At 48.6% G+C, this 58,759-nt stretch overlaps 1 protein-coding gene across 3 annotated transcripts; it reads right to left on the minus strand.

The window, feature by feature from the left end:
• Positions 1-2,748: 2,748 nt before the first annotated feature.
• AGFG2 (ArfGAP with FG repeats 2) lies at positions 2,749-29,992 on the minus strand. 3 transcript variants are annotated; one of them, XM_008018544.3, is made up of 13 exons: positions 29,644-29,984; positions 19,781-19,874; positions 18,716-18,831; positions 16,025-16,178; positions 15,269-15,434; positions 13,825-13,950; positions 12,641-12,673; positions 6,472-6,592; positions 6,171-6,253; positions 5,934-6,017; positions 4,890-5,018; positions 4,548-4,633; positions 2,749-3,900 (listed from the first exon to the last, which is right to left on the minus strand). In XM_008018544.3, exons 1-13 carry the CDS (start codon positions 29,862-29,864, stop codon positions 3,841-3,843), a joined length of 1,473 nt encoding a protein of 490 aa, XP_008016735.1. In that variant the 5' UTR covers positions 29,865-29,984; the 3' UTR covers positions 2,749-3,840. The 3 variants fall into 3 exon arrangements, with proteins under 3 accessions (XP_008016735.1, XP_008016736.1, XP_072868844.1); XM_008018545.3 differs by lacking the exon at positions 12,641-12,673; XM_073012743.1 differs by lacking the exons at positions 2,749-3,900; positions 4,548-4,633; positions 4,890-5,018; ... (1 more) ...; positions 6,171-6,253; positions 6,472-6,592 and adding an exon at positions 8,030-9,195 and having other exon boundaries at positions 29,644-29,992.
• Positions 29,993-58,759: the final 28,767 nt, after the last annotated feature.

A 58,759-nucleotide genomic window follows, 5' to 3' on the forward strand; every position in this document is an offset into this window, starting at 1 on the left:
TTCCCGCCATGCTTCCTGCTTCCTGGGGAAGGGGCCCCACGTGAGTGGGAATATGGGAGACAAGTGCCATGTACATGGAGCTGGGGTCCTTGCACACCTATTCCAAGGTCACACTGAGAGGGAGACGCAGGGAACCAACCAGCACCCAGCCAGCATGCAGGTGGGACCCAGGGCTTGTTCCAGGTGACCCCTGGTAAGCCAAAGCCCCACTGGGGTGCAGGAGAGGCTCGCAGCACAGGTGGTGTGGTGTGGGGCGGTGGGTGGGGGGGCGCGGGGCGGGGCTTGGCAACTGCCCAGTGGTAGGTGTTGGCCACAGAGAGGCGATGGCTCCGTAAATGGCCAGCAAAACTGGACTGTGTTCAAGGCCATAGCCCCACATGGCCAAGGGCCTTGATACAGGCACCATGTGCAAAGGGGCAGGGTCACAAAAGACATGTGCATGCCCCTCCCCCGCCCAGTCCTGCTACTGCCTCAAGGAGGCCACCAAAGGGCCCCTGTCCCTGCTGCACTCCTGGCCCAGGAGCCTTTTTTACTCCCTGAGGCTTGAAGATACCTGAGGAAGATCTCTTTATACCCTCCCCTTCCCATTCCCCATCAACCAGGTCCCCCTGCAGCACCCTTCCTTGTGAAATCACAGCTGCTATGACAGTGACCAGCTCCAAACCACCCTGTCACTGAACCTTGGGTGCTAGGTGATGCATGGGCAGGAAAGGCAGGAAGAGCAGGGATCTGAGGGTCTGGTGTCTGGGCAAGCCTCAGGGGTGGGGTGGGTGCTGATCAATGCCAGGTGATCAGTGCCAGGTGATCGGACCCACTGAGTACCAGGACAAGCCTGGAGTCACGCAACTGGCCTACATCAGTTGCCTTGGCAACACACTGCCCTTGGCCCTACCCTGAAAATATTTATTTCAGCCGGGTAGCCCTGGTAACTTGAGTGGCTCCCCAGGGACAGGAAGTGGCAGAACCTCAGCTCCGCCTCTCCCGACCTGAAGGGTACACTTTTCATCCGTCAGGGACGGGGCACTGCGTTCTCAGCCCCTATGGAGGAATGTTATGGAGTTGGGGGAATCCACAGGGAAGAGACTAGGCTGTTCCAGCGTGCCCTTCCTTCCTTCCTCAGCCTGAGGCCTTGCCCCTCTGTGGAAGGCAACACAGGGACAGAGCCACACCTTCAGCCCCTACCCTCAGCCCTGCTCCCATCTCCTGGCCCGCAGGTCTGACCTGCAAGCTCCAAAGTGGAGACACTTGGGGGCTGACTCCTGCTTCCTCACACATGGGGATGGCCCACAGGTGACCGGCTGAATGCTGGGGCCATGCTAGAGGACTGCTGTCAGCAGAGCACGGTCAGAAGACTGGTGTGAGCCCAGGCAAGTCACTGTAGCCCCGTGGTGTGTGCAGTGGGTTTGAATCTGCAGCTACCAGGCAATGTTTTCTCCATTTCCTCTCAGGCCAGGCCTTTCTCCATTCTTTGCTACTCTCCAGGAGAGGTGGCTCATTGTGCTGGAGCCTGAGCTGCTGAGGCTGTCCCCAGCCAAGGAGTGCAGCTCCTAGTGTCAGCCTGTGCCCAGAGAACCCTGGGGCCTGAGGCTGACCTGGCGTTAACTTCTTACTGCTCATCTAGTTCTGGCCAGCGAGCAGGCTGGAGTCCTTGTGGGCTGGAGGGGAGTCTGCAGGGAGGACCCAGGTCTGGACCCAGACAGTGAAGAGACGCCGGGACACAGTATGGGGTGACAGAAGCGGGGGAAAGCCCTTCGGTTTAGCCTCAGTTCCAAACCTCGATGCTCCTGGCATAAGGCAAGGGTGATGGAAGCTGGTGGGGGAAGAACAGAAAGGCTCCTCCCCCTAATACACCATAACAGATTCCAGCTGCCCTCCCTCCAGCTCTAAGCAGAAAGGAAAGAACTGGTAAGAGTATTAGGTAGAGGGACACAGAAATAATCTAGGGTGGCGAAGAGGGGAGAAAGAGAAGAGATGGAACAAGCAAAGGTCAGGGAGCGAAGCAGGAGACTACCCAGGAGACAGAAGGAGGGCAGAGGCTGGCAGAAGAACAGGAACAGAAAAGATGGGTCCTGATTTTTGGAAAAGACAGGGATGCCAAGCCTGGCCTAGAAAATAGCAGCAGCTAGAGGTATTTCCAGAAAAATCTTCAAAGTAAATACACCAATCACCCAATTCCCATATCTCTTTGCTGCTCTCTGTGGAAGACCCAGACAAACCCCAAGAATGAACGGCCACGGGGCCAGGGCAATGGTGGAAAGGGAGGGGCCTCTCCTGTCCTTGGGCCAAACAGCAAGGCGGCCTCTGCCCAGCCAGGTGAGGTGTTTGCCACCCACCCCCTGACCAGGTCTGTCTTGTCACCACACAAATAGCCCAGACACCACGGCTGTTGCCACAACATCCCCAGGTGGAAAGAGCCTGGGGCAGAGAATGTCCCAGACCCAGGAGGGGCCTACTTCCACCTCCACGTTGGCACCAACCTCCTTTGCCCACCCTGACCCCAAGTGGGCATTCCCCTCACATCAAACAAACTCCAGTCCCCGGCAGTGGCGGCCCCTCTCCCGCCACGCTGCTTCTCGTTGCTAATGCAGGACCCTTGTTTAGACAGGGACCAGCTGTGCCCTGTCTCTGGCCAATGGCAGCATCATCACTGGCCCAGGCAGTCCAGCCCAGCAGAGCCAGGTCAAGGATCAGTCATGCCGACTGACCTGCAACCCTTCAAAGTGGCCTGAAGCAAAACCACGAGAGCCATTTTCTCTTTCATTCAAATGCAGTTCTTTTCTAACACTGCCTGCAATGAGCTTTGGTGCAGAGATTTGGGGATAGGGAGGCACATGGAGAAAAAAAAAAAAAGACCAGGCAATTGCACAAAGCCTTTCCCTGGAAAACCCAGGCTCTGGGGATGGTGGGGGTCAGGACACATAGCTGCCCCCCTCCAGCCCTGGAGCTCCGGCTTTGATGGTCGAGGCACAGTTGGGGATTCATCCCATTCCCCACATATGAGAGCAGTCTGGGAGCGGGAGATCGGCTGGGTGTGTGTATATATGTATGTGCATATAGATAGATCTATTTATATATAATAGGCTATATTAGAAAATCCTCTCTATGTATAAATATAAAACACTGGTATCCAAACATGACACCAACAGCTAACTAAAGTGCTTGACAGGAGCTGGGCCCGGGTGAGCTCAAAGGTAAACCGCTCATCCTGGGCGCTGGGAAAGCAAAACAATGGGGGACCCCTTCAGCAGGGGATGCTGCAGGAGGAAAGTATGTGCTGGCCAAGCTGGGCCACCAAGAGCACTTGGGCCACCTGGGCCTTCTGGCTCCCGGGACTGTCTGGTCACTGCCCCGTCAACACTGTGCCTCGTGTTTCCCCTACCTTCCCCACTGCACTCCCATCCACGAGGAGCACAGCGCTGGCGAGCTGGGCCAAGGGAAGAGCTGTTCCCATGGGGGAAGGCTGGCCAGTCTGTGCTCGCAATGTCCTCCACCCGCAGGGCTGGGAGTGGGGGAGCACTGTGCAGTGAGAGCAGGGGAGCAGGGGGCTGTCCTAACTGATCATTTGAAAAAAATCCCTCCCCTCAACCATCACTCCTCCAGGCCAGGCCCTGCCCGCACTCCTCCTGGGCTTCCTGCCTGGGTGGGGGTGGGACGAGGGAGGGGAGCAGAGGCTTTGTGGAATCTGAGGACAGTCACCTTTCACGTATAGGCCCCAAGCAAAGCATTAGCACCTCCACCATCCCCAAGGCCCATAGAAACGCCCACAGGTAAGTGGTCACCAGAGCTCTAGGGAGCAGAGGGCCCCAGAAGGCAGGGAAGAGGCCCCCCAAAAACACAGTGCTACAAGAAGGGGTTGGTGGTTGGAGGCTTGGAGGCGAATGGGCTTGATGAAGGTCCAGTCTGGAAAGAAAGAACAACACATTTTCCAGTTAGGGGAGAGGAGCTGGAAGCTTAGAAGAAAGGCAGCCAGGAGTCCTTTCTCCTGAAAAATCGCTATGCTGAGGGCAGTGGGAAAGTGAGGGAGAAGAGGCCAGGCATGGTGGCTCATACCTGTAATCCCAGCACTTTGGCAGGCTGAGGTGGGCTGATCACCTGAGGTCAGGAGTTCAAGACCAGCCTGGCCACCATGGGAAAACCCTATCTCTACTAAAAATACAAAAATTAGCCAGGTGTGGTGGTGCACACCTGTAGTCCCTGCTACTCGGGAGGCTGAGGCAGGAGAATTGCTTGAACTTAGGAAGTGGAAGTTGCAGTGAGCCGAGATTGGGCCACTGAAGTCAAGCCTGGGAGACAGAGCAAGACTGTCTCCAAAAAAAAAAAAAAAAAAAAGGAAAGTGAGGGAGAAGGAAGCCAAGGACAGGGATGGAACGGCATGGGAGATGCCAATGCCCAGAAGAGCTGAGGCCCAAGCTCAGCCCTGGCTTGGACAACGCAGACCTTCACGAGGAAGGGGCGCAGGGGCCACCTCACATCAGCCTCTTCTGGAAGGATTGTCCCAGAGGGAAAGCCCACTCACCGTACCACAGCACCCCTGCTGGGGTACTCACCATGAAGGGGTTGGTGGAGATCCCAACTGGCTGGCTCAGTGGCCTCTGCCCCAACTTGGCTGATCCTAAGTCCCCGAAGGAAGAGCCTGGGGGGCGAGAGCAGTCACTCAGCTGACACCAGCCCACCTTCCTGCAGGCAGACAGCAAGGGAGGCCCTCCTAAACTGGGGGAGTAAGGGAAGGGAGCAGTGGAAGTACCCGGGCGGGTCTGGCGCTTCCCTGTTCCCCCCCTGCTGGTCAGAAACGGCACTGCATGGGCTCTGATGAGGTGGGAGGGACAACTAACTGATCTCTATGCAGAGACTGGACGGGGTGAAAGGGGTTGTCCATTTGCAGCTCTTACCATTCTGCTGCTGAGCCAGCGGGGTCTGCGGGGGGAACAGCGGTGCTGGGAAGGAGCTGGCGAAGGCCCCAGTGGGTGGCACTGCTTGGGGGAAGCCAGGCCCAGCACTGCTCATCCCAAAGCCTGGCCCTATGAAGTGAGAGCCGAGAGGTTCAGGTGAACTTCTGGAAGGTGGGCTGGAGAACTGTTTTTCCTAAGTCCCTCCAAGATGGGAAAATGGGATATAGTTTTTCCCTGACATGAGAAGCGAGGGACCCAGCGGAAATACCCTGAACCAGCCATGGAACTCTTCTGCTTCTCACACCACCAAACAACCCTGCCCTCTCCCTGCCCAGGGGTGCGTGGCAGGGAGGGCATAGTGGTTCCAGGCACGGGCATGGTGCAGGACTGGGCTAGCCTCCCACTACCTGCTGAACTGCAAAAACGGTGCAGACTTCTAATGCTGTCTGTGCCTTAGTTCTCTCATCTCTAAAATGGGGACAGTCCGTCTCCTAGGGCTGCTGTGAAGATTAAATCAGGGCCATGAAACCCTCAGCAATGGGCCCACCACACAGCTCTGCTGCGTTCACTCTTATTCCTCTCTCCCCGGCCTCGAGGCTTCAGCCAGCATGAGTCTGAAGGGAGAGCAGCAGAGGCTGGGGAGGGCTGCGGTGAGAGGAGACCACAGGCCTGGAACTGATGGAAGCAGGGAACAGCGTGAGTGTTTCAGGTGGCTTAATCTTCGGGGCACAGAAGAGACTGGGGCTGGGTGCCCAAAGGGACACTGCCGAGGGCTGGAGACAGGAGAATCGTTGCCACTGTTGGTCAACTTTAAAACAGTCTTCAGTGCGGTCTCTGGTAAATAGTTGTCTGTGTGCTTCTAATTCTAAACTCTGGCTCTGTGACCTGGGTGCTAGGTGGCCTGGCACCGTGTGGGCAGGGGAAGAACCAGGCTGTCTGCTTCTCCCGACAGCATGAGACGAAGGGTTAAGTGAGAGACTGTAGGGTAATGTGAGCCCTGGGAGTCTCAGACGGTCAGGACAAGGGACTGTGCTGGAGGCTTACCTGGCGCCAAGCCATTGGGCTGGAATGGGTTGGTGGAAGGCAGCGGGGGCTGGGCGGCAGGAGCTGCAAAAGGGTTGGTGAAGGCTGCCCAGGTGGAATGGGGAGCAGAGGGAGAGAGAGATGGTTACTTTTTTTCTCACTTGCTTCATCCTGTGATGCCTAAGCATTCCTCTCAATCTATCCCCTTCCCACCCTGTCCAGAGTCCCCTCCCCTGGGTCTCCACAGGCAGGACTCACCTCCAAAGGCCAGCCCTGTGCTGCTGCTGCTGCCCATCGTGACAGACTGGAGTGGGGGGACCTGGCCAGCCATCCCGAAAAGGCTGTGACACGGGGAGAAAGAAGTCATGCACAGCTGCCAGGGCCAATCAAACCTGAGTGAGGGGCCAGGAGATGCCGACCCACCTTGCTCTTCAGGGTGAGTGAGGGAGAGGAGGGGAAGGGAGAACCGCCAGGAGATGCCGATGGGGCTGGGAGGAGCAAGGCCAGGCTTCGGGTGGCTCTCCTGCCCTAGAGCAGACTGCCCACTGTCCATACCTACCTGCTAGGAACACCTGCAGTGGGCACCCCGGGTCCCAGGAAGCTGCCCACGTCTGTGAGGCTGTTTGGCTGACTGGTGGGTGCCAGCGGAGCGGCACCAAATGGAGTCCCCTGGCTGCTCCCTGGGCAGTTGTGGAAAATACAACAGGGAGAGCTGAGGTGAGACAGAGCAGGAGGGGCAGGAGAGGAGATGGAGATGGCGGTGGTGATGGATTGGAGTCGTGGCATGACAGGCGCCCACTGGGTTCTCTGAGCCAGCCCATTTTCCCCGGGACCACCCAGTTCAGGAGGTCTTGTCTCCCACCAAGAGTTCTGGGCAAGGTGACAGCCCAGTCCTTCTCCATGTCCCCTGCGCTCAAAGCTGCGCTGCGGAGAGAAAAGCAGCTCGTCCCTGGGTCAGGCTGTTCTCCTCCTGCTCCCGTTTGGCTTTCATGTCCCACTTTTCCCTCAAGAGATGGAAAAGCCTGTCCTTTCCTCAAACCCGCCTTTCCATTTATCAGAACGTGGCAGGGAGGGGCAGGCAGAGGCACCATGGAGGACAGTAAGTCCCATAACACTCAGGAGGCTCCTGGCCTGTGCAGCCTCCAGCCGTAAGCACTCTCTCTTCCCCATGTAGCTGCTGCCTCTCAGGAGGCCGCCCCAATGCCCTGAGCCTGGACGCTCTGCTCATGGCGCCAGCCCCGCTGCCGGGTTCTCCTGCCCTCCCTCCTCTTCACAGCCAAAAAGAAAAAGCACAGAGGGCAAGGCCCACATGGACATCTTACAAAACAGCCGAGGGCCAAGAGTCCTGGAAATTCCAGGCAATCTTGTCTCAGGGAAAGAGGTGGAGTCCCTGTCATTTTAAGAGAGCCTCCTCTTTGCGCATCAAAGTCTCCTCTCTATCTTGGGACCCTATTGACCACACTGGGCTGCTGTGAATGTAAAAGAAGAGTCCAGATGGAAAAAGGCTTTATTGACAGGACGCGGTGGTTCGTGCCTATAATCCCAATACTTTCAGAGGCTGAGGAGAGATTACTTGAGGTCAGGAGTTCGAGACCACCCTTGGCAACATGGTGAAACCGTCTCTACTAAAAATACAAAAATTAGCTGGGCATGGTGGCCGGCGCCTGTAATCTCAGCTACTTCAGAGGCTGAGGCAGGAGAATCACTCCAACCCGGGAAGCAGAGGTTGCAGTGAGCTGAGAAAATACCATTGCACCCCAGCCTAGGCAGCAAGAGCAAAACTCCGTTTCAAAAAAAAAAAAAAAAAAAAGGGAGGCCGGGCGCGGTGGCTCAAGCCTGTAATCCCAGCACTTTGGGAGGCCAAGACGGGCGGATCACGAGGTCAGGAGATCGACACCATCCTGGATAACATGGTGAAACCTGTCTCTACTAAAAAATACAAAAAACTAGCCAGGCGAGGTGGCTGGCGCCTGTAGTCCCCGCTATTCAGGAGGCTGAGGCAGGAGAATGGCGTAAACCCGGGAGGCGGAGCTTGCAGTGAGCTGAGATCCGGCCATTGCACTACTCCAGCCTGGGCGACAGAGTGAGACTCCATCTCAAAAAAAAAAAAAAAAAAAAAAAAGGAGATCTGGCTGGGTGTGGTGGCTCACGCCTGTAATCCTAACACTTTGGGAGGCCAAGGTGGGCGGATCATGAGGTCAGGAGATCGAGACCATCCTGGCTAACACGGTGAAACCCCGTCTCTACTAAAAATACAAAAAAAAAAAATTAGCCGGCTGGGCGCCGTGGTTCAAGCCTGTAATCCCAGCACTTTGGGAGGCCAAGACGGGCGGATCACGAGGTCAGGAGATCAAGACCATCCTGGCTAACACGGTGAAACCCCGTCTCTACTAAAAAATACAAAAACCTAGCCGGGCGAGGTGGCGGGTGCCTGTAGTCCCAGCTAATGTAGTCCCAGCTACTCGGGAGGCTGAGGCAGGAGAATGGTGTAAACCTGGGAGGCGGAGCTTGCAGTGAGCTGAGATCCGGCCACTGCACTCCAGCCTGGGCGACACAGCGAGACTCCGTCTCAAAAAAAAAAAATTAGCCGGATGTGGTGGCGGGGGCCTGTAGTTCCAGCTACCCAGGAGGCTGAGGCAGGAGAATGGTGTGAACCCAGGAGGCGGAGCTTGCAATGAGCCGAGATTGCGCCACTGCACTCCAGCCTGGGCGACAGAGCAAGATTCCATCTCAAAAAAAAAAAAAAGAGGGAGATCTTCTACATGCTAGGCACTATGCATAAATAACAGCGACCCGGGCCTTAAGTTGGAGAAGTTGAGAATCTAGCAGGGAAGACGAAGTGCCCAGTGCCTACTTGCTGCCAGGTCCTGAAGCCCCGCTCCCTCTCACTGAGTGTCGGCACTTGTAAGACAGTGCTCTCCTTTGCCACCTCCTTCCTAAATGTCTGGGCTTTCTAGATGAACGAGTGCTGGCTGCCAGCTTCCTCCTGGGAAAGGCTACAATGCCACTGTGCTTACTTGGTCATCAATCCTTTCTAATCCACAGACTGTTAGGCAGGCTAGAAAGCCAGCTGGCTGGGGTCGGGCCCAGTGGCTCACACCTGTAATCCCTGTACTTTGGGAGGCTGAGGCAAGCAGATCCCTTGAGGTCAGGAGTTCAAGACAAGCCTGGCCAACATGGCAAAACCCTGTCTCTACTAAAAGCACAAAAATAAGCTGGGCATGGGGGTGCATACCTGTAATCCCAGCTACATGGGAGGCTGAGGCACCAGAATCACTTGAACCTGAAAGAGTAAGATTGCAGTGAGCCAAGATCAAGCCACTGCACTCCAGCCTAGGCAATAGGGCGAGACTGTTTTTAAAAAAAGCCAGCAGCATGGTGTTGGATCCTCTACTGACTCTTCCAGTCGAGACCTTTCCCTGTCTGCCTGCCTCCAAGTACAGTGTGTGGAATTTCCACGCGAGCATGGCTCCCTCTCCTCGGATGGCTGATTCTTTGTACTACTGTGGTCCTTCATGTTCCAGGAGCTCACCCCAGTGAGGACCAAGCTGGGAGAGAGGCTGCAGGCCATGCTGTGCCTCCCTGTGAACACTAGGGGGCAGAACCATCCCTAGCCTAGGTGGGGTTGGCCCTTTGCACAGAGTGCATTCTCATAAAGGAGGCGGTGGCCCAAGAAACACCTGCGCTCCTGTTTGCTTTTCATTTCATGTACTTTTTTTTTTTTTTTTTGAGGCAGGGTTTCATTCCAGTTGCCCAGACTGGAGTGCAGTAGCACAATCTCAGCTCACTGAAGCCTCGACCTTCAGGGCTCAGCTGATTCTCCCACCTTAGCCTCCTGAGTAGCTGGGACTATAGGCGCATACCACCATTCCCAGCTAATTATTTGTAGTTTTGGTAGAGATGAAGTTTTGCCATGTTTCCCAGGCTGGTCTCGAACTCATGAGCTCAGGTTATCCGCCCATCTTAGCCTCCCAAAGTGATGGGATTACAGGCATGAGCCACCACACCCGGCCTTCATGCGCTTCTTATGCCATGCAGCTAGATTTCTACCATGCCTTATCGCAGTTTCAGAGAAGCAGTTTTGAAAACCTCCCCTCTCTCCATACTCCCCCTCAGAAATATAAAAATAAAAGCAGGCTTGTCAGAAGAGACACCCACCTCTCAAAATCTCCTCTCAGTTCACACCCAATAGCTAAATCACACTCACAGGAACACCTGCATGATCATGGTGTAGTGGGAAGTGGTTCTGCCAATTATCAGCATTAGATCTGGGCCAAGTTGAGCCAGTTTCCTGCAAAGGGAGGCTCTTTCTTTCCTCATGGACATAGTGCATGAAGGTGCCCAACAATGGCAGAATCCTCGGAAATGTTCCTTGGCTCTGGGTTTGGCTGTAATTTGACGGTTTTGTTTTGTTTTGTTTGAGACAGAGTCTTGCTCTGTCACCCAGGCTGGAGTGCAGAGGCACAATCTCAGCTCACTGCTACCTCAGCCTCCCCGGTTCAAGCAATCTTCCTGCCTTAGCCTCCCCAGTAGCTGGAACTATGGGCACGCACCAGCACGCCCGACCAATTTTTGTATTTTGGTAGAGGGGGTTTTCACCATGTAGGCCAGGCTGGTTTCAAACTTCTAACCTCAAATGATGCACCCCCTCAGCCTCCCAAAGTGCTGGGATTACAGGTATAAGCCACCGCGCCCAGTGATTGACTGCTTTTTGAGACAGCCAGATAGTGGACAAAAGGTTTAATGCTTGGAACATCCGTGGGGCTGAGCCCTTCCTTCTCCCTGAGTCCGCCCCAAAAACTCTTGTCTTTAGAGCAATCAATTGTACTGGGAAGGCATTTCAGAAGGGACACATCTATAACAACTTTATATAGGCTGTTTCCTCGAGTGCTCCCATTCCTGGGAGCACACCTTTCTTACTAAATTGAATATTCCTGCACCAATGTACAATTTCTGCCAACAGCGAACAAGAAGGTCCTTTTCCCCACATGATACTGGCCATTATCAATCTAAAAATTTTGCCAATATGATGTGCAAAACTATCTTATCCTAGTTTGCATTTCTCTGATTAGTTAGGTTGAGGATATTTTCTTTTTTTTTTTTTTTTTGAGACCAAGTCTCATTCTTGTCGCCCAGGCTGGAGGGCAATAGTGCGATCTCTGCTCACTGCAACCTCCGCCTCCCAGGTTCAAGCGATTCTCCTGCCTCAGCCTCCCAAGTAGCTGCGATTACAGGCGCCTGCCACCACGCCCGGCTAATTTTTGTATTTTTAGCAGAGATGGGGTTTCACCATGTTGGCAAGGCTGTTCTCAAACTCCTGACCTCAGAGTGATCCACCTGCCTCAGCTTCCCATACTGCTGGGATTATAGGCATGAGCCACCACGCCTGGCCTATTTTCATATTTCTTTTCTGGGTGTTACCTGCTTGTATCTCTTGTCCATTATTCCATTTTCGTATTTGCAGGAATTTTAAAAATACTTTATAGATACTAACTTCCATCTGTTTTCTATGTTGTATCGTCTCTCCATCTGTTTCATGCCTTTAAGCTTTGTTTATGTCATCTTTTATCATACAGAATGTGACCTATGGCCACGCATGGTGGCCCATGCCTGTAATCACAGAATTTTGGGATGCCAAGGCAGGCGGATCACTTGAGGTCAGGAGATTGAGACTGGCCTGGCCAACATAGTGAATGAAACTCCATCTCTACTAAAAATACAAAAATTAGCCGGGCACGGTGGCATGTGCCTGTAATCCTGCTACTCAGGAGGCTGAGGCAGGAGAATCGCTTGAATGAGATTGCGCCATTGCACTCTAGCCTGGGCGACAGAGTAAGACTCTGTCTCAAAAAACACACAAACAAAAAAACAAAAAACAACAACAAAAACTAGAATGTGACCTATGTGATTTCTCTTTGTTAGAATTTATGGAGATTTTGTTTCCTAGTTTCTTTCTTTCTTGTCTGCTAGTCATGTGGGAAAGCATTGTACAAATTATAGTCTACCAAAATACAAATTATAGTCTCCTACTCCTTTGGCTTATTAAATTCTGATTGTGTCTAATAGTTTTTGCTTCGTGAATCTCACCGGTATGAGGTCAGTTATTTTAAGTACATGGTTTTGAGAACCTCTTTGTGAACTTTTTTTTTTTTTTTTTTTTGAGACAGAGTCTTACCCTGCCACTCGGGCTGGAGTGCAGTGGCATGATCTCAGCTCGCCGCAGCCTCTGCCTCCCAGGTTCAAGTGATTCCCCTGCCTCAGTCCCCCGAGTAGCTGGGATTACAGGCGCCTGCCACCACGCCCAGCTAATTTTTGTATTTTGAGTAGAGATGGTGTTTCACCATGTTGGCCAGGCTGATCTCGAACTCCTGACCTCAGGTGATCTGCCCACCTGGACCTCCCAAAGTGCTGGGATCACAGGTGTGAACCACCATACCCAGCCAACTTTTATCAATATATGTTTCTTCTTGTCGCCCTCCAAAATGATAAAATAGAAACAAAAGCAGCTAATCAGCTCACAGTGGCACAGTGAGAAGGCTGTGGGCACAGCATGAGTCAAGAAGTCTGGGCTCTGGTCTCAGCTTGGTCACTCTGTGGCCTGCATGACTAGGGAAATTGCTTAACTGCCTTATCTGTCAAATGACCAAATTTTAAGGGTTCTTTCCAGCCCTCAGAACTCTATGATCAGAGGCGCTTGGGTAGGCTCTGGGGTGGGGAGAATAACTTACCAAAGCTGTAACTTTCAGTTAGCATCCGACTGGCTGGCAGTGAGGGTGGCGAAGAGAAGGATGGGTAGAGGAAGGGAAAAAGAAAGAGTGTATGTCACTGGCTTTTCCCCAGACATCTGGGCCTGACAGCGAGCACTGCAGCTGCCCTCCCATTGTCCAGGATGTCCAAAGGCAGAAGGCACCCAAAGGCTATGAAGACTCGACATCTAGAGCTTAGGAAGGAGCACAATGCTTTAAGAAGGCCTGAAGAGTCTCTTGCAATGGCTAAACAGCATCGTTTTTTGGTTTTGTATGTTTATTTGTTTTGAGACAGGGTCTCACTCTGTCACCCAGGCTGGAGTGCAGTGACACAGTAATCACTCACTGCAGCCTCACACTCCTGGGTTCAAGTGATCCTCCCACCTCAGCCTCCCAGAGTGTTAGGATTACAGGCATGAGCCATTGTGGCTGGCAGCAACGTAGAGTTTACAGGCCTTTGGTCTTAGTGGGATGGATGAGGACTTCTGGAGACTACCTTGACCCTTGACCCTTTGGGACAGTGTACTGTGCAGACAAGAGCACCTTAAAGAAAAAGGTCGGGCCGGGCGCGGTGGCTCAAGCCTGTAATCCCAGCACTTTGGGAGGCCGAGACGGGCGGATCACGAGGTCAGGAGATCGAGACCATCCTGGCTAACACGGTGAAACCCCGTCTCTACTAAAAAATACAAAAAACTAGCCGGGCGAGGTGGCGGGCGCCTGTAGTCCCAGCTACTCGGGAGTCTGAGGCAGGAGAATGGCGTAAACCCGGGAGGCGGAGCTTTCAGTGAGCTGAGATCCGGCCACTGCACTCCAGCCTGGGCGACAGAGTGAGACTCCGTCTCAAAAAAAAAAAAAAAAGAAAAAGGTCACATCCGTGTAGGACTCAGGTCTTCCATACTTCCTAGTGAAAAGTTTCCTAGTGTATAACCCACACAGCTCCTGCTGCAATCTTAGTCATTTTTCCTTTCATGAAAAAGCAGAACAGTAGAGCCCCCTCTCCCTGACAAGAATGTGTCAGACACGCTCATCCTCTCCTGGAGCTGCTTCTCTTTGTGCTTTGCTGCTTTGCTCTTTAGGATAGTGAGGATATGAATGAAGGCTGATTTATGGACATGAACAAATGGACACGGTAGGAAGAGAAAGGAAGCCAGTGGGGCAGAGTTTACCCGCAGGAGTTGGCTGGGACTGGAACGGGGCTTGACCAGCTGGAGGGAGGCTTCCGAACACAGAAGGGCTGGGGCCACTGCTGAAGGCATCAAAGTTGGCAAAGCCCCCGTGGGAAGGTGTCTGACCTGTAGGTGGAAGAAACATAAAGGTTATACAGAAAATTCTCGGGTGTGGTAGCTCACGCCTGTAATCCCAGCACTTTGGGAGGCCGAGGCGGGCAGATCAGTTGAGGTCAGACGTTCAAGACCAGCCTGGCCAACATGGTAAAACCCTCTCTCTACTAAAAATATAAAAATTAGCTGGCCGTGGTGGTACATGCCTGTAATCCCAGCTACCTGGGAGGCTGAGGCATGAGAATTGCTTAAACCTGGGAGGTGGAGGTTGCAGTAAGCCGAGATTGTGCCACTCTACTCTAGCCTGGGTGACAGAATGAGACTCTGACTCAAAACAAAAACAAAAACAGAAAAAGAAAAGAAAATGTATATGCTTATCTATGTAATATATCTACTAATTCTAAAGGCCAAAGGCCACTCTTATAGGACATCTGCCTTTCCACAGGGTCCTCTTCAGAGGGAAACGGGTGGGGCCTGGGGCCAAGAGCCAGACCCACACAGGGGGACAGGGGCACCCAGGGCCTCCAGGTTCACTCCCTGCCCTCTTCTATCCTTACTCCATGAGGCATTAACATGTTTGTCAGGGCCTAGTTTGGGGCATGAAAATTTTTTTTCATGGAGGAAGGAGCTTGAATTTTTTTTTTTTTTTTGAGACGGAGTCTCACTCTGTCACCTAGGCTGAAGTGCAGTGGCGCAATTGCAGCTCACTGCAACCTCCGCCTCCCAGGTTCAAACAATTCTCCTGCCTCAGCCTCCCGAGTAGCTGGGACCACAGGCACGTGCCACCACACTTGGCTAATTTTTTCTTTTTTCTTTTTAGTAGAGACGGGGTTTCACCATGTTGGCCTGGCTGGTCTTGAACTCCTGACCTCAGGTGATCCACCTGCCTCGGCCTCTCAAATGATAGGATTACAGGTGTGAGCCACTGTGTCCGGCTTGAAAATTTTTAAAAAAGGAAAACAGATTCTACGCTACTCAACCCTCTACTGGCTATTGCTGATTTGGGGGAAGAATAATCTTTAGTGAAATGGAACACATGATAATCCCCGTCCTCCCATTTTAAGAGAGAGAAAACAGTAAAAAAGGCTATTTCCAGTGTTCTAAAAGGAAGTGCTAGGAGCCCTCAACTGTAATGTTTTAGGATCAAACTCCCAAACATAATCCTGGCTGTACTTATTTGACCCCAATCCTCCCAGCCTTGCTGCTTCAGAGTGACCTTCACATTTGTTTGCATGAGAAGATCTAGAGCCATGGTCACCTCCAGGGACTGTATCTCTCATGTTGTAAGTATATATGCTGTAGGGAGGGTCCCATACCAAAACTCACTTACCCCCAAAGGCAGGGAATGCAGCAAAAGCTGGTGCCGTCTGGGGTGCAGCAAAGGGGTCTCCACCAATGTCAGCCAGCAGGTCAGTACTGGCTTTTTTGACAGAGGAGTGGGGAGGTGGCTGAGTGCTCCGGGCCTGGGATGTCCGAGCGTGAGACTGACTGACGGGCTTGGAGGAGAAGGAATTGCATACAGCCCTTAGAATCCCAGACATGCCTCAGGCCCTCCTCTGGCTCCCCAGGTTGCCCTCAGATAGGCAGATGGAGAGAGAAGACAGTGAGTAACTGCCCTCAACCTAAAAGTTTCCTGGGCAGCAGCTGCCTTAGGCCCTCTTACAGCTCATATCATCGTCTTCTCAGTACACCTGCTCCAAGAACCACACATTTTACAGCACATGAGCCAAGGTAACCCTGAGATATACAGGAATGTTGCCCAACACTGCCCCCATGGCTGTTACTCCTCAACTTTCCCAGGTATTGGACACCATATCCCAGCCCCTTCTGTGTTTCTTTGATGGAATGCTCAGGTTTGGAGCTGATACTCTGACTTCCCTAAATACCACTTCCTGTTGGGTTCTGACTTCCAAAAGATAGGAGGTCCAGAAGTGACAAATACAAGATACGGGTTAACAGCAGGACTGAGAACCAACTCACAGCTCCTGCACTGTTGTCTGCTAAGTCGGGGGAATCTGATTCAGGAAACTGACACTCCTGTCTCCCAAATCTCAACAGAAACATGACGAGCAGATCTGAGAGTTACCTGGCTCGAGGTGGAGGCAGCAACTGAGAGAGACGGTGCAGGATCACCCAGAAGTGTCCGAAGGGGCTTTCCTTCTGGGATGGAGCCCTGCACAGGGGTGGAGGCACTGCCTTTGGTATAAGCGGGCCCCTTGACTTGGTCTGGGGGGACATACCTTTGAGAAAGAATAGTTAGGCTGTAAAGAGAGGGATAAAACTTTGGACCATGCTCAGCTTAGGTGTTTGGGAAGACACAGGTTACAGGAGTCAAAATCTATGCTCATTTTTCTCTACTAATTCCCTTTTATGAAGGCAATCAAGCAACTTAGCAAAGTTCTGCCTATCTTGAGCATCCCCTTGAACATCTTTTGGTTTTTTTGAGACAGGGTCTCGCTCTGTCACCCAGGCTGGAGTGCAGTGGGGCAATGTTGGCTCATCGTAGCCTTAACCACCCAGGCTCAAGTGATCCTCCTGCCTCAGCCTCCCAAGTAGCTGGGACCACAAGTACACGCTACCATGCCTGGCTAATTTTTTAATTATTTGTAGAGACAAGGTCTCACTATGTTGCCCAGGCTGGTCTCAACCTCTTGGCCTCAAGTGATCCTCCTGCCTTAGTCTCCAAAGTTCTGGAATCACGAATTACAAAGTTCATGAGCGACCACACCTGGCAAAGGTCCCCCTCTTTTATTTCCTGGGTGTTTCTTCAGACTCCTTCTTCTCAGTTCCACAGAAAAGCTGCCTGCCACCTCATCCTCTAGGTGCTGACAATCCACACTTCTATCCTGCCAGCTCCTGCTACTGCCGAGACAATTCCCTTCCACTACAGTGTAGGTGGCCCCTACTCGGTAAGTGTCACCTTAATCCTGAGGACATCCCTAGGAGGGACTCCACAGTGTGGTCTTATCCACATCAATCTCTTTGTTCTCTGCATTCTCTTCTCTACCTCACAGTTACCTCCCAACATGTACACACCCTGGAGATCCCACAAGAAGTGATACCAGGGGAGAGGAAAGGTAGGGGAGAATGGAGATGCTGTTTCCTTCATCAGAAAGACAAAATATAGTTGTCCCATGGTATTCCCAGGGAACTGGTTCCACGATCCCCCGACAATTCCATAATCAGAGGACAGGATGCTCAAGTCTCTTATATAAAATGGTGAAGTATTTGCATATCAAACATGTAATCCTCTAATATACTTTAAATCATCTATAGGTTACTTATAATACCTAATATAATGTAAATGACATGCAAATAGTTGCTATATTGTATTGCTTTTTATTTGTATTATTATTATTATTATTATTTTTGAGACAGAGTCTCACTCTGTCGCCCAGGCTGGAGTACAGTGGAACCATCTTGGCTCACTGCAACCTCCACCTCCCGGGTTCAAGCAGTTCTCTGCCTCAGCCTCCCGAGTAGCTGGGATTATAGGTGGCCACCACCATGCCTGGCTAATTTTTTGTATTTTTAGTGGAGACGGGGTTTCACCATGTTGGCCAGGCTAGTCTTGAACTCCTGACCCTGTGATATACCCACCTCGGCCTCCCAAAGTGCTGGGATTACAGGCATGAGCCACCGTGCCTGGCCTTATTTGTATTATTTTTTATTGTTGTATTGTTATTTTTTGTGTTCCCCCCAGCCCCCGGCCCTTTTTTTTTTTTTTTTTTTTTTGAGACAGAGTCTCTCTCTTTGCCCAGGGTGGAGTGCAATGGCACAATCTCAGCTCACTGCAACCTCCGCCTCCTGGGTTCAAGCGATTTTCCTGCCTCAGCCTCAAGAGTAGCTGGGATTACAGGTGTCCACCACCACACTCAGCTAATTTTTTTTTTTTATTTTTAGTAGGGACGGGGGTTTCACCATGTTGGCCAGGCTGGTCTCGAACTCCTGACCTCAAGTGGTCTGCTCACCTCAGCCTCCCAAAGTGCTGGGATTACAGGAGTGAGCCACCGTGCATGGCCTGTTTTCCCAAATATTTTTGATGTGAGGTTGATTGGATCCATGGATGCAGAATCTACAGATACAGAGGGCTGACTGTACATATAAATCATGAAACAAGGCTGGGCGTGGTGGCTCACGCCTGTAATCCCAGCACTTTGGGAGGCCAAGGCGGGCAGATCACTTGAGCCCAGGAGTTTGAGACTAGCCTGGGCAACATGGTGAAACCCCATTTCTACCAAAAATATAAAAATTAGCCAGGCATGGTGGCACACACCTGTAGTACCAGTTACTGGAGAGGATGAGGTAGGAGGATCACCTGAGCCCCAAGAAGCTGAGGCTGCAGTAAGCTGTGACTGTGGCACTGCACTCTAACCTGGGCAACAGAGTGAGACCTGGTCTCAAAAAAAAAAAAAAAAAAAAAAAATCATGAAATGATGGGTTAAAGGAATAAAACTATAGGCTGTGTGCTTCCTGCCATCTCTCTCCATATACAAGATCAGCTGAGCTATAAAAATGAACACCCACAGGCCTACCTCCCTACTCTAATTAGTCTATTATCTCTCCAAAAGAGAGGACATAAAATCTGCAGGGTTAGTGACTGAGAACAAGTTGTCCTTTCATGTAGATTTATTTTACCTGTAACTGAATGGGAGTGGAACAGACTCAACCCAAGTCTAGCCTTTGTGAGAAGGTCAAATTCAACTCTAGAAACTGGACTGTCAGATGCAGAATGTCTTGAACACGTTTCCATAGCAACCTCTTTCCTACTCCTTACCATCTCTTCTTCTCATATTTTTCCTGGAGAAACTCCTTCACTTTCTGAGGATCCCTGGAATCTGGTACTAAAGATGTCCGAGCATCAAATAGACCCAGCCAAATCTTCCGGCAAACCTAAAAGAATGAAGGTGTCAGAGGAGTGGGAGCAGAAAGCAGGAAATATAAAAGATACCACTTCCTTTTTTTTCTTTTGAGATGGATTCTCACTCTGTCGCCAGGCTGGAGTGCAGTGGTACGATCTCGGCTCACTGCAACCTCCACCTCCGGGGTTTAAGCAATTCTCCTGCCTCCTGTATTATAAATAAAAATACAGTGCTAGGATCTGAGTCTATCTACAAACCAGATATGATTCCTGTCCTTGCAGAGTTTATAATCCAATGGGGCGGTCATGTCTTAGATAAATAAAACTAAAGTTATAATCACATTTTGTGACATGTATTGAAAAAGGAAAATAGAGGGTCATAAGAATTATGGAGAATTAAATTTCGATAAGGGTAGGGTCTGGGACAACTTTCAGAGCTTTGGCTTCCAGGACACCTCCAGAGGCCCTTGAGGACACCCTCTAAGTAAACCAATCACCCATAAGCTAGGGGTACTGCTAACGCCAAGGATAGCAACTTCGGATTGTCAGATTTAGCTAGGGAAGGGGTTTACAAGTCACTTTCAAGTAAAAGATATGCACTTAAATCCAGGTGGTCAAGGCTTAAGGCGGCAGAGCTGGCTCCAGGAGAGCTTCCTCAGAGAGGCTGGCCCAGTCAACTCTGAATGCTCATGCTCTGGAGCTCTGATCATTCTACCCCTCCATGGCTCAGGTGCCACATCCTACAAAGATATTGCTACTTCCCCTGACTCCTGAAAAAGGAGCTTAGACAAACCACGATTTGTATAACAGAATAAAGATTCTGTAAATATACAAATATACCTAAGGAAAGAAATCACACATATGAAAAAATTCAGAGAAACGCAACCAAAAATGAAACCATAAGGTTTCCCTACAATCTTGAGACAAAGCCCCACCTGCAGATAGGGCGACCTTCTCACCACTCCATCGGTGGCAGCTCACCTCATTTCCACGGGATTGCAGGAATACTACTTCAGGCTCAGTGAAAGTTGTCATGGAGATTGACTTGACACGATGAGGGGGATTCAGCCCTCTCCTGCGGGAGAGAAACGGGAAAAGAGAGAAGTACAATGCAGTTAGCACGGCAGGCTGCTCATGGGAGGGGGAGGAGGCAGAAAAGGTGGAACAATAGCATATAAACTAAGCTCAGATAGAAGCCCCCCATCCTTTTTTTTTTTTTTTTTTTTTTTTTTGAGACAGAGTCTCGCTTTGTCACCCAGGCTGGGGTGCAGTGGCCGGATCTCAGCTCACTGCAAGCTCTGCCTCCCGGGTTTACGCCATCCTCCTGCCTCAGCCTCCCGAGTAGCTGGGACTACAGGCGCCCGCCACCTCGCCCGGCTAGTTTTTTTGTATTTTTTAGTAGAGACAGGGTTTCACCGTGTTAGCCAGGATGGTCTCGATCTCCTGACCTCGTGATCCACCCGTCTTGGCCTCCCAAAGTGCTGGGGATTACAGGCTTGAGCCACCGCACCCGGCCAGAACCCCCCCATCTGAAGCTACTTCCTAATTCCAGGAAGGAAGGGAAATATTTGGAATATTTGGAATATTTTGGAGACATTAGAAGTCTCCAAAGAGAGGCCAGGTACAGCCTCTTTAATCCCAGCACTTTAGAAGGCTGAGGCAGGCAGCTCACTTGAGGCCAGGAGTTCAACACCAGTCTGGCCAACATGGTGAAACCCCATCTCTACTAAAAATACAAAAATTAGCTGGGCGTGGTAGTGCACACCTGTAATCCCAGCTACTCAGGAGGCTGAGGCAGGAGAATATCTTGAACCTGGGAGGCAGAGGCTGCAGTGAGCCGAAATCACGCCACTGCACTCCAGCCTGGGCAACAGAGCAAGACTCTGTCCCTCCGCCCCACTCCCACTACAAAAAAAAAAAAAAAAAAAAAAAAAAAGTCTCCAAAGAGACAGGGAAGAGAGAGTCAGGAACACCCTGTGATCCCAGTCATTCCGGAGGGGAAAGGCAGAGCCCACCCATCCAGAAGCCTCGTCTAGCCTGGCTCAGATCCCAGTAGTTTCAGTGTTCAGCTTGTAGGTCGAGGGTATACTTCTGGGAACTCAGACGCGTGACCACTTCCCATTTCCTACTTTATCATTGCTTTAGACCTGCAGCCCATCCCCAAGGTACCAGGGCCCACAAAAACACAAATCCCTCAAGCATGAGGGAAGGCAAAAATGAAGGCCCAGGACTATTCTTGATAACACTAACAAAGACAGGATTTGGTGACAAAAAAGTCTCTAGCCCGGCTGGCCCTCCTTGAGTCTACACAGAAGGGTGGAGTGGTGGTGGGATGGAGAGGGTCCCTCTCTTTCAGGAAGCCATCTCTAGGAAAAGAAATATTTGACTTTCTTATTTCTATAACTCTCAGTAAAGCAAGAAGAAGTCAAGTTCAACCATGAGCTATGAGGCTGGCATGGGCGAGGAATATGTATCCTGTGGCAATGCTTTTGTGCCTCCTCTGTATGTTCTGCTAACTCCCTGGGAATCCAGTTCTGCCTCCAGGAACCCTGTGGAGATTATAAGAGAAGAGAAAGCTTCCTTGTCCCCACTCAACTGGTCTCAGGAGTGTTCTAATAGAGGAAACTTGGGGCCAAGCCAGGTAGGCCTTCATAGGTTCTCCTGTTCTTGCACCTTAAGTTGTATTCTGGTCTAGGTCTACTACCCTCATTGGATTAAAACAAAACTGCCCAAACCAAAACAAGCTAGACCCTGGGACCAGGAGGCAAGCAGTCTCAGCAGATGAGGCCTCTTCAGACTTTTACTCTCATGGAAAAAAAAATGGCCAAATGGAGTTGTTCAAATAAAAATCTAGAATAGGGTCCTGGCTGACGACGTCCTCAGGAAGACCAAAGGGGGAAAAAGAGACAAAAATACTTAACAGATGAAAATCCCGAAAATTCACAAAGAAGGTAGGGAAAACATACATTCACACTAACAGGTGCACACATAGAATCCAAGTGTTCCTGCCAAGTCTGGGAGAATGGCAGTGAGCGTGTAAGCAAAAGCGGGGCGGGGGCCGGGGGTGGGGGGCAGGGAGTGGGCGGACTCAGTACAGAGTGAACAGTAAAGGGCGGCCACCCTGCGGATGATAAATTACTCATCATGGGATTTTAACAAAGGACAGGACACTAGAGGCTCCAGTTGACGCTGTTTGTAGCAATTCTGCTGCTAGACCTTTAGGTATAAAGGGTATCAAAAATGCTCTTATAAAAGACAAGCAATATCAAAGAGGACTGATGCCCCCAAGGAAAGATAAGCTCAGGGAAAAACAAAAGCAAGGCTTTGTTACTACATGTCAAACAATAGCTCTTAAGCTCGATCTGCCCTGAAGACTGTCTTCTGATCACATTTCAGAGATAGTCGATCACATTTCAGAGATAGTCGGTTCTGTCTCCTAAGGCCTCTCTTGCTAATGGCTTGGTTTGGTTTTGCTTTTAATTCTAGCCAGCCTGCTTTTATACCCTTTCTCACCTTAACCAATAGGCCCTTCCCCTTCAGAATGTCAGGGCTTTCTGAAGTCTAGCCAGACCTCACTGTCCCTGTGATCTTAAAGGTCTTCTCCTTCACCTCCTACAAACAAAATTCACTTTGCCAAAACACAAGGCATTATAGGAGGCACTGTGGGAGATACAAAAATTATAGGACCGAATTATCTTATCACCAGGAGCTCACAAGAAGAACCCAGGAAGCCTGGACAAAAGTACTTCTCACTGCAGTAGGGTTCTATTCAGTCAGGCACTGATGTATCAGGGAGAACGTGACTCCAGGATGCAGCAGTTGCGGAAGGAAGAGAAACGGTCATGGGGAAGGTAAAACGTATTATGTTTACACTAGAAAAACAGATTCTAAGCCTATCACAAAAAGGTCATTGACATTTCCTGAATGGATAACCAGGAACTGTCAGCGAACTGTAAACAGGGAGGTGTGCTTCCTTGTTAGGGGGAGGAGGCGGGACTCAACCCAGGCATCAGTCAAGATGGGATGCTTAGAACAGAACTTATGGTTGAGCCTGGACTAAAAGAGTTTATTTTTGGTGGGGGCGGCGGGGGTGGGGGGGCCGGACGGATGTGATAGGATGATGGGAAGGCAGAGAAAATAAGAAATGATTTAGGTGCTTTGGGCCAAATGAATCTGATGGAACAGGATGTTTCCATAGCACAGTACAAAAAGCATTGCTCTGACCTTGATGTCTGTAGACTGGATTTTGTACAACCAGAGCCACAGTCTGGGGGCAGGGAGAATTCTCTACAAGGCAACACTGCAGCCTAGGAAGGGGGCCTAGTTACATGGCCTATGAGTCAGAGTTTTTCTTTCTGAATCAGAGAGAGGCCACTGCTGGCCAAAAGAAGCAATTTAGAAACAAGAGCCCCCTTCCTCCTGGTAGCTAAAATCATGTGGCCTAGGTATGTTGCATTTCACTGGGTATATACCAGGGTCATGCAGCGGACCAGATGTGAGTCACTGGCCTGGAATTAAACAGGCCCAGCTCTCCTACTTGCACCCAGTTCCCCAACATAACTCTCAGGTTCCTCCCAAAAGAAGAAATCACAGCAAATTCATTCTGGTATTTCTAACCAGGAAGTGCTGGGGAGGAACAAAGATCAATTTATTTTCTCAGAATAGAGTAAGTTTTTCCAATTGAAAGTACATTATTACTAGGACTCAAGACTCCAGTCAGTCAGGTTGTCTTTATCCACTAGTTTCTTTTTCACAGGGCACCTAAAGGGCATTTGAAGTAGTCTGAATTATTTGGCAGCTGAAGCCACTTGTATGTGTAGCGGCTAACGTCTGCCCGGTCCTCTCTTTCCCTCCCTCCCGTCTCCCCTCTGATTCCATTAAGCATAGTACTATTTCCACAAATACCACACCTTTTGTTTTGCTGTGATCATCACCCTCATGCTGGCCCATATTTTTGCTTCTATCTTGCTTCATAAAAGCATCAAACCTGCTCAGCTGCTCAGATAAGAAAGTTCTGCCAGGTCAACAATGGAAAAAAACCAGTTCCACCCAGCACCCAAGTTCTTTTTCATTTGTGCCAAATTTGGACTTGGGAAATCCTTGCCTTTGAACATTTGTGTTCAGATTCATACGCCCCAGATCGTGTTTCTCTGCTCTGGGATTTCACTCCTCTGCTTCTGAACAGGGTACAACTAAACCAGTTTAGCTCTTATCTTGGATGCAAACATCGCTATGAAGAGTCCCTGTTAGGAACTTTCAGTAGTGCCTAAGAGGAAGGCTCTCCTATTACCCTGCTCCAGGGTCAATTTCACTAATTTTAGGCAACCTCCTCCTGATCTAAATTCTGCTTCAATCCATTTCCTTTGTTCCTCCTCAGCAGCAATGATAAGCAGCTGTCCTGTTGATTAGAGTCAGATAGACTCCTGATAGCATCTAGCCGCCCTTCCCTTTAGGCTCAACCTCAATCCTTTTTACATTTCTCCCTCCGCCCTCACCTCTCTCACCACCCCCCCGTCGAGCTTCTTCTCATCCCTTTAGTAATTTATTACTTCCTTAGGGGCTTTTCAAGTGGTTCATGCGCCCATTATGAAACAGCACCTAAATCTGTAATTTAGTGAGACTCTGTCCACCTCTGCCCAACAGAGGTCAACATGAAAGATGACAGAGGAGGGGATGGAGGGATGGGACTAAAACAGGGGCAAGGTACATGTGTACCTCTCCAACTCAGACAGATGGAAAAGTACTGAATTATTGAACAACGTATTATACCTTTCCTCCCATGGAGATTAAAATGCTTCAACTAAGAACCATCAGCAAGTCAGACAGGGAAAGTAAGGGACAAGGAGGGCAGGAACCTGTCACAAATAAAGAGCTGTCAAGTGCATTCTTGACACCCAGCCCAGAGCTCTGCCCACCTTAATTCTGACTCCTGTGATCACAGTAAAGTTGGGCAGAAGTAGAAGAGATAAGTATCTATTACCAACGCCTGAAGAACGATGGATTGAAGATGGACCCAAACAGCCACATCAAGGAAACATGTCATACTTTGCTGAAAAAATTGGGTGTCAAAGTTAGTGTCCATCCTTATGTCAATGAGATCTCAGGCCTCAACATCCATTTTCTTTCTGAGGAACAGTGGTTCATCCACAGAAGCATTCAGGCAAACCAGAACAAGAAAGAACATTTAAAGAACTGCTTTGCAAATAGATGCTTTTTAGCAGCAATTTTTACCCCGTCTTAAGATTCAAATGACAGATTCATCCTCCAAGAGTTAGAAATGTAACTAAACAAACAAGCATATGTGTATGTTGGGGAAATTAAACAGATCCACATCTAGGTTAAGGAAATTAGGTACTGGAAGAAAACCAAATGAATAAAACTAGGTCAGGTGTGGGACCTACAATTGTGGCAGTATGTATGTAAATTTAGGAACAGCAGAAACTAGCAGCCTCTCTCTCAAGCCCTCACACCAACGCTGTGGGTTTTTGCTACAGCTGAGAAAATATTTCTCATTAAAAAGAGAGAACAAGAATGAGCTCATACATGCAGGGATGCAGGCAGAGTCATACGCACCCACCAATATTAAAATACGTGTTTTTCTTCAGATCTTAGGAAACTCAACTTTGGCAGGAACCGTCAACTTTGCTACATCGGCCAATCCAGCCAGCTGGGAATTCTAGTAAGTTTGCTCACTGCCCCCAGACGACTCTATTCCCTTATGAAGGAGACATATTTGTAACACACTGAACAGAAAATTGGCCTTTAAAATAATGTCATCCTGCTGTCTCCTTTCTCTGGCTATGATGCTAAGTGTGGTATTTCAATTTCTTCCCTCAATATCCTCTTCATTTTAACAAAGAATATTTCTTCTCAAGGCCAGGCACAGTAGTTCATGCCTGTAATCCTAGCACTTTGGGAGGCCAAGGCAGGTGGATCACCTGAGGTCAGGAGTTTGAGACCAGCCTGGCCAACATGGTGAAACCCCATCTCTACTAAAAATAAAAAAATTAGCCGGACTTGGTGGCGGGCACCTGTAATCCCAGCTCCCTGGGGAGGCTGAGGCAGGAGAATCGCTTGAACCCAGGAGGCGGAGGTTGCAGTGAGCCAAGATCGCACTACTGCACTCCAGCCTGGGCAACTATTAATAATCATCATCATCATCATCATAATTCTCTTTGCATCAACCTCAGTTTGGTATCACTCTAACCCACAGAGCTTCATTTTACTTCACAGCCTTTAGCAATACAGAACGATTTCTTTATAGTCCATGGCTTCCACTAGGATGTCAGCTCTGTGAAAATGCGAACTTTATCACTACTCTGTCTCCAGTACCTAAAACAGTGTCTGGCACTTGACAGGCACTGAATAAGTTCATGTTGACTGACCGAATGAATGAACGTGCAGGCTGTCAGCCGACCACAATTTTCACTTCCCACTAACAATAAACCCTAATCTACAGGTAATCAATCATGCGGATTTAAGATGCTAATTGGTCTCCGTGCCACCATGGAGCCATGCCTCCAGAAATAAGCATCCCCTGCCTCACATTCTGCCTTACAGCCCACCTGCCAGCTCCCACTCCTTCCCACAGCACATCAAAGGGACACAGGTAATACTGTGTTAAGACCCCTTTACAAGGATTATATGCTTCGCCCTTGTCATGTTAATTATAGGGAAACTTCAGCTTTCTTGCAGAGTTTCTCCTGAAATTTCTCTCCTTAGACTCTTAACATGCCTTCAATTCAGCTACATTTACTGGCCTAGCCTCTTGATCTTTCACTTCACTCTCATTTCCTGCTAACAAAGGGTTGGTCTAGCTTCTTATTTCCCAAACACCAAAATATGCTCTCTAAATCTACCGCCATGAGAATCACTCCCTGATTTAGTCGCATAATGCTTTACCAAAAAGCTAAGCAGCCTGGGTGCCGTGGCTCACACCTGTAATCCCAGCACTTTGGGAGGCTGAGGCGGGTGGATCACTTGAAGTCAGGAGTTCGAGACCAGCCTGGCCAACATGGTGAAACCCCATCTCTACTAAAAATACAAAAATTAGCCAGATGTGGTGGTGCATGCCTGTAGTCCCAGCTACTCAGGAGGCTGAGGCAGGACAATTGCTTAAACCTGGGAGGCAGAGGTTGCAGTGAGCTGGGATCACGCCATTGCAGTCCCGCCTAAGCAAGTGAGACTCCATCTCAAAAAAAAAAAGAAACCAGGTTTTTAATGTGTCCCAGATACTTAGCTTTCTTTGTGTTCTGATTGAGGGGTATTATAAGGGAAATGTTATCTGTGGGACATTTTAACAAAGATCTACAAAATAATGATAACAATGTCAGCACTTCCCACTTACTCAATTTTATCCATCAGTTTCATCCTTCCGCTTCTCTTTAGTTCTCTTCAGACTAATGAGATTTCCCTTTTCATAGCAGGATCTTCAGGAATCAGCTCTTTCTCTTTCTACTTTACCCTATACATACTCTTTTTTTTTTTTCTTTTTTTTTTTTTTTTGAGACAGTCTCGCTCCATCACCCAGGCTGGAGAGTACAGTGGCACGATCTCGGCTCACTGCAACCTCCGCCTCTTGGGTTCAAGCAATTCTCCTGCCTCAGCCTCCTGAGTACCTGGAATTACAGGTGCCTGCCACCATGCCTGGCTAATTTTTGTATTTTTAGTAGAGATGAGGTTTCGCCATGCTGGCCAGGCTGGTCTCAAAACTCCTGACCTCAGGTGATCTGCTCACCTTGGCCTCCTAAAGTGTTGGGATTACAGGCGTAAGCCACCGAGCCCGACCCCTATACATATTCCTAAACGTTGCTCAATCTGTCCCCAGAGTTCTTCACCCACTTCCTAGTCTCCTCCTTGCTTCATTTGAGTCTATCTCAGTTTATGACACATTACTGTTTGGGTTCTCAATCATTATCCCAAGAGCCACGATGGTTTTTACTTAGACCAAAGTCGAATTCATCCTTACAACCCACAAGTGAGGTTGATCAGAACCCAGAGAGGTTTAGCAAAGGAGGTTAAAATGAAGTAAATAATTCCAAACTGCTTCTTGGGAGAACTAAATCCTCATTGCTGGTCTGCCATGATCATCACTAATATCAAACAACAAGTGTTGGAAACAGCAACCCCCATATGGCATTGGATAAGTTACAAAACCTCTCTTTGCTTCTGTTCTCCCATCTGTCTTGCAAGAACAATACTTCTTGCTCCCTGGCTCCTAAAGGTATCAAGATAGGGAATGGTTTTTTTTGTTTGTTTGTTTTTGAGACAGTGTCTTGCTCTGTCAACAAGGCTGAAGTGCAGTGGCATGATCTTGGCTCACTGCAACCTCCACCTCCCGAGTTCAAGTGATTCTCCTGCCTCAGCCTCTCAAGTAGCTGGGACTACAGGTGCACACCACCACGTCCAGCTAATTTTTGTATTTTTAGTAGAGATGGGGTTTCACCATGCTGGCCAGGATGGTCTCGATCTCTTGACCTCATGATCTGCCTGCCTTGGCCTCCCAAAGTTCTGGGATTACAGGAGTGAGCCACAGCGCCCGGCCGGAAAGCATTTTAAAAAAAAACAAAACAAAAACAAGTCTTAAAATAAGACTAAAAAATTGTCAAAATAAATCCCTTGACAAACTTATTAAAAAAAAAACAGAGACCCAGGCCTGATATCAGATGTTAATCATGCATCTAACCAAATACTATCTTTCTTTTTTTCTTTTTTTTGAGACAGAATCTCGCTCTGTCGCCCGTCTCGGCCTCCCAAAGTGCTGGGATTACAGGCTTGAGCCACCGCGCCCGGCCACCAAATAATATCTTAATTTGGGGGTAGGAGGAGTGCTGAGGGGGGTGGAGGGGGGCTTACTATATAGCCAGAAATCTAGGCTAGAACTGTGGCTGTAAATTCACTCTGGCGTGACCGAACAGTACCAATGCCAAGTGTAGCACTCAGATGATGCACCAAAGCCCCCCCAAAATCTAGAAAGAGTTTCCTGGATGCTACCACCATGATCCAGCCATGGCAACAGGGAGCTTAAAGGTGTAAATGATTAACCTTCAGGATGGCTCACCTAGATGTGCAAACGTTTAAAAAAGCTAAGCTCTCTACCAGGGTAACCCATTGGCTCTCATCTCTTAGATTTCATAAGAGTTTTACCTTCTGGGTAACATTTCAAAGCCCTGCTAAGATTAGTATCTACACCTGAACTCTGGACCATGGCTCCCTTCCAGCTACTATCTCTAGGCTGTCAATCTGGGTTAATTCGCCTATTAAAAAAATTTTTTTTATTTTAAAATCCTGTACTCTAATCATAGGAATTTCAACCAAGTTTCAGCTGGCTTCCGCATCTCACACTCCAGCAGAGACACAAGCCCGAAGGAAGAAAGGTGCTCGTCCATCTCCAGGCCGGCTTTCCCCACCTTTTTCCTTTTTGCTTTCCACCTGCATGAAGTTCCCTCTAAAGGTGCATGTCATTTTCTGGCCCTTTAAGTCCCGACACCCCATCCCACCCCGAGTTCCCTTCCATCCTCCGCACTTTCTCCCTCCTCACTTACAGTTTGCCTCGCCTCCCTCGGGGACTTTCTCGGTCCCTCTCCGGGCGTCCTTCTGCACCCCCACCCTTCTCTCCGCAGCGCGACTCCGGCCTTGCTTCCTCTCCCCTGCCCTTTCCCCTCCCCACGACACCGCTGCAGCAGATGACCCCGTCCCCACAGCCGGCGCGTTCCCTGACCTCCCCGCCACCCCTCACCTCGGCCTCTTTCTCTCGCGCCCCGGAGCCCCGGCCTCCCCACCCCGTCCTTGGGTCCCCGGGGTCCCCCCACGCCGACCTCGGCCACTCCCTCCCGGTCACTCACAGGAGGCCGGAGCAGGTGGTGCACACGAAGCTGCCCACGGTGATATCCACGTAGGTGACCCCGCGCTGGGCGCACTCGAAGCAGTGGCGATTCCCGGCCTGGCTGCAGCCACCCAGCTCCCGCACCCGACGGCACCACACCTCCGAGGCCGCCTCCGCCTCCGCCTTGCCCCCGCTGACCCCGCCGCCCGGGCCCGGGCCCTTCTTCGCCGCCATTACCATCGCTGCCCACTCCCTCCCCGCTAGTCAGCAATCACCCCTTCAACCACTGCCGCCTTCCCGCCTCCTCAGCCGCCTCTGCACGCCCGGCTCCCCTGACAGAAGCTCGGGAGCGGGCGGTGTCCGCAGGAGACTCCGCCGCCCCCCACCCTCCTTGCCCGTCCTGCACGCTAATTGGCTAGGTTTCTCCCACCTCCTTATTCCGATTGGCCCACCCTGGGACGGCCTCCCGTTGCTGGAGCCGCCAATGCCACGCCCCACCGCCTTCAGCCCCTAGGCCTCTCCTATTGGCCGGCATAGACCCCGGCAGCAAGAACTGTGCGTGCCCTCTCCTTGTCCCCGCCCCCTCTCGCCACTGCCTCCACCGCGGCCCGCCTCCTAGTTCCAATTGGTGAGTCCTCGGCACTCGTTCTCTGAGCTAACTCTGATTGGCTGGCGGAGCTGCAAAGTTAGCGCGCGAGACAGGGGCGGTGCTCCGCGCGTGCGTAGCTGTGGGCCTCCCGACTGATGACGTTAATTCCCGGCAAATTTCAAAGGCTTATTCTAGACTCTAGAGTGTCATGCAAAGCCGAAGAGAAGTGGTCATGTGAGGGGCTGAGCAGGAGGGGGGAAAGAAGAGAGCGCTTAAGGGAGAGAGGGAGAGGGAGCAAGAATGCTTTACTAGGCCAGTGCTCTAATTCCTGAGCCACGGAGTTAAGGGAGTGCTTTATAACTGTCATTTCATTCGCTCCGCCTATCACAGAGGTGGAATCCCCATTTTACACCCTTAGGTTCGCCAACTTGCGTATGTGGCCCAGGATTCCATTCTGGGTCTTCAACTTTAGAAACCCTGCCTTTAACCCTCCTAGTAGGTGGACTAGTATTCGATTATTCATTTAACCAACACTGAGTGTCTGCTAGGTTTCAGGCACATTCTAGACACTGGGAATAGAATATGGCAGCGAAGCAATCAAACAAAATATTCTTGTAGAGCTTACATTCTAGTAGGGGGAAGCAAACAATGCACAAATTAAAGAATCACCAGTTAGTGATAAATCCTATGGAGAGAGTTAAAATCAGGTCTTGGAAAAGACTTTTTGGGTACTTTTAAAATTTTTTAATTTAACTTTATCTTTTTGAGATGGAGTCTCACTCTATTGCCCAGGCAGGAGTTCAGTGGCACGATCTCGGCTCACTGCAACCTCTGCCTCCTGGGTTTAAGCAATTCTCATGCCTCAGTCTCCCGAGTAGCTGAGATTACAGGCAGCTGCCACCACCCCCGGATACTTTTTGTATTATTATTATTGTTATTTTTCCTTTTTTGAGGCAGAATCTCACTCTCGCCCAGGCTGGAGTGCAGTGGCGCGATCTCGGCTCACTGTAAGCTTTGCCTCCAGGGTTCACGCCATTCTCCTGCCTCAGACTCCCGAGTAGCTGGGACTACAGGCACCCGCCACCATACCCAGCTAATTTTTTTGTATTTTTAGTAGAGACGGAGTTTCACCGTGTTAGCCAGGATCGTCTCGATCTCCTGACCTCGTGATCTGCCCGTCTCAGTCTCCCAAAGTGCTGGGATTACAGGCCTGAGCCACCGCGCGCAGCCAGTTTTTGTATTTTTAGTGGAGACAGGGTTTCACCATGTTGGCCAGGGTGGTCTCAAACTCCTGGCCTCAAGTGAGCCTCCCACCTTGGCCTCCCAAAGTGCTGGGATTACAGGCATGAGCCACAATGCCTGGTGACTTGTTGGGTACTTTAGATTGGGTTGGTCACTGTCACGCAGGTCCGTCCGTGTGAAGAGACCACCAAACAGGCTTTGTGTGAGCAACAAAGCTTTTAATCACCTGGGTGCAGGCAGGCTGAGTCCGAAAAGAGAGTCAGCGAAGGGAGATAAGGGTAGGGCCGTTTTATAGGATTTGGGTAGGTAAAGGAAAATTACAGTCAAAGGGGGATTGTTCTCTGACGGGCAGGAGTGGGGGTCACAAGGTGCTCAGTGGGGGAGCTTTTTGAGCCAGGATGAGCTAGGAAAAGGACTTTCACAAGGTAGTGTCATCACTTAAGGCAAGGACCGGCCATTTTCACTTCTTTTGTGGTGGAATGTCATCAGTTAAGGCGGGGCAGCACATTTTCACTTCTTTGTGATTCTTCGGTTACTTCAGGCCATCTGGGCCTATACCTGCAAGTCACAGAGGATGCAATGGCTTGACTTGGGCTCAGAGGCCTGACAGTCACCTTTTTTTTTTTTTTTTTTTTTTGAGACAGGGTCTCGCTTTATCGCCCAGGATGGAGTTCAGTGAAACAATCATGGCTCACTGCAGCCTCAACCTTCTGGACTCAAGTGATCCTCCCACCTCAGCCTCCCAAGTAGCTGGGACTACAGCTGTGTGCCACCATGCCTGGCGAATTTTTCAAAATTTTTTGTAGAGACTGGGTCTCACTATATTGCCCAGGCTGGTCTGGACCTCCTGGGCTCAAGTGATCCACCCACCTCAGCCTCCACCTCCAAGGTTCAAGCGATTCTCCTGCCTCAGCCTCCCAAGTAGTTGGGATTACAGGCGCATGCCACCATGTCCAGCTAATTTTTGTATTTTTAGTAGAGATGAGGTTTCACCATGTTGGCCAGGCTGGTCTTGAAGTCCTGACCTCAAGTGATCCACCCGCCTTGGCCTCCCAAAGTGCTAGGATTACAGATGTGAGTCACCGTGCCCAGCCTCTTTTTTTTTTTTTTTTTTTTTGAGACAAGGTCTTGCTTTGCTGCCCAGGTTGGAGGGCAGTAGCACAGTCATAGCTCACTGTAGCCTCAACCTCCCCCGCTCAAGTAATCCTCCCACCTAAGTCTCCAGAGTAGCTCAGACTACAAGCACACACCACCATGCCTGGCTAATTTTTTTGTAGAGAAGGGGTCTCACTATGTTGTCCAGGCTGGTGGCTGGCAGTCTGCTCTCTCTCTCTCTCTCTTTTTTTTTTCTTTCTGAGACAGGGTCTTACTCTATCACCCAGGCTGGAGTACAGTGGCACAATCTTGGCTCACTGCAACCTCCACTTCCTGGTGCTCAAGTGATCCTCCCACCTCAGCCTCCCAAGTATCTGGGACTACAGATGCATGCGACCACGCCTAGCTAATTTTTTGTATTTTTAGCTTGTTGGCCAGGCTGGTCTCGAACTCCTGACCTCAGGTGGTCTGCCTGCTTTGACCTCCCAAATTGCTGGGATTACAGGCGTGAGCCACCACACCCAGCCCACTTTTTCAATTAATGGCACCATGAGCCACCTAGTTGCCCAAAGCAAAAATCTAGAGCTACTCTCTTCAATACGCAGCCACTAATCATATGTGGCTACTTAAGTTTAAATTAAATTAAAATGGGCCTGGTGCAGTGGCTCACGCCTGTAATCCCAGCATTTTGGGAGGCTGAGGCAAGCAGATCACGAGGTCAGGAGTTCGAGAAAAGCCTGGCCAACACAGTGAAACCCTGTATCTACTAAAAATACAAAAACTAGCCAGGCGTGGTGGCGGGCACCTGTAATCCCAGCTACTTGGGAGGCTGAGTCAGGAGAATTGCTTGAACCTGGGGGGTGGAGGTTGCAGTAAGCTGAGATTGTGCCATTGCACTCCAGCCTGGGTGACAGAATGAGACTCTGCGCCCGCCCCCCCCCAAAAAAAAAGAAAGAAAAAAGGAAAGGAAAGGAAAAGGGGAGACTGAAGGAGGAGTAGGTTAGGGCAGAGGTCCCCAACCCCTGGGCCATGGACCAGTACCTGTCTGGGGCCTGTTAGGAACCAGGCCACGCAGCAGGAAGTAAGTGGTGGGCGAATGAGCAAAGCTTCATCTGTATTTACAGCCACACTACCCATTGCTCTCATTACTGCCTGAGTTCTGCCTCCTGTCAGATCAGCAACAGCATTAGATTCTCATAGGAGCACAAACCCTATTGTGAACTGCGCATGCCAGGGATCTAGGTCATGCACTCCTTATGAGAATCTAACGCTTGATGACCTGTCACTGTCTCCCATCACCCCCAGATGGGACCATCTAGTTGCGGGAAAACAAGCTCAGGGCTCCCACTAAATCTACATGATGGTGAGTTGTATAATTATTTCGTTATACATTACAATATAATAATAATAGAAATAAAGTGCACAGGCTGGGCGCGGTGGCTCACGCCTGTAATCCCAGCACTTTGGGAGCCGAGGCAGGTGGATCACGAGGTCAGGAGATTGAGACCATCCTGGCCAACATGGTGAAACCTCATCTCTACTAAAAATACAAAACTTATCTCGGCATGGTGGCACGTGCCTGTAATCCCAGCTACTTGGAAGGCTGAGGCAGGAGAATCGCTTGAATCCGGGAGGCGGGGGTTGCAGTGAGCCAAGATAGCACCACTGCACTCTAGCCTGGTGACAGAGCGAGACTCCATTAAAAAAAAAAAAAAAAAAAGGCCGGGCGCGGTGGCTCAAGCCTGTAATCCCAGCACTTTAGGAGGCCGAGACGGGTGGATCACGAGGTCAAGAGATCGAGACCATCCTGGCGAACACGGTGAAACCCCGTCTCTACTAAAAAATACAAAAAACTAGCCAGGCAAGGTGGCGGGTGCCTGTAGTCCCAGCTACTCGGGAGGCTGAGGCAGGAGAATGGCGTAAACCCGGGAGGCGGAGCTTGCAGTGAGCTGAGATCCAGCCACTGCACTCCAGCCTGGGCGACAGAGTAAGATTCTGTCTCAAAAAAAAAAAAAAAAAAAAAAAAAAAAGTGCACAATAAACTTAATGTGCTCAAATCATCCCAGAAATCATCCCCCCAACCCCCACCCGCCGGTTAGTGGAAAAATTATCTTCCTGCTCCCTGTTGCCAAAACGGTTGGGGACTGCTGGGTTAGGTGGTGCTGATAGGTAGAAATCAGTAGCTTTGTTTTGGACATGTTGATTTGAGATCCTTGTGCGGCATCCAGTGGGTTGATAAGCAGGCAGGTGGATGTATAGACTGGATTTCCAGGCCAGGCCAGAGCTGGAAATGTAGGTTTAGGAGTCATCGCTTAGACCCATGGGACTGGTTGCTTAGGTACAGCATGTAGAGAGAGACTAGAAGCAGGCCCAGAAGTAAACCCTGGGCACCCAATGTGTACTTTGTTCCTTTTCTCCAGTTATCACAGCCACATGTATTTCAACATCCCTAAGAAAAGGCAATACCAGACCAGGCACAGTGGTTCATGCCTGTAATCCCAGCACTTTGGGAGGCCGAGGCGGGTGGATCACCTGAGGTCAGGAGATCGAGACCAGCCTGGCTAACATGGTGAAACCCCGTTTCTACTAAAAATACACAAAATTAGCTGGGCATGGTGGCGTGCGCCTAGCTACTCAGGAGGCTGAGGCAGAGAGCCTGAACTCAGAAGTTGAAGGTTGCAGTGAGCTGAGATCGCACTATTGCACTCCAACTTGGGCAACAAGAGCAAAACTCCATCTCAAAATAAATAAATAAATACAAAAATACAAAAATCAGCTGGCTGTGATGGCGCATACCTGTAATCCCAGCTACTCAGAAGGCTGAGGCACAATAATTGCTTGAATCTGGAAGGCAGAGGTACAGTGAGCCAAGATTGCGTAGCTCCAGCCTGGGTGACAGAACCGAACTCTAACCCCCTCACCTCCCCCTTCAAAAAAAAAAAAAAAAAAGAAGGCAATACCGTTGCATCCAGATATGCAGATAGGGTATCTCAGCCTACTAAACATTCCTTCTGAATTGCAGAGTTCACAATTTCCAAGTGCTGCCCATGCCTCCTCTAGCTTCTCATTAGCCAAGGGTTATTTCTCTTTTCTTTTCTTTTTTTTCCTTTTCTCTTTTCTCTTTTTTCTTTTCTTTTCTTTTCGAGACGGAGTCTTGCTCTGTTGCCCAGCTTGGAGTGCAGTGGCGCAATCTCGGCTCACTGCAACCTCCGCCTCCCGGCTTCAAGTGATTCTCCTGCCTCAGCCTCCTGAGTAGCTGGGACCACAGGTGGCCACCACCACGCTTGGCTAATTTTTTGTATTTTTAGTTGAGACGGGGTTTCACCACATTAGCCAGGATGGTCTTAATCTCCTGACCTCATTATTGGCCCACCTCGGCCTCCCAAAGTGCTGGGACAGGTGTGAGCCACCGCACTTGGCACTTTTTTTTTTTTTTTTTTTTTTGAGATGGAGTTTTGTTCTTGTTGCCTAGGCTGGAGTACAATGGTGCGGTCTTGACTCACTGCAGCCTCCGCCTCCTGTGTTCAAGAAATTCTCTTGCCTCAGCTTCCCTAGTAGCTGAGATTATGGGCGCCCACCACCACACCCGGCTAATTTTTTGTATTTTTAGTAGAGACAGGGTTTCACCATGTTGGCCAGGCTGGTCACGAACTCCTGGCCTCAGGTGATCCACCCGCCTCAGCCTCCCAAAGTGCTGGGAAGGGATTACAGGCGTGAGCCAGTGTGCCCAGCCGAGCCAAGAGTTATTTCTTATCATCTTGAAACTTTCAGCAAATTGGTAAATTTAACTACCACCAATAGTGAGCGAAAAAAATTAGAACATTCATGTAGATAGTGATGGTTTTCTGCCGATTTTTTCGTTGGGTGTGGTGGTATGAGGGCTGTTGAGGAGCTCACCCTCCTCCCGTCTCTACTCCACCCAGGTCATAATTCCCTTCATAATCAGGGGGAGCACAGCCAGCATGGGGAGACCTTTTGCCCTGGTGGCAGGAGGAGTCCTAAATAACCAGGTAGAACTCTTATTGAGTTCCCTGGCAAGAACCTTGCCCTTGGGCAGTTAAGCCACAGAGCATAAGTGACTTGGGGCGTGGAAAGCAAATATCTTTTTTTTTTTTTTTTTTTTTTGAGATGGAGTTTTGCTCTTGTTGCCCAGGTTGGAGTGCAGTGGCGCGATCTCAGCTCACTGAAACCTCCTGGGTTCATGCAATTCTCCTGCCTCAGCCTCCTGAGTAGCTGGGATTATAGGCGCCCACCACCATGCCTGGCTAATTTTTGTATTTTTGGTAGAGACAGGGTTTCACCATGTTGGCAAGACTGGTCTCAAACTCCTGACCTCAAGTGATCCAGCTGCTTCTACCTCCCAAAGTGCTGGGATTACAGGCATGAGCCACTGCGCCCGGTCAGCAAAAATCTTTAGAGAGAAAAATAATAGTGACAGCTACTCCCCACTGCCCCCCTCAACTGCAGCCCTTGGTTTCTGGACCTCTCTACTGACTGAGGAAGACTTGGCGCTGCAATTCAGTCACTGTGAGGATCACATATCACTATCAGCAAGGGAGCATTGCAGCCTCACAGGTGTGGTCTCGTGGATACTGGCTAGATCTGTTTTTGGTACACCAGTTCATTGCTCCACAAGGCCAGCTGTTTCTGGTGCATGGGAAATAGGATAAAGGAGCCCATGGCTGGCCAACTGTTCCTTCCTTCCTTCCTTCCTTCCTTCCTTCCTTCCTTCCTTCCTTCCTTCCTTCCTTGCTTCCTTCCTTCCTTCCGCCCATGGCTGGCCAACTGTTCCTTCCTTCCTTCCTTCCTTCCTTCCTTCCTTCCTTCCTTCCTTCCTTCCTTCCTTCCTTCCTTCCCTCTTTCTCTTTAGACACACGGTCTTGCTCTGTTGCCCAGTCTGCAATGCAGTGGCACCATCATAGCTCATTACAGCCTCTAATTCCTCGGTTCAAGGGATCCTCTTACCTCCGCCTCCCAGGAGGTGGGACTACAGGCACACACCACCACGCCTGGCTAGCTTTTTTATTTTTTGTAAAGAGAGAGTTTCACCATGTCTCCCAGACTGGTCTCAAACTCCCGTGCTCAAGCGATCTGCTCACCTTGGCCTCTCAAAGTGCTGGGATTGATTATAGGTATGAGCCACTGTGGCCAGCCCATGGTAATTTGGTTGTGTGTGTGTGTGTGTGTGTGTGTGTGTGTGTGTGTGTGTACTGAGATGGAGTCTTATTCTGTCACTCAGGCTGGAATGCAATGGCATGATTTCAGCTCACTGCAACCTCCACCTCCCGGGTTCAAGTGATTCTCCCTCCTCAGCCTCCCAAGTAACTGGGAATACAGGCACCTGCCACCATGCCCAGCTAATTTATGTATTTTTAGTAGAGACGGGGTTTCACCATGTTGGCCAGGCTGGTCTCAAACTCTTGACCTCAAGTGATCCACCCGCCTCAGCCTCCCAAAGTACTGAGACTACAGGCGTGATTCATGAGCCCATCCTATGGTAACTTTATATCTCAGATTTTTTTTTTTTTTTTTTTTTTTTTTGAGACGGAGTCTTGCTTTGTCGCCCAGGCTGGAGTGCAGTGGTGCAATCTCGGCTCACTGCAAGCTCCGCCTCCCGGGTTCACGCCATTCTCCTGCCTCAGCCTCCCGAGTAGCTGGGACTACAGGCACCCGCCACCTCGCCCGGCTAATTTTTTGTATTTTTAGTAGAGACGGGGTTTCACCGTGTTAGCCAGGATGGTCTTGATCTCCCGACCTCGTGATCCACCCACCTCGGCCTCCCAAAGTGCTGGGATTACAGGCGTGAGCCACTGCGCCCGGCCTATATCTCAGATATTTACCTTAAATTTCAGGAACAAGTTAGGAGATGTTTCCTGGAAGAAGAACAATTATCTGCTGAAATATGGTCTTGTTTCAACACCCCAGAGGCCTCCAGGGAGACTGTCTATTGGGCGTGGCAAAGGTTCTGTGGGCTAGACCCCTCTGTCACCACTGAATTGGCCAAGCCATAAGGGCATCTTGCTTTGTAACCTGGACTAGTTTAGAAACCTCCTCTTTCACACAGGAACAGTGGCTCATGCCTGTAATCCCAGCATTTTGGGAGGCCAAGGCGGGCGGATCACGAGGTCAGGAGTTCAAGACCAGCCTGGTCAACCAACATGGTGAAACCCCGTCTCTACTAAAAATATAAAAATTAGCCAGGCGTGGTGGCACACGCCTGTAATTCCAGCTACTCAGGAGGTGGAGGCACGAGAATCACTTGAAACAGTGAGGTGGAGGTTGCAGTGAGCCAAGATCATTTCACTATACTCCAGCCTGGGTGACAGAGAGAGACTCTATCTCTTTTTCTTTCTTTTTTTTTTTTTTTTTTTGAGACGGAGTCTCACTCTGTCGCCCAGGCTGGAGTGCAGTGGCCAGATCTCTGCTCACTGCAAGCTCCGCCTCCTGGGTTCACGCCATTCTCCTGCCTCAGCCTCCCAAGTAGCTGGGACTACAGGCGCCCACCACCTCGCCCAGCTAATTTTTTGTATTTTTTTAGTAGAGACAGGGTTTCACCGTGTTAGCCAGCATGGTCTTGATCTCCTGACCTCGTGATCCGCCCATCTCAGCCTCCCAAAGTGCTGGGATTACAGGCTTGAGCCACCGCGCCCGGCCGAGAGACTCTATCTCAAAAAAAAAAAAAAAAAAAAAAAAAATTAATAAAAAATAAAAATAAAAATGCCCAAGTATATCCTCCAGAAATGAAATCTGGAATGTCTGAGATGAAAAGTACAGTGGATGGGACTAACAGCAGACTAGATACTACAGAAGAGAATATTATGAACTTGAAGACATAACAGTAGAAAGTATAAAAATTTATAGAGCTAGGCACAGTAGTGTGCACCTATAATCCCAGCTACTTGGGAGGCTGAGGCTGGAAGATCAATTGAGCCCGGGAATTTGAGACCAGCCTAGGCAACATAGCGAGACCCTGTCTCTATTTTTTAAAATACTGGAAAAATGAAAAAAGACTGATAAAAACCCAAAACCCACAGATGAACAGAACACCAGTGAGCTGTGACACAACTTCAGGTGGCCCCCTCAGGAATTGGTGGCAACAGGTATAATACATCTGGGGTAAAGGTAGAGGTTAAAAACAAGCATACTGGGCCGGGCGCGGTGGCTCAAGCCTGTAATCCCAGCAATTTGGGAGGCCGAGACAGGCGGATCACGAGGTCAGGAGATCAAGACCATCCTGGCTAACACAGTGAAACCCCGTCTCTACTAAAAAATACAAAAAAACTAGCCAGGCGAGGTGGTGGGCGCCTGTAGTCCCAGCTACCTGGGAGGCTGAGGCAGGAGAATGGCCTGAACCCGGAGGCAGAGCTTGCAGTGAGCTGAGATCCGGCCACTGCACTCCAGCCAGGGGGACAGAGTGAGACTCCGTCTCAAAAAAAAAAAAAAAAAAAAAAAAAAACAAGCATACTGACTGTGAAGGGGTGGCCTGCCCCTCCACACCTGTGGGTGTTTCTCGTAAGGTGGAACGAGAGACTTGAGAAAAGAAATAAGACACAGAGACAAAGTATAGAGAAAGAGAAAGTGGGGACCCAGGGGACCGGCGCTCAGCTTACAGAGGACCCACGCCGGCCCCGATCTCTGAGTTCCCTTAGTATTTATTGATAATTATCTTTACCATCTTAAAGACAGGGGAGTGGCAGGACAATAGGATCAAAGAAAAAGAGGAAATCGGCAGTAAGACATATGAACAAAAACCTCTGTGACATGAATAAGTTTAAAGGAAAATGTTGTGCCTTGAGATGCATATGCAAACATCTCCATAAACCTTTTAGTAGCATTGTTTCAGTCTATCACATGGGGAGAAACCTTAGACAACACCTAGCTTTCTTAGGCAGAGGTCCCTGTGACCTTTGGCCATGTACGTGTCCCTGGGTAGTTGAAATTAAGAGAATGGTGATGACTTTTAACCAGCAAGCTGCCTTCAGACATTTGTTTAACAAAGACACATCCTGCACAGCCCAAAATCCATTAAACCTTGAGTCACCGCAGCACATGTCTCTTGCAAGGACAAGGTTGGGGGTGGGGTCACAGATTTACAGCATCTCAAATACAGAACAAAATGGAGTCGTTTATGTCTACTTCTTTCTATATAGACACAGTAACAGGCTGATCTCTCTTTCTTTTCCCCACAGACTGAAAATCAGTTTTATTTTATTTTATTTTATTTTTAATTTTTTTTTTTTTTTTTTTTTTTTTTTTTTGAGACGGAGTCTCACTCTGTCGCCCAGGCTGGAGTGCAGTGGCCGGATCTCAGCTCACTGCAAGCTCCGCCTTCCGGGTTCCGGCCATTCTCCTGCCTCAGCCTCCCGAGTAGCTGGGACTACAGGCGCCCGCCACCTCGCCCGGCTAGATTTTTGTATTTTTTAGTAGAGACGGGGTTTCACCGTGTTAGCCAGGATGGTCTTGATCTCCTGACCTCGTGATCCGCCCGTCTCGGCTTCCCAAAGTGCTGGGATTACAGGCTTGAGCCACCGCGCCCGGCCTATTTTTAATTTTTTTGAGATGGAGTTTTGGTCTTGTTGCCCAAGCTGGAGTGCAATGGCGCGATCTCTGCTCTCTGCAACATCCACCTTTGGGGTTCAAGTGATTCTCCTGCCTCAGCCTCCCAAGTAGCTGGGATTACAGGCACCCACCATCACGCCCGGCTAATTTTGTATTTTTAGTAGAGACAGGGTTTCACCATGTTGGTCAGGCTGGTTTCAAACTCCTGACCTCGGCCTCCCAAAGTGCTGGGATTACAGGCGTGAGCCACTGTGCCCTGCCTGAATGTCAGTTTTAAAAGGCATTAGAGCCAGATATGGTGGTGTGCATCTGTAGTCACAGCTATTCAGGAGACTGAGGCAGAAGGATTGCTTGAGCCCAGAAATCCTGCGTTGTAGTGCACTATGCTGATTGGGTGTCTGCCCTAAGTTCAACAATAATGTGCTGACCTTCCAGGAGCAAGGGACCAGCAGGTTGCCTAAGGAGGGTTGAACCTGCTCAGGATGGAAATGGAGCAGGTCAAAACTCCTGTGCTGATCAGCAGTGGGGTCACGCCTGTGAATAGTCACTGCACGACAGCCTGGGCAACATAGTGAGACCCGTCTCTAAATTAAAAAAAAAAAAAAAAAAAAAGGCATTAGACTCACACAAACATTGGTTGCACTTCTATACATTAAAAATGAGCAATGTCAAAAGGAAATTACAAAAACAATTACATTGGCCGGATGTGGTGGTTCACCTCTGTAATCCCAGCACTTTGGGAGGCCAAGGCGGGCAGATCACTTGAGGTCAGGAGTTCGAGACCAGCCTAGCCAACATGGTGAAACCTCGACTCTACTAAAAAAGAAATACAAAAATTAGTCGGACGTTGTGGCCCATGCCTGTAGTCCCAGCTACTTGGGAGGCTGAAGCAGGAGAATCACTTGAACCTGGGAGGTGGAGGCTGCAGTGGGCAGAGATCATGCCACTGCACTCCAGCCTGGGTGACAGAGTGAGACTTCATCTCAAAAAACAAACCAACAAACAAAAAAACCCCACAAAACATAAAAACAATTACATCTACAATAGCATCACACAGAATAAAATACTTAGGAATTAATTTAACCAAGGAGGTGAAAGACTTCTACAATGAAAACTATACAACATTGCTGAAAGAAATTAAAGAAGAAAAAATATATGGAAATACATCCCGGTTCATGAATTGGAAGAGTTAATATTGTTAGGATGTGAATACTAACCAAAGTGATCTACAGAGTCAGAGCCGGGCTCAGTGGCTCACTCCTGTAATCCCAGCACTTTGGGAGGCCTAGGTGGGCGGATCACCTGAGGTCAGGAGTTTGAGACCACTCTGGCCAACATGAAGAAACACTGTCTCTACTAAAAATACAAAAATTAGCCAGACATGGTGGCATGAGCCTGTAAATCCCAGCTACTCGGGAGGCTGAGGCAGGAGAATTGCTTGAACCCAGGAGGCAGAGGTTGCAGTGAGCTAAGATCACACCACCACACTCCAGACTGGGTGACAGAGCAAGACTCTGTCTCCAAAACAAAACAAAACAAAACAAAACAAAACAAAACAGAAACTGTCTTTTCAACAAATGGTATTGGGATAACCGCATATCTACATGTGAAAGAATGAAGTTGAACTCTTACCTAACACCATATAGAGAAAAATTAACTCAAAATGGATAAAAGACCTAAATGTCAGACCTAAAACTAAGAAAGATTTAGAATAAACCATGGGGCAAGAGCTTCATGACATTGGATTTTGCAATTACAGTTGACCCTTTAACAAAGCAGGAGTTAGGGACAAAGGACTTGAATAGATATTTCTCCAAAGAAGATACACAAATGGCCAATAAGCACACAAAAAGATGCTCAACATCATTAGTCATTAGGAAATGCAATCAAAGCCGTGGATGAGATACCACTTCACATCCACTAGGATGGCTGTAATCAAAAAAGGGAAAACTAGCAATTGTCGGTGAGGATGTAGAGAAATCGGAACCCTTGTACATTGCTGGTGGAAATGAAAAATGGTGTAGCTGCCATGGAAAGCAGTTTACCAGTTCTTCAAATAGTTAAATACACAGGCTGGGCACAGTAGCTCACACCTGTAATCGCAGCACTTTGGGAGGCCGAGGTGGGCGGATTGCCTGAGGTCAGAAGATTGAAACCAGTCTGGCCAACATGGTGAAACCCCATCTCTACTAAAAATACGAAAAAAAAAAAATTAGCCAGGCATGGTGGTATGCGCCTGTAATCCCAGCTACTCGGGAGGCTGAGGCAAGAGAATTGCTTGAACCAGGGAGGCGGAGGTTGCAGTGAGCTGAGATCACGCTACTGCATGCCAGCCTGGGTGACAGAAAAAAGTTAAATATAGCCGGTCACGGTGGCTCAAGCCTGTAATCCCAGCACTTTGGGAGGCCGAGATGGGTGGATCACGAGGTCAGGAGATCAAGACCATCCTGGCTAACACAGTGAAACCCCGTCTCTACTAAAAAATACAAAAAACTAGCCGGGCGAGGTGGCGGGCGCCTGTCGTCCCAGCTACTCGGGAGGCTGAGGCAGGAGAATGGCGTGAACCCGGGAGGCGGAGCTTGCAGTGAGCTGAGATCTGGCCACTGCACTCCAGCCTGGGTGACAGAGCGAGACTCCGTCTCAAAAAAAAAAAAAAAAAAAAGTTAAATATAGAATTACTATATGACTCAACAGTTTCACTCCTAGTTATATACCCTAAGAAATTTAAAACAGCTATTCAAACCAAAACTTGTACACGAAAGTTCATAGCAGCAACATCCATGATAGCCTAAAGGTAGAAATAAGCTAAATGTCCATTGACAGATGAGTGGATAAAGAAATTATGGCATATACAGAACTGGGCATGGTGGCTCACACCTGTAATCTCAGCTTTGGAGGCTGAGGCAGGAGGATTGTTTGATCCCAGTAGTTTGAGACGAGCCTGGACAACAAGTGAGACCCCTATCTCTACAAAGAGTAAAAAAATAAAAATAAAAAATTAGCCAAGTGTGGTGGTACACGCCTGTAGTACCAGCTATTCGGGAGGCTGAGGTGGGAGGATCACTTGAGTCCAGGAGCTGTGATCGTGCCACTGCACTCCAGCCTGGGCAATAGAGCAAGAGCCTATCTTAAAAAGAAAAACAAAAACAAAGAGAAGCAATTGGAAAGAAACAGATACTAGGTAAAGAGAAGAAAATTTTGCCCAAAACCCACTATAATTAATATCCTTGTAGAGATAAGATACCATATTCATGAAATATAGACAGGACACTCTTTTAAAAGGAATATTCAGGCTGGGTACAGTGGCTCACACCTGTAATCTCAGCACTTTGGGAGGCCAAGGAGGGTGGATCACCTGAGGTCAGGAGTTCGAAACCAGCCTGGTCAACATGGCGAAACCCCGTCTCTACTAAAAATACAAAAATTAGCTGGGCCTGGTGGTGGGACCCTGTAACCCCAGCTACTTGGGAGGCTAAGACAGGAGGATTGCTTGAATTCAGGAGACAGAGGTTGCAGTGAGCCCAGATCGCGCCATTGCACTCCAGCCTAGGCGACAGAGCAAGACTCCGTCTAAAAACAACAACAACAACAACAACATGTACACACACACACACAAAAAAAAAAAAAAAACAGAAAAAAGGAATATTCAGAGGACAAGAAAGAAATCTTAGAAATTAAAAATATAAACATGAAAACCTCAGTTGAATGGTTGGAAGATAAAGTCGGAGAAATCTTGCAAAAATCAGTTTAAAATACGAGATGAAAAAAATGATTAAAGGTAAATAAGGCCGGGCGCGGTGGCTCACGCCTGTAATCCCAGCACTTTGGGAGGCCGAGGCGGGCGGATCACAAGGTCAGGAGATCGAGACCATCCTGGCTAACACGGTGAAACCCCATCTCTACTAAAAATAGAAAAAATTAGCCGGGCGCAGTGGCGGGCGCCTGTAGTCCCAGCTACTCGGGAGGCTGAGGCAGGAGAATGGCGTGAACCCAGGAGGCGGAGCTTGCAGTGAGCTGAGATCGCGCCACTGCACTCCAGCCTGGGTGACAGAGCGAGACTCCGTCTCAAAAAAAAAAAAAAAAAAAAAAAAAAAAGGTAAATAAAAGAACAGTTCAGTAGATCTAATATATAAATAATAGAAGCTACAGAAGGACAGAAGAGAAAAAATGGAGGGGAAAAAGTATTACTGAAAAATTTAGCAAAATTTCCGAGAATTAAAGGGCTTGAGTTTCTAGATTAACAAGACCTTAGTCAGGTGTGGCGGCTCACACATGTAATCCCAGCACTTTGGGAGGCTGAGGCAGGTGGATCACCTGAGGTCAGGAGTTCCAGACCAGCCTGGCCAACATGGTGAAACCCCGTCTTTACTAAAAGCATAAAAATTAGCTTGCCATGGTGGCGCACACCTGTAGTCCCAGCTACTTAGGAGGGTGAGGCAGGAGAATCGCTTGAACCCAGGAGGGAGAGGTTGCAGTGAGCTGAGATTGTGTCACTGCACTCCAGCCTGGGTGACAAGAGCGAAACTCCATCTCAAACAAGCAAAACAAACAAACAAACAAAAAAACAAGACCTATCAAGTGCCATGGTATAACTCATAAAAACTGAGAACCGGCTGGGCGCAGTGGCTCATGCCTGTAATCCCAACACTTTGGGAGGACGAGGTGGGTGGATCATGAGGTCAGGAATTCAAGACCAGCCTGGCCAACACGGTGAAACCCTGCCTCTACTAAAAACACAAAAGTTAGTCGGGCATGGTGGCGGGCACCTGTAATCCCAGCTACTCCGGAGGCTGAGGCAGGAGAATCGCTTGAACCTGGGAAGCAGAGGTTGCAGTGAGCCAAGATTGCACCACTGCACTCCAGCCTGGGCAACAAGAGCAAAACTCTGTTTCAAAAAAACAAAACAAAACAAAAAATATATATATACACACACACACACACATAATATAAAATACATATTATATATAAATATATTTTATATGTACACACACACACACACAAATTACCTGGGCGTGGTGGTGGGTGCCTGTAATCCCAGCTACTGGGGAGTCTGAGGCAAAAGAATCGCTTGAATTCGGGAGGCAGAGATTGCAGTGAGCTGAGATCGTGCCACTGCACTCCAGCCTGGCAACACGGCCAGATTCCGTCTCAAAAAACAAACAAACAAAAAACTCAAGAAACTCACCAAAGCATATCCTTGTAAAATTTCGAATGGTGGGGATAAAACAGTATCTTACAAGTTCCTAAGAGTACAAACAAATGACCTATATTAGGATTTATGATTGCAACCCTGGAAGGTAGAAGGACAAGGTGCATTGCACTCACAATTTTATAGGAAAGGCCAGGCATGGTGGCCCATGCCTGTAATCCCAGCACTTTGGGAGACTGAGGTAGGAGGACCACTTAAGACTAGGAGTTCAAGACCAGCCTGGGCAACATTTTGAGATTCTGTCTCTACAAAACAGAAAAAAATTTGAAGGAAATAATTTTCAAGAAGTAATTCTGGCCGGGCGCGGTGGCTCAAGCCTGTAATCCCAGCACTTTGGGAGGCTGAGCCACTGCGCCCAGCCTAGTTACAATTTTCTTTCTCTCTGACATAAAAGTCTAGGTCAGTGGCCCAGCATGGTGGCTCATGCCTATAATCTCAGCACTTTGGGAGGCTGAGGAGGGCAGATCACGAGGTAAGGCAATCGAGACCATCCTGGCTAACAGGGTGAAACCCCGTCTCTACTAAAAATACAAAAAGTTAGCAGGGCGTGGTGGCACACGCCTGTAGTCCCAGCTACTCGGGAGGCTGAGGCAGGAGAATCGCTTGAACCTGGGAGGTGGAGGTTGCAGTGAGCCGAGATCAGGCCACTGCACACCAGCCTGGGTGACAGAGTGAGATTCCATTTCAAAAAAAAAAAAAAAATCTAGGTCAGTATAGTGGCTCTGTCCCATGAAACTCTCAGCAACCCAAGTTCATTCCAGCCCCAACTCTGCAATGCCCAGGGTGTGGCCCTCATCTTCATGGATAGGATGGCAGCATGTGAGCATCAGACACCGGGTAATAGAAGAGATGATGAGGAAGACACCAGGGGCATGTGGCAGTTATTTCTTCAGAAAGTTATTCCAAAGAACTTTCACTTCTCCTTGCATCCCATTGGTCAGAATTTGGTCACATGGCCACACAAAGCTACAAGGTAGGGTAGAAAATGCAGAAATATAGATTTTATTTTGAATTATCTTTTTTTTTTTTTTTTGAGACAGCATCTCACTCTGTTGCTCAGGCTGGGGTGCAGTGGCTGGACCTCCTGGGCTCAAGTGATCCTCCCAACTCAGCTTCTGGAGTCGCTGAGACTACAGGCGCATGCCACCACGCCCAGCTAATTTTCTCATTTTTTGTAGAGACGGGGTCTCCCTATGTGGCCCAGGCTGGTCTTGAACTCCTGGGCTCAAGTGATCCTACCGCTTTGGCCTCCCAAAGTGCTGGGATTACAGGTGTGAGCCATACTGCCTGGCCTTTGGATGGTTTTATGCCTAGATAAAATCTCTATTACTATGGAAGAATGGAAGGATACTGGTGGAATTAGCATTCTCTGCTACACAGTCTTGAACAGTTCCTGAACACTCTCAGGAAGCTATCGGTAGAGTACAGCACCTACATGAAGGGATAAAGCAAGAAAGAAGACTTGGGATCCATGAGTGAGGGTATCCAATTCAAGGAAGACGAAGGGAATCCCTAGGGCAATAGTGAGAGAAGACCCCAAAATGATAGCTGAGTTGCTGCCCTAGAAAGCAGCTAGTCCAAAGTAGAGAAGATCAGAAGGTAGGTTTCACAAAGAGCAGGCAATAAGACTTTTTAAAAGGAGAAAAAAAAAAAATCAGAAGGTTCTTGGAGGGATTCCTTCAAGAAGATGAAACTGACTGAAGACCTAATAATTTTCCTTCACTTGGCAGGTACAACAATATGCCTTCTGGCCGGGCGCGGTGGCTCAAGCCTGTAATCCCAGCACTTTGGGAGGCCGAGACGGGCGGATCACGAGGTCAGGAGATCCAGACCATCCTGGCTAACACGGTGAAACCCCGTCTCTACTAAAAAATACAAAAAACTAGCCGGGCGAGGTGGCGGGCGCCTGTAGTCCCAGCTACTCGGGAGGCTGAGGCAGGAGAATGGCGTAAACCCGGGAGGCGGAGCTTGTAGTGAGCCGAGATCCGGCCACTGCACTCCAGCCTGGGCGACAGAGCGAGACTCCGTCTCAAAAAAAAAAAAAAAACAAAAAACAAAAACAATATGCCTTCACTGCCCTGTGACAATCTACTCTACATGTTTGAACGTAATGAGAAGACTTATTTTACAGCAGGGATTCAATTAGGATTAATACCTAGAAACATCGGCAAACCAAAAGATAAGGCGATTATTAACTCCAAGGGAAACAAGTGGCTCAATTATGAATAGCATATATATACTTATAAAAATGTTACCCTAGAACGGGCGCGGTGGCTCACACCTGTAATCCCAGCAATTTGGCGACCTGAGGCAGGTGGATCGCCTGAGGTCCGGAGTTCGAGACCAGGCTGACCAACATAGTGAAACCCCATCTCTACTAAAAATACAAAAAAAAAAAAAAATTAGCTGGGAATGGTGGTGGGCGCCTGTAATCCCAGCTACTTGGGAGGCTGAGGCAGGAGAATTGCTTGAAACCAGGAGGCAGAGGTTGCAGTGAGCTGAGATTGCACCATTGTATTCCAGCCTGGTGACAAGAGTGAAGTGAAACTCTCTCTCTCTCTCTCTATATATATATATATCTCAAAAAAATTAAAAAAAATTTTATATATATATGAAAAGATAAATTAATCATATTTTCTTTCTTGGGCCTTTTAGGTGAGAAATGTGGAATCAGGTAGAAGGAGACAAACACTAACAAGTGGTAGCTAGTGGCTAAATCACATTGACACTTGGAGGGAGAGGGAACCTTCGCCAATTTCCTTTTTTTTTTTTTTGAGATGGAGTCTCGCTTTGTTGCCCAGGCTGGAGTGCAGTGGCACGATCTCGTCTCACTGCAACCTCTGCCTCCCAGGTTCAACTCAGCCTCCCTAGTAGTTGGGACTATAGGCACATGCCACCACGCCTGGCTAATTTTTTGTATTTTTAGTAGAGATGGGGTTTCACCATGTTAACCTCGGCCTCCCAAAGTGTTGGGATTACAGATGTGAGTCACCGCGCCCGGCCTATTCACCAATTCCTATTGTGAAACACCTAGAGTTTTCCTGGAATCAGAACTTCCTTGAGTTTCAACCTACATGAATTCTGATTCCACCATGGCTTAGTTCTGATTCCACTATGGCTTAGTTCTGGTCTCTCTTATCTCTTTCTCTTACTTGAACTTTATTGAGTGATTTTTTTTTGTTTCTTGCAGTGAAAAAAGCCCTGCTAAAATAGAGGTAGATGCTGCTTCCAGAATTCCTTATTAGTTGAAAGAGTGTAGAATGTAGCAAGTTGGCCTGACGCAGTGGTTCACTCCTGTAATTCCAGCCCTTTGGGAGGCCAAGGCAGGATCACTTGAGCTCTGGAGTCCGAGACCAGCATGGGCAACATAGGGAGACCCACATCTCTACAAATAATTTAAAAATAATATGACTGACAAATTATTGGAAAGAAAAAAAATTTTTAATTAATAAATAATTTTTAAGGCCAGGCGTGGTGGCTCAGGCCTGTGAATCCCAGCACTTTGGGAGGCTGAGGCAGGCGGATCACGAGGTCAGGAGATCGAGACCGTCCTGGCTAACGCGGTAAAACCCCGTCTCTACTAAAAATACAAAAAAAATTAGCCGGTCGTGGTGGCGGGCGCCCGTAGTCCCAGCTACTCCGGAGGCTGAGGCAGGAAAATGGCGTGAACCCGGGGGGTGGAGCTTGCAGTGAGCCAAGATCGCGCTGCTGCACTCCAGCCTAGACGACAGAGCAAGACTCCCTCTAAAAAAAAATAAATAAATGATAATAATAATAATTTAAAAATAAAAATAAAAATTAGCTGGGTGTGATGGTGTGTACCTGTGGTCCTAGGTACTCTAGAGGCTGAGGTGGGAGGATGACTTGAGCCCTGGAGGTTGAGGGAACAGTGAGCCATGATCATGCCACTGCACTCCAGCTTGGGTGACAGAGCAAGACCCTGTCTCAAAAAATAAAATAAATAAAATGCAGCAATTTGTCCTTCATTCTTTGCCTGCCCCCCCATATTTTGAAGGAGATCTTATATTACTTAGGAATATTCATTGCTAATTTATATTCATTACTAATGAATATTCATTACAACTTACTATTCATTACTAATGATTTTCTAAGAACTCTACTGATGTGGCAGGTCCTTGCATTTCTGCCAGTTATATCTCACAACCCCATTACATTCATGTCTCAACAAGACATGGAAGATCTTTGGTACTTCCTCAAGTCTAAGGCAAATCAGCATGATATCGTCAACGACAATCAGGATGACATCCTACAGAGGAGTCAGTTAGTGTGATCGACCATCCCAGTTTGCCAGGGACCTGGGGGCGTCCTAGGATGCAGAACTTTCAGTGCCAGAATAACAGTTTCAGGCAAATTCAGATGGCTGCTCCCTAGGTAAAGTTAACCAGGTCCCTGGGAAGGTATACGGCTAACCCTTCCCGGTGAAGATAAATAGCTGGGATAGGTAAACAGAAAGAGAGGCCAGGTACAATGGTTCATGCCTATAATCCCAGCAATTTGGGAGGCTAAGGAGGGAGAATTGCTTGGTGCCAGGAGTTGGAGACCAGCCTGGGCCACATAGTGAGACTCCATCTCTTTAAAAAAAATTTTTTTTTTAATTAGCCAGGAGCAGTGGCATGTGCCTGCAGTTTTTGTTTGTTTGTTTGTTTGCTTTTTTTTTTTTTTTTTTTTGTTTTGAGACGGAGTCTCTCTGTTGCCCAGGCTGGAATGCAATGGTGCAATTTTGGCTCACTGCAACCTCTGCCTCTTGAGTTCGAGCAATTCTCCTGCCTCAGCCTCCCAAGTAGCTGGGAATACAGGTGCCAGCCACCACACCCTAATTTTTGTATTTTTGTATTTTATTTTTTAGTAGAGACGGGGGTTTCACCATGTTGGTCAGGCTGGTCTCAAACTCTTCACCTCAGGTGGTTCACCCACCTTGGCCTCCCAAAGTGCTGGGATTACAGGCATAAGCCACCGTGCCCATCCGTGCCTATGGGTTTGAGGCTGTGGTGAACTGTGGTTGTGCCACTGCACTCCACTGTGGGCAACAGAGTGAGACCCTTTCTCTAAATTGAAGACAGCATATCAAGTACCCACGTAATTAAGCCCAAGGACTTGTTATTCAAGTCCTCCCAATCTTTGGTACTAACCAGCCTGGAGAAACAGCCTCCAAGGTTCCCATCCTCCTCTTCAGGAACTCTGGGTCAAGAAACTTATTCAGGGCCAGGCACAGTGGCTCATGCTTGTAATCCCAACACTTTGGGAGGCCAAGGCAGGAGGAGACTAGCCTGGGCAACATAGTGAGATCCCAGCTCTACAAAAAAACAAGGGAGAGAAACTTACTCAGGGACGGTTAAGGCTAGAGGAACTGTGACTATGTAGTGTGCTGGCTTGGTTTACATCTTTGTTTATTAAGCTAAGGAATTATCTTGCTTTACAAACCAAGCTGAACCCAGGCCCGCCCATCTGCTCTGTTCCTGCCACTACTTCAAACAGAAGTCAAAACCTCAGTTCAGTGTGTTAGGCCATTTCTTGCAGCAAATTTACCACACCTACTTGGCTTTTGCCTTTTTGTGACCACAGCCAGGGGTGATATTCAAAATATTTCACAGCTGGTTACCACATGGCCGGCAGCCATTTAGAACAGACACTGACTTTAGCACTAAGTCCTGTTCCTGGAGATCAACAGTTATGCTGGGGATTAACTCTTTAGTTGCTGAAAGAGAGGGAGATCTGGCCGGGCACGGTGGCTCACGCCTGTAATCCCAGCACTTTGAGAGGCTGAAGTGGGCGGATCACTTGAGGTCAGGAATTCAAGATCAGCCTGGCCAACATGGTGAAACCTCATCTCTACTAAAAAAGCTAGCCAGGCACGGTGGTGTGCGCCTGTAATCCCAGCTACTCAGAAGGCTGAGAGGGGAGAATTGCTTGAACCCAGGAAGCAGAGGTTGCAGTGAGCCGAGATCACGCCACTGCACTCCAGCTTGGATGACAGTGAAACTCCGTCTCAAAAAATAAAAAATAAAAATAAGGAGATGGAGGTCTAGGGGCCTGAAGACAAGTGGATGGGGGTGGGGAACTCAGGAGGCTTTTGCCAGCAATTTACCAACTGCTAGGAAAGCTTTTCAGTATTTCAACAACCAGTATCAGCAGGGCATGGTGGCTCATGTCTATAATCGCAGCACTTTGGGAGGCCAAGGCGGGCAGATCACCTGAGGTCAGGAGTTCAAGACCAGCCTGGTCAACATGGCAAAAGCCTGTCTCTACTAAAAATACAAAAATTAGCCGGACGTGGTGGCACACGCCTGTAATCTCAGCTACTCGGGAGGCTGAGGCAGGAGAATTGCTTGAACCCGGGAGGCAGAGGTTTCAGCGAGCTGAGATTATTCCACTGCATTCTAGCCTGGGTGACAGGGCGAGATTCTGTCTCAAAAAAAAAAAAAAAAAAAAAAAAGTATGATCAAGCAGGCTATGTGCAGGAGAAGGGAAATGAGGGGATAGGGGTGGAGAGAGGGAGAGAGGCAAAGAGAAATGAAGGGAGGCAAGAAGGAGGAAGGAAATGAATGTTCTATCCTTGATTTGGTCTGTGCTCCTTGATTCCAACCCCACAGGATTTGAGTCCACATAGTTGCTCCTGCAACAACTCCCTAGAAAATTAGCCTCTAATTCCTCTTTTCCCTGCTTGGATTTTGCACACCGTCCATGGTTTCATGGTATTTCCAAATTCCTGTGATCAGATGTTCCTCATTAGGAAGTGACTCATCACATTTACTTGGCAATCATGAATACAGGAGAAATTACTTGGATGGGCCCAGGGGACTGGGAAGCCCCATGCCCTCAAGATATTCCTCATCCAACCTCTAGGATTTCAGTCTTTGATAATCAAGATCTTAATGTTAACTACAGAAAGCCAGTACAGTTGTGAACTTAGCAAATGCTGTGATTTGTCAATTTACAGTATCTTTTTTATTATAAAATATTTGGCAGGTAAATTTTATAATATATTTTAAAACATACAAATACTCTATATTATACCTGTTGATTATGATGTGTAAAAATAAATGAAAACTGGGCTGGACGCAGTGTCTCACGCCGGTAATCCCAGCACTTTGGGAGGCTGAGGTGGGCAGATCACTTGAGGTCAGGAGTTCGAGACCAGCTTGGCCAACATGGCGAAACCATGTCTCTACTGAAAATACAAAAATTAGCTGGGCATGGTGGCACGAGTCTGTAATCCCAGATACTCAGGAATCTGAGGCAGGAGGATCGCTTGAACCTGGGAGGCAGTGGTTTGCAGTGAGCTGAGATCGTGCCAGTGCACTCCAGCCTGGGTGACAAGGTGAGACTCTGTCTCAATAAATAAATAAATAGGGCCAGGCGCAGTAGCTTGAGCCTGTAATTCCAGCACTTTGGGAGGCCGAGACGGGCGGATCACGAGGTCAGGAGATCGAGACCATCCTGGCTAACACGGTGAAACCCCGTCTCTACTAAAAAATACAAAAAACTAGCCGGGCGAGGTGGCTGGCACCTGTAGTCCCAGGCACTCGGGAGGCTGAGGCAGGAGAATGGCATAAACCCGGGAGGTGGAGCTTGCAGTGAGCTGAGATCCGGCCACTGCACTCCAGCCTGGGCAACAGAGCGAGACTCCGTCTCAAAAAATAAATAAATTAAATAAATAAACAAACAAACAAACACTGGTAAACCCACCACTCAACATAAGAAGTAGAATGTAATCAATATTCACTTTGGAGATCTAATTTTTAGTCGTTTCCAATCACTGGCTGATAGTAGTAAATGTGTTTTTCGGTAAGGTACAGCGGCTCATGTCTCAAAGTGCCCAGCACTTTGGGATGCCAAGGTGAGAGGATCACCAGAGGCCAGGAGTTCGAGACCAGCCTAGGCAACCTAACAAGATCTCGACTCTACAAAGAAATAAAAAATTAGCCAGGCATGGTGACATGTGCCTGTCATCCCTGCTACTTTGGAGGTTGAGGTGGAAGCATCCCTTAAGCCAGGAGGTAGAGGCTGCAGTAAGCTGTGATGGTGCCACTGAACTCCAGCCTGGGTGAACAAGTTAGACTCTGTCAAAAAAACAAAAAAACAAAAAACCTCAAAACAACAACAAAGATGTGTTTTCTTGTTGCTGGTACATAGAATGGCTTTAAATGCTGTGTTTTCTTGTTGCTGGTACACAGAATGGCTTTAAATGCTGGGTTTTTTGTTTTTTTTGTTTTTTTTTTAGTTGGAGTCTTGCTCTGTTGCCCAGGCTGGAGTGCAGTGGTGCTGTCTTGGCTCACTGAAATCTCTACCTCCCAGGTTCAAGCGATTCTCCTGCCTCAGCCTTCCAAGTAGCTGGGATTACAGGCGCACGCCACCATGCCCAGCTAATTTTTGTATTTTTAGTAGAGATGGGGTTTCACCATGTTGGCCATTCTGGTCTTGAACCCCTGACCTCAGGTGATATGCCCGCCTAGGCCTCCCAAAGTGCTGGGATTACAGGCGCCACTGTGCCCAGCTGTATGTTGTTTTCTGATTCTACCCAGTCATCCCAGTTCCTCCTTTTTTTTTTTTCCTTCCTTCTTCCCTCCCTCCCTCCCTGCCTGCCTCCCTTCCTTCCTCTCTCTCTGTTTCTTTCTCCCTTTTTTTTTTTTTTTTGACAAGGTCTCACTCTGTCACCCAGGCTGAAGTGCAGTGGCATGATCATGGCTCACTTCAGCATTGACCTCCCAGGCTCAAGTGACCCTCCCACCTTAGCCTCTTGAGTAGCTGGGACCACAGGTGTGTGCCACCACGCCCAGCTAGTTTTTTAAAAAAATGTAGTTATAGGGTCTCACTATGTTGCCCAGCCTGATCTCAAGGTCCTGGCCTCAAGCAATCCTCACTGCTCAGCCTCCCAAAGTGCTGGGATTACAGGCCTGAGCCATTACACCTGTCCTTTTTTTCTTATTTTTCAACTCTTTAGCTCACTGTCATAAAAAAATGTGTCCCTTCTTGAGGCCAATCACCTAATGTTTTGGAAAATGTCCATGAAGCTCTATCTTTATCCTTCTTATTTCTTTAGAATGTCTCTGCAGCAGTGGTTCTCAACTTTGATGTAGTTTAGGGTCAATCAGGGAGATCTGAAAAATCTTGCTGCCCTAGCCCTGCCCCAGAACAATTAAATCAGAACCTCTGGGGATATAACCTGGACAACCTTGCTTTTTAAAGTTCTCCAGGTGGTTCTAATGTGCCCTAGAGGAGCAGCAACAAAATCCACCAAAGCTTTACCTTTGTTTTTTTTTTCTTCAGATGGAGTCTTGCTCTGTCTCTAGGCTAGAGTACAGTGGCATGATCTCGGCTCACTGCAACCTCTGCCTCCCAGGTTCAAGTGATTCTCCTGCCTCAGCTTCCCGAGTAGCTAGGACTACAGGCATGCGCCACCACACATGGATAATTTCTGTATTTTTAGTAGCGATGGGGTTTCACTGTGTTGGTCAGGATAGTCTTGATCTCTTGACCTTGTGATCCGCCCACCTTGGCCTCCCAAAGTGCTGGGATTACAAGCGTGAGCCACCATGCCCAGCCCAAAACTTTACTTTCAAAGGACATAGTATCTAAATATTAAGACTTCATGAACTGTTTTATCAGTCCATGGACTTCTAACTTGCCATTCAGGGACATGAAGATCATCTCTGACTCCCTCTCCACTGTGTTACTATGAAGAGTCCAAGCCTCTTTGGAGATTCTGTTGCATGCAACTCCACTCCTGGAATAGAATTCTATGCTTGTTAGAGTAGTTTGGTATTTCATTTGCAAGAAACAAGGGCTAACTGCAAATTTTAGGGGAAAAAAAAGGGCTTGGACATACTATAAGGATATAGGTGGGCTGGAACTGAAAATCTAAGAATTTGAGGTTGACTGGGAACTGGCCACTGTCTCTTCCGTCTTTCGTGGCCCACACAGCTCCTGCATGGCATCCTTTTCTCTCTCTCACTGTTACCCCTCTAAGCAGTGGGGATTTCATTAGGCTGGCTAATCATTTTTGGACTCTGAATGTCAGAGCCCAAGTCAGTAATAATAATAAGGGACTTCCATACCCCATTTCAATAATAGAGAAGCCATTAGGCAGAAGATCAACAAGGAAATAGAAGCCTTGAACAACTGTATGAACTGAGCAGACCTAACAGATATCTATAAAATATTCAACCCGCCAACTGCAGAATCTGTATTCTTCTCAAGTCCACAAGGACACTCTCCAGAATAAACAATATGTTAGGCCATAAAATAAGTCTCGATATATTTAAAAAGCTTGAAATCATACACAGTACATTCTCTAACCATAATAAAATGAAATTAGAAATCAATATAGAGCCCAGGCACAGTGGCTCACGTCTATAATCACAAAACTTTGGGAGACCGAGGCGGGAGGATCACTTGAGGCCAGGAGTTCAAGGCTAGCCTGGCCCACATGACGAAACCTCGTCTCTATTAAAAATACAAAAAAATAGCCAGGCAAGGTGGCATGCGCCTGTAATCCCAACTACTTGGGTGGCTGAGGCACAAGAATCGCTTGAACCTGGGAGGCAGAGGTTGCAGTGAACTTCAGTGAACTGAGATTGTGCCACGGCACTCCAACCTGGGTGACAGAGTGAGACTCTGTCTTAAAATAAAATAAAATAAAATAAAATAAAATAAAATAAAATAAAATAAAATAAAATAAAATAAAATAAAATATAAAAGAAATCAATAATAGAACTTTGAGAAATTTAAAACTATGTGGAAATTAAACGCAGTCCTAAATAACTCATAGGTCAAAGAAGAAATCATGGCTGGGCATGGTGGCTCACGCCTGTAATCCCAGCACTTTAGGAGACCGAGGCAGGTGGATTACCTGAGGTCGGGAGTTCGAAATCAGCCTGGCTAATATGGTGGAACCCCTTCTCTACTAAATATACAAAATTAGCTGGGCGTGGTGGTGCATGCCTGTAACCCCAGCTACCAGGGAGGCTGAGGCTCTAACCCGGGAGGTGGAGGTTGCAGCGAGAAGGGATTGCACCACTGCACTCCAGCCTGGGTGGGTGACAGTGAGACTCCATCTCCAAAAAAAAAAAAGAAAAAGAAAAAGAAAAAGAAATCACAAGAGAAATTAGAAACTACTTGGAGATAGTCAGGCGCGGTGGCTCAAGCCTGTAATCGCAGCACTTTGGGAGGCCGAGACGGGCGGATCACGAGGTCAGGAGATCGAGACCATCCTGGCTAACACGGTGAAACCCCGTCTCTACTAAAAAATACAAAAAACTAGCCAGGTGAGGTGGCGGGTGCCTGTAGTCCCAGCTACTCGGGAGGCTGAGGCAGGAGAAGGGCATGAACCCGGGAGGCAAAGCTTGCAGTGAGCTGAGATCCGGCCACTGCACTCCAGCCTGGGCGACAGAGCGAGACTCCATCTCAAAAAAAAAAAATAAACTACTTAGAGATAAATGAAACTGAATGATGTACCAAAAACTTAAAGGATTTAGCTAAAGCAATATTTTGAAGGATGTTTATAGTTGTAAATGCCTATATTGAAAAAGAAGAAAGATCTCAAATCAATAACCCGTTTGTTTGTTTGTTTGTTTGTTTGTTTGTTTGTTTATTGAGACAGAGTCTCGATCTGTCCTAGGCTGGAGTGCAGTGGCACGATCTCAGCTCACTGCAACCTCTGACTCCCTGGTTCAAGCTATTCTCCTGCCTCAGCCTCCCTAGTAGCTGGGATAACAGGTGCCCGCCACCATGCCCAGCTAATTTTTATATTTTTAGTAGAGACGGAGCTTCATCATTTTGGCCAGGATGATCTCGATCTCCTGACCTCGTGATCCACCTGCCTTGGCCTCTGAAAGTGCGGGGATTACAGGTGTGAGCCACTACACCCGGCTAATTTTTGCATTTTTAGTAGATACAGGGTTTCTCCATGTTGGCCAGGCTGGTCTCAAACTGCTGACCTCAAGTGATCCGCCTGCCTCGGCCTCCCAGGGTGCTGGGATTTCAGACGGGAGCTACTGTGCCTGGCCTGTGTGTCTTCTTCGATCTGGCCCCACCCCTCCTTTATTTACACTGTTTCTTCAAATTGGAATGTCCTTCAGCCTCCACATCTACAACAACGGCTGGAATTGTCCCCGTTCTTCAAGGCCTGATTATAATTCTATCATCTTCATGTAACCTCTTTTTTTTTTTTATCCTACTCTTCAACTGATGGAGCACAAAGTCTGGTAGAGGAGATAAAGGAGACAATTGGGTTCTGTCTTGCAATGTGATAACACTCTGGCGGGTGTGTGCACAGAGTCCTAGGCAGGCAGGGGAGTGAGGTAGAAACTGTTGGGTTAGTTGAAAGATAGAAAATTGCACACTCCAGTTGACTTCCTCTTCTGAGGGCTTAGAACTCCATGAGGAGGCATTGATTTCATCTTAAAGGATCCCTTTCTATTA

Source organism: Chlorocebus sabaeus, chromosome 28 (assembly GCF_047675955.1).
Source record: "Chlorocebus sabaeus isolate Y175 chromosome 28, mChlSab1.0.hap1, whole genome shotgun sequence".
NCBI classification, from domain to species: Eukaryota; Metazoa; Chordata; class Mammalia; order Primates; family Cercopithecidae; genus Chlorocebus; species Chlorocebus sabaeus.

Bases quoted from the DNA above. Each gene is read 5' to 3' on its own strand.
- AGFG2 (XM_008018544.3), bottom strand. From the start codon at position 29,864: ATGGTAATGGCGGCGAAGAAGGGCCCGGGCCCGGGCGGCGGGGTCAGC. The intron at 13,951-15,268 runs GTAAGTGAGTTT...TTCCACCTACAG, and splicing joins TGCATTCCCTGCCTTTGGGG to GTCAGACACCTTCCCACGGG. The intron at 5,019-5,933 runs GTAAGCCTCCAG...CTCACTTCATAG, and splicing joins GCCCAATGGCTTGGCGCCAG to GGCCAGGCTTTGGGATGAGC.